Source organism: Asterias rubens, chromosome 7, assembly GCF_902459465.1.
Source record: "Asterias rubens chromosome 7, eAstRub1.3, whole genome shotgun sequence".
NCBI classification, from domain to species: domain Eukaryota; kingdom Metazoa; phylum Echinodermata; class Asteroidea; order Forcipulatida; family Asteriidae; genus Asterias; species Asterias rubens.
Genome location: NC_047068.1, coordinates 21,823,376 through 21,886,259, shown reverse-complemented (window position 1 = coordinate 21,886,259; position 62,884 = coordinate 21,823,376). Strand labels below are relative to the sequence as shown.

The window sequence follows — 62,884 nt, the reverse complement described above, 5'->3', positions numbered from 1 at the left end:
TCTTCATTTTCTCTGCTTTCTTGAAAGTTTCTTCCATTGTTTGCTAAATAAGGGAATCAATGTGTGGTGAAGAGGTTTTCAACTAGTGGTTTCTAACCAATGAGGCCTGCTTCTTGATAATTTTACCTTTTCGGTCAAAAAACATCAACACTTTTGGTTCAAAAAGTAAAATAAATGCAAAAATTATAATTGTTCAATGATTTCTTTAAACAACACCCCTCCAGCTATGAAATGGTAAGGCCCGCCGCCCTCGGGTAAACAACTCCTTATAAGGGAATGCTGTGCGCGTCGTGCGTATCGCGTGAGATTATAAGGCACAACTGTCCCGGCCGTTGCTCTCGAACCAATAGGAATGAAAAAACTGTCTTATAAGCACGGGTGCAAGTCACGCCCATGTTTCAACACTTTTTACCGGTCACAAACAAAGGTTTATAAACACCCATGCGACGCGCTCTCCACCAATAGGAATAGCGAAACTGTCTGAGGTATTTATGAATGATCGTTTAAATCAATATTCTCCTTAACGATTCTGAATTCTGTCTAAAATGATTTGAAATTCATAAATCCTCATAAAGTGTCATCAGAGTGGACCTTTACATTACATCTAAAATCCTACATTACTGTATCTGGGGGATGTAGCTCTATATATTAAATCTGAAAAATATTTCCTGTCTTATATTTTTCTTCCATGGTTTGCTAAATGATCTTTTCAATCATTTCAATATTCTCCTTTTGGTTTCTTAAATCTGTCCCGGATGACTTGAAATTCATAAATATTCACCCAGATAAGTATTATCAGATTGGACATTTGCAGTCAATTTGTCTGCCTGACTGCTTGACAAACGCATCTACATGTATTATAGTGACGACTGGCGCCGATGTTATGAATTTGAAATAGATGTTGGCAGCTAATATTTGTGCATAGTTTGTGAAAAGCATCATATTGGTAAAAAAGCTCCTTAGACAGTTGGGTTTGCCTTCAACAGGGGCAGGAAGTGTATAACAATTTATCAACCCTGAAATTTTTGCATCATTCCCCCTGAGCTGGAGACAAATCCTTTTCTATAAGCCTTTTGCGAGTTAGATTTGAATAAAGTCTTGTACAGTGACTTGCTTAGTCAAAAGGTACCGCTTACATTTTATTTCCTCAGACTATAGAGGCAGTATGCTGTCAAATGGTACGGGGCTAGTTTTTGAATATTCAACCTCCAGATGAGCAAACCCATGTACCATTGTGCCATACACAATCATTCAGAGTTTTGTATTGGTGTTCACCATCTCTCATGTAACTACACAAAAGCTTGCCCTAAAGCATGTCACATCAATAGGAACTGTCTCTATAGATGAAATACAATTAAAGTGGTAACTTGTGATCAAGCACGTCATTGTACAAAACAATATTCAATTCAACACACAAAATATGGCTTATACAACCTCAAATGAATATGTCAAGGTTTGGTCATATCAGGGGCTGTGTCTTTAAAGGCACTCAACAGCTTGGTAATTGTCAAAGACCAGTTTTCTCACTTGGTGTATCTCAATATATGCATTAAATAACTAATCTGAGAAAACTTGGGCTCAGTTGGTTATCAAGGTTGCAAGAAAATAATGAATAAAAAAATCGTTTGCTTTAATATGACTTAGAAAGGCTTCAGGCATGAAGTCTTTCTAATATTCAAATATTTAAGTGAGAAATTACTTCTTTCTTAAAAACTACATTACCTCAGAGGGAGCCGTTTCTCACAATGTCATAATAAAGTAACCTGAAAACGATCATAAAGCTAATGCTCTTTTTGCATTTTCAATGATATTCCTTTTCAGTATTTTATTACTCCTAAAACATTTTTCTTGAATACTGCTTTCTACTAAAAATATATGACATACATGTTTTTGTATACTTCTGCTCTACAATGCATCTTTAAGACAAATAGAAACACCTTGATCAATATTTGGGCACTAGAAACCCTAGAAAAACAAACTTGCTTCACGAAGACCAAGATTTCGCGTACTGCCTTCTTGGTACACAAACATCATTTGCAAATGGCAGCAGAGATGGATGAGTTTGACCAAGAAACAAATATTTGTACAGTCTATATATTTACTGCTGCCCTACAATGTATCTTCAAGACAAATAGAAAAACCCTGATGAATATTTGGACAATCTGTGACCAAAAAGGACCAGAAAATAATATTGCATACTCTTGCTCTAAACAAAACTTAAAGACAACCATGCGTCCTGAAACCCAGATTTCACGTACTGCTGACTCTCAAACGATTTGTGGTACAATTCCCTCAGAATTCCAGATTCAAAAAAGTGTCCAAGGTACGAAGTGTCCAAGGTATGAAGTGGTCAAGGCTCAAACTTCAAAGTGACCTGCCGCCGATTTAACAAAACTCTTCTTAACTTAAGACTAATCTAAGGTTGTAGGACGAGTCCCAACCCTGCACTGTAGCAACAGTAGCAACTAAGACGAGCTCTTTGTGAAATCAACCCCCGACCCGATCATAAAGCTTCCTCTCTTTTTGTATTGTCAATGGTAATTCTTTACAATATTTTGTTACACCTTTAAAAAAATTCTTAAATACTACATTCCACCAAAAAGATACAATCTGCATACCTACTGCTACCCAACATCTTCAAGACAAACAGTAAAACGGACCAATTATTTGGACGCTAAAAAAAACAGAAAGACAACCAGGCGTCCCGAAAACCCAGTTTTCACATACTGCCTTCTTGGTACACAAACATCATTTGCAATGGCAGCAGAGAAAGAAGGAATTTGACCAAGAACAAATATTTGTAAGAAAAACTGTCTGAGTAGGTAAACTGACTGCCGTCACCCAGCCCGACGACACTTTAGTTGCAGTTTAATTGGAAGCTTTTAGACACTATGTATGTACATGGACCTAATATCACTCAATCATTATGGTTCATGGGTAAAGATTAAGCCAGTAACTATCCAAAGGCAGGCTCTTGGATATCGGCCCTTTCTGTAGCCCCCGCCCCCCACCCCCCGTCTCCATCTTTTCCACTGGACAGACCATCTGCTTCGATAATTAACCGTTAGATATTCTGTTTATGCTTCTCAACACAAAAATCCCTAGAGTTGTGAAAATTTCACCAAACTCCTTGATTGGTCGTTGAGCCAAATAATAAACCAATCTGTTACAATTTATCTAGTTAAGTAGGCTTCTCAAAAATTGTAATTTAGCCTTTGGCTACAAATATTTGAATAAAATACCTTGAATTGAATTGAATTGAATTGAAAGTAATGTAGTATTAGAAAAAAAAGATAATTTCTTACTCAAATATTCAAAGGCTTCAGGTCTGAAGCATTTTATTATTTCTTTACGCATCTGAAAGCACACAATTTTGTTTCAAAAGGTGCTTTTTCTTTCATTATTTTCTAATTGCAACTTCGATGACCAATTGAGTCCAAACTTTCAAAGATTTGTTATTTTATGCACACATTGGAATACACCAAGTGAAAATACTTGTCTTTGACAATTTACCCACAAAATTCTTCTTAGAATATACTGCTTAGCTTAGCGATAATGAGCAGGACACCGATAACAAATTGTTCATGTGGCAGCTTATTGGTAACCTTATTCTGGTTAGCATATTTTTGTTCTGCTTAGCTTATTTATGTGCTTAAGCAGCTCTATAAAATTTGACCCTGAACTTGACTTCAACGCCCTAAACTGCTCAGCAACAACATGACACAAAACTCCCTGAACAAACTTTTCTTGAAATGAATGAAGGAAAAACATATTGAATTTCTCACCTTTAAATGCACTAGCCAGCCAGATAGTTTTGAAGACCTGACTGTAGTTTTGCCATATGGTGGGCTGTAAGCGGATTTTAAAAGAAGAAGCGTCACTGGAGTAATTCCAAATCATTGGCTCTACCAGCTGTCCCAGTTCAAATTCTGAAAAAGAGCAACAACAAAAACGGTTTTACTGAAATAAAATGAAAATACACAAAAGTGGGTTCTCCACACCTGTAAAAACAGCTCAAAGTGCAAATGAACAAGTCAAAGCTTTGTCCGATAAACATTTTGGATCGAACATGAAAATGTTGTTTCAGGTAGACTGGTGCTGAGAAGACATGAGGCCCCAGGATATCAATGGTAGCACGGGTTATGTAAATCAGAACCGGACATTATTTACCATCTTAAAGGTCATGTATACCTTTGTTTTTTTTAAGGTTTAGTTTTTTTTTTTTTAAGTCTACTTAAATTTATAAATTAAACAATAACCTATGAAAGGTGGAAGCTTTTTATTAAATATTTTCTACAATCTGGAGCAATGACAATGCATGTCTAAGCAAGAAGAATAATTTGTAATTGGAGTACACGATCTGAGAAACATTTCATGCAGAAACATCTCTCAGATTGAATTGTTTTTGAATCACTTTCACTAAAATCGCATTCTTTATTTAAAGGTATTCTCAAAATGTGATACATTATCAACAGTAAAGTGCTTCTTACCTAGTCAGTTGTTATTGTAATTGATTTTAGGAGTAATAACCAAAGGTATACTCGCTCTTTTACAGGACAGGCTGAAGCTCTTACAAATTGTATTAAAGAGCTCTGAAGGATCTGGGGCACAATTTTGTCACTGTCTGATAAATTAACACAAATTTTCCAATCCTGTGAAGTAACACAAACTTTAAACGATTCGGGTGTTAGTCTGTGAAAATGCTGTAAAAGGATTCACACATCCTAAGTTATTCTGCAGTCATGCGATCACCATTCAGGAAAAGCGTCAAATTTCTATGCTAGCTGTGTACATGGTGTAAGCAAAGGATGCCTTCATATAAGTGTGGACTGCGCAAAAGCAAAAAAATCCCTGCTAACCTGTGAAATACGCTGCTTGACGTAAGCGCCAATTCTTTGACTAGGGTAGCTGAGCCATGAAATTGGGCAAATGTAGTTTAAACATACTGATAATTCCAACAAACAACTCATTTAGCTTGAGCGCATCACTTGTGGTCCATAAAACACAAACAGCTTTCTTAGCATGTCTTTTTCCATGCTTCTGGTAAGCTGTATTAATTCCAAATCAAAATTCCCTTGGGTCCATTTGCAGATATTCAATTGTCTGCTTAACACGAGATGAGATAGAACAAACTGAGGAAAGTTGAGTTGTTTATTCATCACCACGTTTTCTTTCAATGCTAATTTCAACCTCATTTTGATGTTATTTATCAGCAAACAAGTTGCCAACATAAAATAAGATATATTTGGCAGTGAAACTTACAAATAACATTTTTTTGTTAAACTTTCACCCCTCTCAACATGTTTTGGCTTGTTTCTCCATACTAATATTTCCGACAAACGAAGCATATTGCTTGTACGCAAAACATATGATCAATAAAAGACACACAGCCTTTTTCCATGCCTCTGGTAAACTGTACTATTTATAAACTAAAAATTCTTTAGCTCCATATGCAGATATTGTCTGCACACTATTAATGGACTTAAAGCCCAGCAGGCTCTTAATTGAGTGCTCTACATAAAGAGACACCTGTTCCTAATAGATGAAAACAACATTGACTACACTGCCTGGAGAAACAATTATATTTCTCTGTTCAATGTGTAATCTATATCAGCATTGCATGAGGGATAATGCAGTTAGGAAGTTCAGAGTACTTTCACTTCTCCAGACTATTCCAAATCGAATTAGAATACTCCTATCTGTTGATCAGGCCCATTTTCATGGCTCTGCTTACTGACCAATTCTGTGCTCAGGATCACCATTCACTGCTTACTGTGCAAGTGCCAAATTTCAGCACTAGTAGTGGAAGCAAAGAGTGCCCAGCAACATGGAGTGCGCACGTGGACATTGCACAAGCTAAAATTCCCTGCTTTTCCGACTGAAATAAGCTTGACGTAAGCACAGAAACAGAATTCCCTGCTTCCGCAAGCACCGATTCATTGCTTACGGTAAGCAGAGCCATGCAATTGCCCGGACCAGGTTCTGTCATTATTAAACATAGCTGAGCACATACTTTTTAGATTGTACGGAGCGAGGGGGTTGTAGACAACATGGAAGCCATTTGAAGATCAATTATTGATTACTCATCCCCATGGAGCTCAAGGGGGCAGCGGATCTAGAGCACTGATTGCTTGTCTATGACTGATCGAAATATGGTGCATAAGGGGATGAGTGCACTGGTGAGAATATTTTAATGAGTTAAACATGGAAAGCCAATATTCCCTTCATTGTACGAATGCAAAACATTTAGATTTGTTTTATAAAACATCTGAGTAGATCTTTGCCATTTTATTTGGGGATAAAAACTACAAAAATAAATATAACCTACAAGATTGTAAGCATCCACTCTGAGCATTTTTTGTACAGCTGTGTATAACCCTGATGCCGCGTTTAGGCACGACCATGCGCAGTTGGGCAGGCCCTTTGTAGTTGGGCAGCCCCATTTGTGTAGTTGGGCAGCCCCATTTGTGTAGTTGGGCAGCCCCATTCGCAGTTGGACAGCACATTCGTAGTTAGTTGGGCAGCCCATTCGTAGTTGGGCAGCCCATTCGTAGTTAGTTGGGCAGCCCATTCGTAGTTGGCAGCCCATTCGTGGTTGGGCAGCCCATTCCTAGTTGGGCAGCCCATTCCTAGTTGGGCAGCCCATTCCTAGTTGGGCAGCCCATTCGTTGTTGGGTTGGGCCACCCATTCGCAGTTGGCCAGCCTTGGCAAGCCTAACTGCAGTTATTGGGCCAATTCTACAATTGGGCCACAACATAGTTAAATATTTAGTTTGTACACACCAGATGAAACTAGTACTCAAACATACACCATGAAAACTATTACACATGTATGCAGTCAGTGCGCAACTTTGAAAATTGACAACTTTGGAAAATTGTGATCAGAATAGGCGCCCTTGAACCCCTTTGAGAATTCACGATAAAATGCCGAGTGTTCATTAGCGTGCCAATTTAAACCCGCTCCTTTTGGTGGGAAATATTTAAAACGACAAAACTTAAAATGAAATCTGAGGATTATCCTCAGATGGTTTTCTTAATGAAGAGTTACCAATTTTGTTAAACTGTATGCACATTTTAAAGTAAAACCTTCGGAAAGTGTGTTATGAATAAAACTCCTTCATGATGAACCCTTCACGTTTGCCGTGACCCTGACTATTTCCCATTACTTCAGTGATATTTTAAGTTTATTGAAGAATTTTGCAGTTTACGGCGTCAAAAAGGGACGAACTTTTACATTTTGTCCAATCTATTATGGAATTGATTATGACATGGTCAGGATTACATGACATACGTGCGTTTAGTCCAGCACTAATTGGGTGCTTTAGTTTTGTTTCTTTTGCGATCGGCAAATCCACAAAAGGAGATAGAACTGTACAGTATCAGCCAAGAGAGAATTTTCAGAAGTTTCAGATTCCATGTCGGTTTTAAAAATTGAGTTTTGTAATCTTTGCTCCATATAGAATTATTCTTGGCTCAAGACGTCAATGAACGGTACCGCGTAGTGTATTATGTACTGTTTATGTAAATTGATTGTTGACGTCTTGGGTGAAGACTAAACCATACCCTGCCATCTGCATTGGTCGTGTTGACACCGAGTTGATGGCAAAAGCGAATTGACTGCGAATATTCACGTAACATGCATGACTGTATAGTGATGGCAATGTGAAAGTAAAAATAAAAATAGCGGCACCAGATTTTTAAAGATCACAACATCCAATCGATTGAGGTACAAATATGAATTGATTTAATCGGAACTAGCTAGTGATGTAACTACAAAATGTAACGTGTTTTGGGGGTTTCATGGAATATTGATGTTCATTCAGTGATTTTCATAACCGTCCGCGGTTTGCATAGAATTTATTTAGTTACACAGTCATGTTTTGTATGTTTGTTATTTATTTTTTTCACAAAAGTTATGTTTTGTTTGTTTTCCTCATTGCGATAAAACTGTTGTCCGCATGCGAATGAGCCATTGTTATCCATTTCTATAGGGCGTTTTAAATTTTCACAAATCTTCATGATATATTGTCAAATTGGCGATATTTACCCGACGATATATCGCCAGTCAAAATTTTTGCTATTGTCCAGGGTTAGGTGGGATACAATAATTCTCGAACTCATTTTTCCCCAAGAACCTTCATCTGGTGGAACTCACTCCCTGGTAACATCATCACCTCCCCCCCAGTTGAGGTATTCAGGGGAGTGGTGACTGCTCACCTATAAGCAGCAATGAGTCTTTTTTACTTGCACCTTGTACAAACGCACCCCTGCACCGCTCATGGACAAGTAGTCCCTCGGCTTTTAGGTCCTGTCTTATATGGACCCTACTGAGTATCCAAGTAAAACTTTTCTTCAGAGGGAGCCGTTTCTCTCAATGTTTTATACTATCAACAGCTCTCCATTACCAAGTAAGTTATTATGCCAGCAATTATTTTGAGTAATTACCATGAGTGTCCAGTGCCTTTAACTTCTATCGCTGTGTGACCCTCCAATCAAATGATTTCTGGATGTGATCCTCCAATCAAATGATCTCTGGGTATTATATAAACCAACATAACTAATGTGCACTAAGTGTCTAAATAAATGGGTCTTAAAAAGACACCAACACTTAATGTAGGTTCATTTACTCAAATACTGTACTTTTCAAGAAACAGAACTGCTTGAAAAAGAAAAAAAACCTTGAAGGTTACAGTCATTACACTCATGATTTTAAGGAATGTTTTTCTAGAACTTTCTAAGTGCAGTCGCCGATGTCAAGAAATGTTACACACTCCATAAGTCCACATAAGTTGTGAAACACTAACACAATACATCTTGTACATGTGGACTTTTAAAAGCGGTTGAATAAAGTTTTGTGAAGCCGGCAGCAGGAATGAAATTAAATATGAGCAAATCAAGACATTTCTGTCTGAGACAATTTGCTAAGATTCCAGAAACTCTTACCATTCATGCTCTTTGGGTTGGCCGTCCGGAGCATATCATCCCACATGATACACGTCACTCCAGGATGTTGGTTCTTAATGTATCTTAAGACCTTAGTAACATGATCTAGATACAGCGAGGATAGAGACCCTCCAAAGTCTGCCTCTACACGATGCTGGCATTTCAGACAACAACCTAAACGAACCACCTGTCGATTAAAGAGAATGGGAATGATTTGTCGATTATTGGTTGTTTTATTGATGTATTCCTCAATCCACTAAAGCTAAAGTAGTTGTGTCGACTGAGTTTCTACTTCCCGCCAAGGTAGAAGCTAACCCTTTACAGACCATAGCGGCCACAAGCGGCTTGTACCAAAATGCCAACAACGGTCGGAAAACAGCAAGTTTTGGCAATGATACAATAGGTTCTTTTGGTTGGTAGACAGCTTGCAACAACACTTTTTTATTTTTTTTATTCCAAATATCAAGTAATAAACCACAACGCAAACCGACTGTGTAAATTTAAAATAAGTTTTGGGTTGAACAAAAAGAGATTAAGCACTCTACAAACTGAGCTATCTAGCCCTAATGTTGGCATTCTCCCTATATTGAATCTAAATGAATATTAAAATCTATTAAAATTTATGCTCTGCATGTTCTTGAAGTAACAAGGCAGTATTCCCTGCGAAAAAAGTAAATACGAACATCACAGAAGCATCAACTATTAAACACAGGCTAAGATCAAGCATTACATTAGAATACTTTAAAAAGGCACTGAACACATTTGGTAATTGTCAAAGACCAGTATTCTCACTTTGTGTATCCCAACAACGTGGGGTGTCGTGGCCGAGCGGATAAGAGCACCGAATTCAAGCTCTGATGCTTCTGTTCAGCAGAGTGTGGGTTCGAATCCCGGTCATGACACTTAACTATAATTGCTTCTCTCCACCCAGGGGTAAATGGGTACCTGTGAGGGCAGAGATGGTTCTTGTGATTGATTTAGCCGAGTAGCGCATATTAATGTTGCACAGGCTGCATACTCCCCACCAGGGAGTTGAGATGGTTTAAGGAGTGGTTTAAGGCCCAGTGACCAGGGGTAATAATGTGAAGCGCTTTGGGACGCCCTCCGGGTGTGAAAAGCGCTATATAAAAACGGGTTATTATTATTATTATTATATGCATAAAATAACAAACCTTTGAAAATTTGGACTCAATTGGTCATTGAAGTTGCAAGAAAATAATGAAAGAATAACCACCCTTGTACAAAATAGTGTGCTTTCAGATATGGATAAAAGGCTTCTGCATGGCCAGAAGTCTTTCATTATTTAAGTGAGAAATTACCTCTTTCTCAAAAACTACGTTACTTAAGAGGGAGGCGTCTCTCACAATGTTTTACACTATCAACAGCTCTCCGTTGCTCGTTGACGAGTAAGGTTTTCGCTAATATATATTTTTCGAGTAATTACCGAATGTGTACAGTGCCTTTAAGTGTTGAATGTCGACACAAAGGAACCATGTTGAAGTGTGCAACAAAGTGGATTTCTGGTGTTTCATCACTCACCCACTGACATAAACCACTAGCCATTTATAATGCTCTTTAGCATGCATCTCAACAGTCTTTGCTTTCCACATTTACCATGACTACAACAGCTTCTTGTTATCGTCATAGATCATTTTCTTATGCTGCTCCATTTCTATGGATTAGTCCTCCCGTGCATATTCACCAGGCTAGTTCTTTACACTGTTTAAAAGTCTCTGTTAGAAACCAATTTGTTTCAAGCTGTTGCTTGTAATCTGCTTACTTGTATTGAATACATTGTATTTCAAACGCGTTGTATACTTTTGTATTAACATTCAAGTAGGTTCAAGTAGTGTTTATGCAACAGCTGAATACATTTTGGATGTGGCTCCTTTCTTCATATCAAAAGTAAAAAATTCTTGCACAGAAACTTGGAAAGAATCTTCCATACAATGTAGAAGTCCCCTCGATCCACTTAAAGGCAGTGGACACTATTGGTAATTACTCAAACTAATTATTAGCATAAAACCCGACTTGGTGGCGAGTAATGGGGAGTGGTTGGTAGTATAAAACATTGTGAGAAACGGCTCCCTCTGAAGTGACATAGTTTTCGAGAAAGAAGTAATTTTCCACGAATTTGATTTTGAGACCTCAGATTTAGAATTTGAGGTCTCAAAATCAACCACCTAAATCTAGCACACAACTTCTTGTGACAAGGGTGTTTTTTCTTTCTTTATTATCTCGCAAATTCAACGACCAATTGAGTTCAAATTTTCACAGGCTTGTTATTTTATGCACATGTTGAGATACACCAAGTGAGAAGACTGGTCTTTGACAATTACCAATAGTGTCCAGTGTCTTTAAGTTGAAATAGTAGTCACGGCCGATTTTCTACCTTCTGCCTAGTTTGTAGTTAAAAAGTAGGACACTACTTTTAAGAATTGAGAAGTCTCCCGAATTAAAAAAATCTACATCACACTCAGTAAGTAGCTACATGTACAAGAAGAAAATATCTAAGATGAAAATAACTTGATATTCATCTTAAAACAGTCTAGACTGTAGGATGGAGGGATGCACCAGGCAAGGAGTTCCAAAGTGATGCAGTATATGAAATAAAGCTGTTGGAATGGCTCTTTGATCTACATCTCAGCAAAGCAAGAGTATATGGGTTAGAAGAACAAGAAGCAGAAAGCCTCATGGTTTATGACCAAACATCCTGATAAGACAGACTAGGTCGACTTATTGCTCCATGGCCAGACAGTGCAAATCTTAAGTGGTTGGGTGCACATTTTGTATCTATTTCTTGTTTATCCTGTTTGCAGAATTTTTGTTAAAACAAGGATCTCCCATGATTGGTTACCTTGTTTTCAACAAATTCAACACTAGTTTTGAATAGTTGTGTGACATTGTTACAAACTGTTTATGTTTTTTCATAGTTTTATATCCTCGCTTGGCAAAAACCCAGCCTGTGACAATGTAACAGAAAGGTCTATAATATTATTATTATTATTATTATTATTATGCATTTAGGTACGCTATTCATGGTAAAACCATATCATAGCGTTTACAATAGAAAGAGTAATAATTTATATTAAACATTATACAAACAAAACAACAATAGAAAATCAATTAGGAAAGAGGTATGTCTTGAGAACCTTCTTAAACACATTCACTGATTGAGCAGATTTAATATAGGAGGGAAGTTCATTCCACTCTTTAGCTGCTGTAACAGTCAATGTACGATCTCCCGCCTTACTACGAGTCATGGGAAAAGTAAGGCGAAATGGATCTGCATTGGAGCGAAGATTTGTACGCAAAGGTCGATACAACTCAAGACATTCATTAAAATACACTGGTGCCTGATTGTGAAAGAATTTGTAAACGAATAAAAGAATCTTAAATACAATCCTCTGTTTAATTGGTAACCAATGAAGCGATCTTAGAAGAGGCATGGCATCATGACGGCGATCTAACCTAAAGATAACACAAGCAAACCAGTTCTGCAAACTTTGAAGTCTCTTAATATGCACCTGTGGGACTTCTGTAAGCAACCCGTTACAATAGTCTAACTGGGAAAGAACATGGCTGCGAATCACATGATGACATGCCTCTTCAGATACATACTTCCTTATCTGTGACACATTTTTTAAATGAAATCGAACAGACTTGCAAAGCTGGTCTATTTGGTTAGACATAGACATATTGCAATCAAAATATACACCAAGGTTCTTGACTGATGTTGAGTAGTAATTACAAATGGTCATTGATTTGTGACAAAAATAGCAAACAAAATGAGACATTAGAAAAAGAAAAAAAAAACAGAGAACATAAATAAAAAAATAAAAAACAGTAAGGCAAGGTCCATGTACAGGTACATCATATCTTTGTATACAATTGTCTCCCAAAATGGCAGACAATGGGCAAACAGCAGGCCTGATACTTCAAGGAGGCAATGAAGGAGATTGCCTCTGATGCCCCATGGCCATTGCCTTGGTGCCCTGAAATACTCCAGTAGAAATAAACAATTTCCTTATAGGGTGCCCTTTACAAAGGAAAAAATGCCTTGGTGCCGGGACTGCCCTTGTCGTTTCAAAAACGCAGCACACATGCCTGAGACAGCAACTGCATGTGAAATCAATGCAATGGGTCTATAGATAGGATGCATTGTGACATAAATCGACCATCTTTACGGGCAATTTAGAACACACAGTCATGCGATTCGCATGAGACCGGCAAGCAGCACGCACACATTTCCGGAAGCTCACTGCTTGATTGGTTATCGAAGAACACAGCCGCATTAAAAAACTTGAGCACTTGACGCGCCTCCAAGCCAAAATGCAATTTGCTCATTAAGATGGCATCTACTTGGAACTGTTCATAGTACTATAGACTTGCTTACCTCATCAGCCCCTATATGGATGTACTTGAGGCCTTTGTGCGCTTGTATGACTTGATCAACTAATCTCTGAATAAACGGCAAGGATTCTAGGACAAACAAAATAACAAGAAATAGGCAATGAGTTAAAATGAAGTGAGAAAAAGAGGACATATATGATAAAGAAAGGTATTTGTTAGAATTTGTTGTGGTACCAAACTGCTAAAATACACAATGTAGGATTCAAACTCGGTCAATCTCGGTGGTCCAGTTGGTCTAGTCTTTTTCGACAGGTCTTTTTCTTCAGCTGCGCCACGCATCTGGAACTCCCTACCACTTAATCTTAGATTTTGTATTTGTACCACAAAATTCAAAATCTTCTCAAAACTTATCTTATGTCACAGAATTTCAAGGACTAATTTTGTTGTGTCTGCTTTCGTTTTATCTTTGTTTTTGTTTGTTTTTGCGCCTTGAACACCCAGCAGGGTGGATATGAACGCATTACAAGTCTTCCTTTATTTTATTATGACATACGCTACTCATCTTTTCCAAAGGGGGGGGGGGGGGGGGGTTGCAGAGGAGGGAGGGGCTAGGGGATTGGCAGTCAGCCTTCTTTATCATTAACTGTTGTGGAAGTCCCATTGAGAGACGGTGATAAATGAGAATGGTCTCCAGCTGGCGTGGTAAATTAATCTGGTCAAAGATGTAGTGGTAATTCTTTTATAGTGGTTATCAATCAAACAATCTGATTCCAGCGGGCCCAGACAAGATTCACATTCCTCAAATGTTTTTGAAGAATACCTTGAGCACAGCGTTCAGTGAATAATTATACTGTATATTGCCTTCTTGAGTTTACTAAAAAACTTGACTTGTACAAGAGCCGACATCCACACCTCGTAAAAGCAACAAACATTTAGATCAACCATTTGAACAATTTGACAGGTATGGATGTGCATGTACACTGTTATCTGATGAACACTCATCTTAAGAGGCACTTGACACCTTTGGTACCTGTCAAAGACCAGTATTCTGACTTGGTGTATCTCAACATATGCATTCAATAACAAATCAGTCAAAATTTGGACTCAATTGGTCATCCAAGTTGCAAAAGAATAATGACAGATAAAACACCCTTGTTGCACAAATGTGTGTGCTTTCAGATTCCTATAAAGGCTTTGGGCCTGAAGTCTTTTAATATATGAGTGGGAAATTACATCTTTCTCAAAACTATGTTACTTCAGAGGGAGCCGTTTCCCATCACAATGTTTTTTACTATCAACAGCTCCCCATTACTCGTTACCAAGTAAGTTTGTATGCAATGCAGTGTCCAATGCCTTGAAGTCCAAGAATGTGTCTTTTGTTAGAATATGCTCTTATCTCCCAAAAGGCATCTTATCTCCTTTCTTATTAGTATACCTCTTCTCATGTTCATCTCTCTATCCTTGACTTGACTTATGTTTCTTTATGCATCGTTTCTTCCCAAACCGTCCCTCGTTTCATTATATAGATTTTCTCTGATCTCTCTGATCTGTTTTGTATGTTGTTTTTGTCTCATAGCTCTTAATATCGAGTAATATTATTTTGAGTAATTGCCAATAGTGCCAGTGCCTTTAAACAGCCAATAAAAGATGATCTCAAATATTTAGATATTACAGTTTTCTAATAGCTGGAGTCCATAAGAAACATAAAAAAGAAACATTAAAAAAATGTAACGAGTCTCTTACTTCACGTTAAAACATGGTAAAAATGTTTTTTCTACAGAACGCTTCTAGCCAAATTTCTGAAAAACGCGGGGTCAAACAAACCTGGGCGATAAAGGAATCGTGACGTCAGTGGCGGCTATTTGGTGTGGAAAATAGCGCCCTCAGTTTGCCAAACCCGGAGAACTGTGTTCACACGCAATTAGGGGAATATCGTCACTGGCGTCAAGAGGTCATTATAATAGATAAGCCGTTTTTGACTCTCAGCTGAAAAAGCCGCGCGGCCGGCTGCATTTTTGACTTGAGTTATTCGTTACTAAATGCAAATTTTGAGAGTAAAATGTTTATTAACCGGTATCTAAGATGTATATTTGGCCATAAAAAGGTAATCGTTTAAATATTTAGATCATCCTTTATTGGCTCTTTAATATGAAGAGCACTCATCAGATTCATCTACAAACAAAAAAAGAGAAAGCTTGAGGTCATGATGTATGATGTTCTCACCTTGTTTGGATGGGCAGATGTCCGTAGGGAACTCCGCTACTTCCCTCATGTGACTGAACTTGCTGTGCTTCAGTACAAACTACCGATAAGAAGAGAGAATAGATGTAGTCAGTCATGTGAAAAGTCATAGCTAATTTGAGACCAGGGCCCAACTTCAAGCTGTTTAACAGAACATACTGCTTGACAAATTTCTTTGCTAAGCAAAAGTTGAGTGGGTCACTAGTCACAACAATTTAAACTTAATGTAATTCTGACTAGTGACCTATTTCTGTTAAGCAATACTTTTGTTTGCTTAGCAAGTTTTTGTGCTGACAGGCTTTATGACATTTGGCCCTGGGCCCACTTTCTGCTTACTGTAAGCAAAGACTTGGACCCTACGGAAGCAGGGAATCCCACACTTACGTCAAGCATAATTCACAGGTAAGCAGGGATTTTTTGCTTGTGCACAGGCGTACTCCATGTACCTAGGCATTTTTCGCTTACAGCTATCGCAGAAATTGGGTGCTGAACAGTAAGGGGAGAAAGGTGATACATAAGGGCAGAAATCGGGGGTGAGCAGAGCCATAAAATTGGGCCCTGATGGAGCTTATGTAAAGCCCAAGCTCAAAAATGGCCTAGAACTAACTTACAAGAAGGCCTGAGGGCCTACTAAAATACAACAGCGTCATCTGATACTAGCAGGGCACTCATGCAGAAACATTAAAGATACTGTCTCTGAGATTAACACCTGAGCCCAATTCAATAAAGCTGTTAAGCAGAAAATACTGCTCAGCAAATGTCTTTGCTAAGGAAAAAATGAATGGGGCACCAGTTGCAACAATGTTAACTTAAAGGAACTTTGGCCGGTAACCTGAGTTTCTGTTAAGCAAGGTTTTTCTGTGCTTAGCAAGTTGTTATGCTTACAGCAGACGTATGAAATCAGGTCCTGGTCACCCAACAAATAGGAGAAGACGAAATCTCAGCTATACAGATGTAGTTGCCAGGGACATCGGGGTGCATCTAACTGATATCCCCATCAGCTTACTGAGGGATAGACATAACGCATGTTGAGATTTGCCCGACATATAATCAGCAAATACAAACATGACTCTGCCCTCGGTCTACAAGACAGAGTGAGATAGAGAGAGTTAGAGTCGTGTACCTAGGCCCAATTTCATTGCACTGCTTAACGGTAAGCAAATTTTCGTGCTTGCTGTAGCAGAAAAATGCGCGTACGCATTAACCTTTTTCACCATAATTTCTCAAAATAGCAGAACATTTCTAGGCGCGCATGCACGTTCAATAAGGATTTGTTTTGTTACGTTAAGCATGTGCTAACCGTGGGTTAGCCAGCATTTACCCTTGCTTACGGTTAAAGACACTGGACACTATTGATAATTGTCAAAGACCAGTCTTCTCACTTGGTGTATCTCAACATATGCATAAAATAACTATGAAAGAAAAAACCACCCTTGTCAAAAGAAGTTGTGTGCTTTCAGATGATTGATTTTGAGACCTCAAATTCTAAATCTGAGATCTCAAAATCTGAGATCTCGAAATCAAATTCATGGAAAATTACTTCTTTCTTGAAGTAGTTACTTCAGAGGGAGCTGTTTCTGTCTCACAATGTTTTATACTATTAACCCCCCATTATTTGTTACCAAGTAAGGTTTTATCCTAATAGTTATTTTGAGTAATTATCAATAGTTTCCACTGCCTTTGAAAGCTTTATGAAACAGAAATCCTGCAAAGGGAGGCTCCGTAAGCACAAAACAGCTGCTAACATGTTTTATGCAATTCGCCCCAGCTTACATCAGAGCTTAATGAGGAATAGACAATGCATTGAGATTTGCCCGACATATAATGGGCAAATCTCAGTATGACTCCAGCCTTGGTCGACTAGAAAGAGCAAGAGTATGAGAGAGAGTGAGAGTCATGTACCAGGTGACAGGAGGGTAAAACAGATCAAGAGTTCCATCATTATAAACATTTATTGGATTAATTCTCCCCTCCTTCACCACCCTGGATCAGCCCCTGGTTTTTTGTAGACCAGGACTGTTTAAATAACGATGAAAGCAGATGTTACAGTGTTTATAACATAAGGTTCCATCAATCACTAACACTTTAACAAGCTTGACCTGGGTTACTCCCCCCCACAGATGACTTTAAAAACAAATATACTAATCACATACAGTTTATATTTTGGATCACTGTATGAAAGAACTTCAAAGGCAATGGGGTGGATTTCACAAAGAGTTAAGACTAGTCTTATCTCAAGTTAGAACCAGTTACTCATCCTAGGACTAGCCTCAAGATTTTAACATGTCCTAGGATGGGTCCTAACCCTTTGTGAAATCGACCCCAGCCTTCGTTTTCAACAAACTCTTCCTAACTTAGGCTTGATCGAAGCATTAAGTAAGGACAGGACTTCGAGTCCATAGACGTTAGGACGCATTGAACCCATCCCAAGTTAGAACGAGTTACTCGTTGAAATTGGCTGCTGGACACTTTGGTAATTACTCAAAATATATATTAGCATAACAATTATTTGGTAACAAGCAATGGAAAGCTGTTGATTGTATAAAACATTGTGAGAAATGGCTTCATACTTTGGGGGAAATTAGGTTATTTCTCACTCAAATATTTGAATCTGAGAGAGGGTGATTTTCTCTTTCATTATTTTCTTGCAACTTCGATGATCAATTGAGCCCAGATTTGTTACAGATTCGTTATAAATGCATAATATGTTGGGATACACCAAGTGAAAATACTGGTCTTTGACATAATGACAGTAATGTGTTTTTTTGGGAAGAGGTAATTCATTAATTCAAATATAGACTTCAAGCTCGGAACGAGGGTGTTTTTTCTTTCATTATTTTCTTGCAACTCCGATGATCAACTGAGTCACAATTGTCACAGATTTGTGAGAATACTGGTGCCGAGTTTGTTAGTAAAAAAAAAGGCCAGTGCCGAGTTTGTATGGTGTCGAGTGGGTGCCAAATTTGCTAGGTGCCGAGTTTGCAAGGTGCCCAATTTGCGAGTTGCCGAAGTGTCGGATATTCACTTGATGACAAGCAAACACTTAAATTTGAATTTCTCAGACTATCGAGACAGTTGCTATGTAAAACGACTTGGGGCAAGCTTTTCATACATGTAGTTAAATAAGAGACGGTGTTCACCTCGACACAATTCTGAATGAATGTGTATGGCACGATGGTACCAAGTTCTGCTCATCAGAAAAGCTTATCCCCAACCATTTGATATAGCAAAGGAGTACGAGGAATTCAAATGTAAGTGGTACATGTAACTTATGACTTATGACTAAGCAAGTACTTGTTGAATACTTTATTCAAATCTAACTTGTAAATGGCTTGAAGCACATGACAGATTGTACACACCCTATAGAGGGACAAGCTCATTGATCAATAGAGGGAAATTCTCGTTTATCAAACACAGCGTTGACAACTCACACGGAAATTATTTAATCAATGCATTCAACAATGAAAGATGACAGATGTAATTGGCCTAAGAATTGTCAACGTTTAAAAATTTAGGTTTTGTTTTTCTCTAAACGGTGGGTGGGTGTTTCAAAAGAAATAACTAAAAATAAAAATTATGTTTTTTAGAATTGTGGGAGGAAAAACCCTTCCTGTAGAAAACCAGCAACATTGGGCAAAGATTAGCCTATATTTAACAAACAAAAGAAGACAGAATACCCAGTTGGCCAAGATCGTCAATTTGATTCCTGATTAAACTTCAAAGTTAAAGTTGTTTGTTTCAGCCAGAAAAAGCTGGGGATATTTACTGATGCTGGAGACATTTGATGTAAAGTACATTTCGTTTATTTGAGGCATGACTTTGTTTGTTAAGTGTATAGATTATACTTTGAAGCACTTCAATATTTAAACGTCAAAATTTGGGATGAGTGGGTTAAAACCATTTAGAACTTGTTAACATTTAAAGGAACATTACAGAATTGGTTTTGCAGTTGCTGGCAGTGTTAGCACTTTATGTAATCCACCATATACATAAACCGACAAACCTGTAGAAGTTTGAGATCGATCGGCCATTTGGGTCACGAGAGAATAGTGAAAAACCGATTACAAATTTTGCATTGCATCAAAGCCAAAACAAACATGAATAAAACGCTCGCTGAGCGATAAACTCCAAACGGGAAATTTGATTATTTATTTCTCATCTAATACGACAACTCAGACAGAAATATTCCAAGGGATGTTGTCTACTATCATCATCATTAGTTTTATAAAAATCTGTGATCTTCACGATTTTTGTTTCTTGCCAATTCTGTAGCGTTCCTTTAATGGCCCCTAAAGAGGGCAAGAGGTAAAAAAAGGGGGTGACAGATTTGTCCCCTTTAAGATGCCTAATAAAAGGCTTTGCCTGAAGTCTTTAAATTTGATTGAGAAACCAACTCTAACTCAAAATCTATGTTACTTTTTTATGCTACAAAATATTTTTAGTAATTACCAGTAGTGTCCGGTGCCTTTAACAAACTTGTTTTTATTTGGGTTGAAGTAGTACATGTACATCATCATATTTGTCAGGGAAAGAGAAAGAGCTTAAAGCCATTGGACCCTTTCGGTAAACAGTGTTGTCCAAGGCCCACACTTTGTGTACCACAACTTCTATATCAAATAACAAACCTGTGAAAATTTAGGCTCAATCGGTCATCGGAGTCGGGAGATAACAACGGAAAAACCCACCCTTGTTTCCGCGCGTTTCGCCGTGTCATGACATGTGTTTAAAATAAATCCGTAATTCTCGTAAACGAGAATTTATATTGTTTTGCTGTTTTCTCAAAAAGTAAAGCATTTGATGGAATAATATTTCAAGAGAAGTCTTTCACCATTGCCTTCTGTAAACCCTGTAAGTTATTTGTAAATCTGTGAACTTTTTTTTCTTTTTCTGAACAGCTTTAAAAGGGGGTGACAGGAATAGTTACCTGGAGATGCCCAAAGGTCTGAACCAGAGGGATGTACTCCATCTCATGCTCTCTTGTAATCTGCTGCAGTGCATCTAGATCGGCTTGGCTGAAGAAAGAAAAAACAGAATGATGAATCGGGTCTGAAGTTAATTTACAATCGCTTTACAAGATGTTCTCAATTGAGTTCAATTTAATATCATTGATACCATCAGTGAAGGAAAGGGAAGATAATGCAAATGGGGGTAATGGCCTTTTAAATACGAGAACATTCAATCTCTTCTAACTGAACAAATTTACTTCATTTTGCACATGTACTGGGTTTTGACAGTGAGTGCCATGTCTCTGTTATAAAGTACAGTGCCTGTCATGTACATCTTGGTGCTTTCTCTGTGTTTGAGGAAAGGGGCGGGGCTTGGATTTAAAGGGTTTGGGAACTTTGTGTGTGACACAAAACACAAACTTCCACAGATTTACATTAAACTTACACAATTTAAAGATAATTATGGTAGAAAGCTTCCTTAAAATGTTACTTGATAAGGTGCTGTAGTTTTTGAAAAATGACTTAAACAATTTCACAAGTAAGAATTCATGCCATGGCAAAATAAATGCTGTAAATTAAAATTCAGCCTCCTGCAAAAGCAATAAACTAAACTATCTATCTATCCATGAACGACCTCATTGAGTAGCTTACCTGTATGAGTTGGGTATGGCCAGTTCAGCTAGCTCTCCGTTGTAGGGGAACGTGTCTTCATACTCGACTAGTAGACCTGTCACTCCCCACTCCTTGACTTTGGCAATCAACTAAACACACACGGAGAGAAAACAGATACTAATTTAAATGTTGTTGTTGTTACAGGGATCTCCAATTTGTTTACTCTAGCAATCACCTATACACAATGAGAGAAAAAGAACCAACGACTTCAAAGACTGTACTTTTTCAAATTGTCATATGTATCAAGAAATAATAAATGCCATGTACTAAAACCACAAGGGAAACTGAATAATAATAATAATAATAATAATGATGTCTTCTATAGCGCCGGTATCCACAAAAAAGTGCTCATGGCGCTTGCTCCAATGAAAATGTTTCCCTCTGGTTGTTCTCCAGCAGTGCAAAGGGCCATATGAATAAAAAAAACTAATAAATGTCAAGCAATTTTACCACAAGGGAAACTGATTGTATACATTTTTTTATTTGATATTTTTTTAGTATATCTTTATTTGATCCATATATATAGCCTTTTTCGCAAAAGGAAAAAAATCTTATAACTTTGGCATTTAGCTACTACATGAAGCTCGACTTGGTGATGATTGGTATAAACTATACAACTACACTAAAGTTTACAGTACATTTTATATACAAAGTAACTAGTTGATATTTAGTGAAAAGATACTGACCATCTGAAAATCGGATAACACTATTTTCTTGAAAACCGGTTGGTAATTCTATGCCTGTTTGCAATTAGTTTCAACTCAACTGGCATATGCCTAGAATACGAACCAGACCTAGCCTTGGCTACATCAAACCTGATGATGTACTACTTCAACTAAAATGGAAAACCCAGTTTGTTAAAGGCACTGGACACTATTGGATAGAAAAATTACATTAATTTGAGGTTGTAAAATGGTCCAATATTTCATAGAAGATGCCTCAAGGGGGGAATTTTCATCCAGAGGTCTCAAATTGGCAAATTTAAAAAGGCATACTAATATTTACAATTATTCTTGACTCAACAAAAACTGGAACAGTTTTCAGACATTTCTCTAAAAAGGAACCTCCTAAATTAATTGCATTTTTATAGGATTTAAATAAATGTCAGTTGTACAACACTTACTGTTGCCTACCCTATTGGTAACCACTCCTAAAATGAGTGACAATAAACAATTACTTGGTTACAATTTAGAAGTACAGCAGCTTTCAATAGCAGAAATTATTTTTCACTTTGAAATGTAATTTGGTTACGGGAAAAAATAACAGTTGATATATCCCCCAAGATTTGAAATTTAGAAATGTTACTGTTATTGTTACATACATGTATGTTTCTCAGATTGTGTATTCCAATTATGACTGTTTGTTCCTGCATGGAACAATTCGCTCTGGCTTTCCTGCGATATCTCAAAAAAGCTACCACCTTTTTGAATAACATTTTTGCAGCTTAGATTTATTGTATCACATCTACATGTACGGTTCAAAAAATCAGACTTGTTTGGTAATTACTCAATAATCAACAAAAGCTTACTTGGTAAAAAGCAACAGAGAGCTGTTGATAGTATAAAACATTGTGAGAAACGACTACATTGTGTACCTCTGAAGTAAAATTGTTTTGAAGAAAGAGGTAATTTCTTACCAAAATATTTCAAAGAAATCTAGAACACACTTTATTTTATGCAACAAGGGTGTTTTTTTATTCCATAATTTTTTTGCAACTTCAATGACCAAATGAGTCTAACTTTTCACAAGTTTGTTATTTTATGCAAAAGTTGGGAAACACCAAGTGAGAATACTGGTCTTTGACAACCCTTTAAAGTGCTCAAAGTGATGCCATCAATGCATACACATGTAATGAATCCTTCTAAATGAAAACACAACATGTGCGTAGTTTGTAAGATGCAACTCCATTACTTTTATTGCTCGTTGACATTTTCCCTTCTCTTATCCATTGAAACAAAATAACTAAGTTGTAATAAAATCATCTGAAAAGCTTGCGGGGGAGGGCAACAGTCCGTTGAAACTTGCTGTGGATTTGTTTTAAGCAACTTCACTTTTTCCCAAAGGCCTTCTCTGAGGAAGGGCAAACAAAAACATCCAAGGATAGAAACACAAAAAAAAAATTCTTGGTCATTTGATGAGTTATTTCTATGAACTCTTTTTAACTCCTCCATGACATTTCCCTGCTGTTGTTAAACAAAACAGAAATTCACTTAAGGTGCAATTTCCTGAATTGGGCGATGGCAAAGAGTGGGTTGGCAATGAGGGGGTGTACCGGTATGTCTTTTTTTCTGTTTAAATGTTTCCCTTGGAAAAGGAGAAATCAAAACAATTGAGGATACAAAAAAGAGCAAAGAAAATATGGGATAGTAAGTAGATTATGATCCAGATCAAGAAATTTTATAAAGCTCCATCTTATGTATAACATTTATTGTTATGATTTTTGCTTTCTCATATATTTCCCTGGAAAGGTAGGTGCTGGTTATTTCGGTCCTCAAAATATACATTTTGAGCCCATCTATACATGTATGTAGGCTAACTACACAGGCAAGCAAATTGAAAGCTCCATCAAGCAGGAGGTGGACCTTAGGCTACAATGTACATTGATTCCTTTTAAGAAGTTTTTTATTTTGTCACGATCAGGTTCAAACCCACACTCTGCTGCTGACAACACCTGAGCTTCGGTGCGGAGAACTAGACCACTCAGCCACAACACGCCACAAAGGCATAGGTAACATGACCAGCCGTCGAAGAAGACGTTAGGACGCATTAAATACATCCTAAGTTAGGACGGGTTACTCGTCCAAACTCGAGATAGGATTAATCCTAGCGTTTTGGTGAAATAGGCTGCAGGATATGAACCCACACTCTGCTGCTCACAGCACCAGAGCTTGGGTCTGATGAACTAGACAGCGGCCATAAGTTAAACATTTAGTCTTAATCACATGCTAAAAAAGAGGAGTTGGAGAATTCTAGGTGGTTCATAATACATAATACGCTAGCCTGGAGTATCAAAGAAAGGGGAATAAACAGTAATTTCATGTTTTGTTCATATGCTTGAGGCAACACATTTAAGGCAAAGTATATATATTTGGTTCTTGGAACCATCAAGTTATTTTACAACTTATATAAATGAGATGTATACAATGAAACTTACTTAATCTGAAAATTTAATTTCAAAAGGTGGTCGCACTTTTGAGATATTGCTTCTCAGATTCAAATTTTTGGGAACAAACACTGTTATCTTTTTACACCGTCGAAGTACTTTAAAACTTTCTCAAAATGATTTATACTAGCAAATGCTGTTGTAGGCTTCTAACCAAATGTTTTTAATTGCCATTAGTTTTAAGAGTTGATTACAAAACGTACACCTTCCCATTAAACCCATGAAATCCTGGACATAACAATGATTTCACAAGGAGTACCCTTATATCATCTAAATGTAGCTACTTTTGTTAAACAAAAGTAGCTTTTGCGGGCACCTGCGCGGCTGCTCCTCCAAGCCAATAAAACACAAGAACAGCGGATGTAAAGAGTCTTAAATAAACCACAGCATGCACCTAGGGACACTTTGTAAACGAGTTGGGGATTCCATGCAATCTTCCAACACAAGCAGATTCCTCATACATATGTAATTAAGCCAAGAACAAGCATTAGAAATGCCCAAGAGGTAACCACTGGTCCACTTACACATCATTCATCTCTGCCCAATATCATTAGCTCAGATAGCAAAGATAAGCAGGGCAACCAGAGGGAGGCGAGAAGTTGTAAATTATGCATGACTTTTTTTGTGTGTTAACTTTGTTACAATTTGTCATTTTGGTCTGTCATTTAAATGACAGGCAGGCCAAACTGGGCTAAAATCATGTTTTGAGATACTCAAAGATTAAAGGGTGCTTAAAGGAACTGGACACCTTAGGTAATAGTCAAAGATCAGTTTTCTTACTTAATTTATCCTAACATATGAATAAAATAACCAATCTATGAAAATTTTGACTCAATTGGTCATACAAATTGCAAAAAAATAATGAAAGAAAAAACCACCCTTGTTGCACAATGTGTGTGCTTTCAGATGCCTAATAAGTACTGAAGTACTTTATTTTTAATATTTCTCAAAAAATATGTTCCTTCAGAGTGAGCCATTTCTCACAATGCTTTATACTAAAATGTACCTAGTCAGTTCTCGTTGTGGTTTATATTGATAATGTTTTATACCATCAACAGCTCCCCATTGCTCGTTACCAAGTAAGTGTTTATTTTTTTGAGTAGTTACCAATAGTGCCTTTAAAACTAGTTGACCTACATGTATCTGCCCACCCATTTTAAAACAGTGTATTCTTGCCTGGGGATGCCAGTCTGTATTTTAAATGTAACTTAACCCACAAGTAGATGCCAATCGATTTTGATACAATGTATTCTTGCCTCTGGATGCCTGTCTCTTTTGTAAAGATGCAAAATGTAATTGAGATGAGCGCTCACTCTCCAAACTAATGTAATTAAGAAAGCTTATAACTTTTTATCTGATACTTACTAACTTCATAATAGCTGTGAAGAATTGAATCCCACATTGGAGAATTTACTTTAACAACATAATTTTACTGGGCTTCAAAATGAAAATTTCCTTAATGGACAAGGCATTATATTGAGCTGATATATTTCCTTTGGCAAAATATGTTTTTACTCGCGAGCGAGTTATAAATAAGACTACTTCGGGAAAACTATGCAGCAGGCAGCTCCTCTGTCCGTCCTCTGAGCTGGGGGTCAAATTAAGCAGTAGACGAGGTGAGGTAGGTTTTGGCCATTTCATTAAAATTATTTTATTTCTGGCTTAAATTTATGACATTAGAAATTGAAACTGGCACAAAGGAAAAAATTTGCTTCGATGTTTAAAGACAAAATTGCAATAAAGGCACTGGACACTTTTGGTAATTACTCAAAATATCACTTAGCATAAAAACTGACTTGGTAACGAGCAATTGAGAGCTGTTCACAGTATAAACCATTGTGAGAAATGGCTTCCTCTGAAGTAACAAAGTTATTGAGACAATTTCTCACTCAAATGAGGTAATTTCAAATGTTAAAAATAAGAGACTTCAGGCCTGAAGCTATTCGGCATCTTTGCGTTTAAACTTTTCAAAAAGGGAGATTTATAGTTGGCCAGATTTTATTGTCATAAATGTATCTTTAAAGTTGGTGAGAGTTGGTGTTTACTTGCATGTATCCGTTTTTACTAGACAAATACGTTGGGCTAGTATTAACGGGTAATACATTGAAGTTTTGACCGAGATAAAAGAGCAGTATGACCCCACTCTCAAAATGGTGTACAATGTACTTTAATTCTTATAAAACTAGAGAAAATAGAATTGGCTGTTTCAAACTGATTACCAACCAAAAGGCGACCTATCGTAATGGCCTGACGTTTCAACCCTCAAAAAAACAAAAAATAAAAACAGAATCAAAACATAGACAACTGTTATCTTAAACAAAAAGAATAATGTGTGATCTACTACAGAAAGGTTAATGATAACACTTGTTTCTGAAAAACTGTAACAATGTTTCCAAAAAAAAATTCATCACTCGCAGAGAAAGCTTAAGAGCCATGAAGTCCCATGACCAAATTTTCAATCAGTAAAATTCCTTGATATTGAATTGAATTGAACCTTGTGTAAAAAAAGGCTATTTTGATAAGCTGAGACTTGTAGAAAACACACGGACAAAAGGCATAACAATGGGTACATACAATCTTAAGAGCCATGAGACAACAAAAAAAACATACAAAAATGATCAGAGACGCTCAGAGACAATAATGAAACGATGGGCGGTTTAGGCAAAATCGATACATAAACAAACATAAGTCAAGGAAAGAGAAACGAACATGAAAAGAGAGACTTAAGAGAGGAGCTAAGATATGCCTATTGGGAGATAAGAGCATATTTAAAAGAAGTCTAACAAAAGACACATTCTGAGACTTAAGCCATGTTCCAATAGAGCTTTCTTATGCTGCCACGCGAAAAGTTACCTCGACTGGCTTTGGTGTTATTCTAATGAGCGTTCCCACCTGGACTTTTATTAGGCGACATTTGCATAGCGTGGTCTCAGTTGGTTTACAGCTGGGGAGCTGTTCCCTTTGGACTTTATAGCAGCCCTGTTATACAGTAGCTGCGACCTCTTTCAGCCTCTAATGACCATCATTTTCTGCTAAAGAGCTTTAAAAATTGGGCCCTGGTCATTGGCTAAAAGTTTTATGAAACAATGTTTCCAGCTCTTGATGCATCTAGTTCGGGTTACAGAACTCATAAAGTAACAAAACTTGATTCATTAGAAATGTTCATTTCGACCTTTTCACCATAAAATCTCTCATCCCCCGTCCCTATCTATCATGATTAATGTACTGCATACACTTCAAATGCCAGGCGGCGAATAAATTTATCATGGAAGTGATTTCATCAGTAAAACACACAGTTAAAAAAAATGCATGAAAGTGTGCGCTAGTAAAAAAAATATAGCTGATCAGACGGGGGAAAATCCCAGGAGATTGATGCCACGCGTCAGTAACGAGCGCATCATTTATTAAGGCAAGAAGTTGATGAGGGCCTCACACCCGCATGAGATTGGGTGTAAGGGTCCTTAAACTCTCAGACACAAGACAATGTTCACATCTTTGAACATGCTGAAAGGGCAACGCCATTTAGCATTTTTTAAAGAGCAGCCATGCCTGCATTTTTTTTGAAAGGGCACTGGCACCAACGCATTTTCTCTCAGGTAAAGGGCATCCTATGAGCAAATTGTAAATTTAGACTGGAGCATGCCGAGGGCACCAAGGCAATGACCTCCATGAAGTATCAGGCCCCACTTCCATTGGAAAATCTTAAAGTCAATGGGAAACGTTTGAAGGGCACCAAAGCCAAGACCAGGGGCAACGGAGGACAGGGCTTCTGTGGCCTGTGTATAGTTCCAGGCCTGATGTACCAGCAACAAATTCACTGTCTCTCAAATTTCCTCTCAGACTTCCTTTTTCTAACAAGGTACTTTCCTCTATTTACCATCATCCTCCAGCATCGGGTAACTCAACACTCCCTCTCGATTTAATACAAATCTGATTGGAGCCGTACTTCACAGTGCTGCCAAGCACTTTAGCATTTTTAGCATTCTACCATCAGCCCTGGGTTTTTCAGACTTAGGAGCTACAATGGTTTTGGACAGCTGAAATGGCACAAACATTTCCATCTCTATCTTTGTATCACGAAAGGAAAACAACGATAGGAGGAGAGAACAGTCTAACCTAAAATTGGGTAATCACAATGTCCATGATTTAAAACTGTGCATGGTGCATTTCTCCTGAAGACGAGCAGAGTATACTGTTTGAAACGTCAAGACCAAACTGGCTCTTTTCAGAGCCAACACTCCCTCAAAAGATATACTATACATTGTTGTACAAGTAAGATTTACCAGTTACACCATGTACATGGATAGGATTTAAAAACTTGCATGGTGGGGGATTAAGTTTGCGGTAACATCATGGACACGTACATAAGTTTTCAACAGCAGGGTGAAGTACAACCTACTATAGGATTTGCTCAGTCACAATCTCTGTTGCCCTTGTCTTTGCCTTGGTGCCCCCATAAAAAAGTTTCCAATAGACTTCAATTCAAGAATCTATTGCAGTGCCCTTTACAAAATGAATTTTGTTTGTCCTCTCAAAGATGAAATTCCAGGCCTGGATCTAAGCAACCTCCAATTCAGAAGACAAACTCCCTGTATGCCACTGTTTTGGACATTCCTCGCTGCTTCACATAGTCCACTTTTTTTTTTAATATTGAACTACAAAAACATTAGGTATCATCTAATACGCAATAGCTGTCTCGTCTGGAATGCACAAGGCATCTTCTTAGGTAACAAATACCTTTGCTCAAATATCTTTAAGTGCCGTAAATCTATTATATGACAGAACCAAAAGTATTTAAATACAACAGCTCAGTTATTCAGTTTCTGAAATAATGCTTCTGAACAATTTAATGATTTTCATGACCCGATTCCTTAAAGCCATTGGACCCTTTCGGTAAACAGTATTGTCCAAGGCCCACACTTTGTGTATCACAACTTATATATAAAATAACAAACCTGTGAAAATTTGGGCTTAATCGGTCATCAAAGTCTGGAGAAAATAACGGGAAAACCCACCCTTGTATCCGCGCGTTTCGCCGTGTCATGACATGTGTTTTGAATAAATCCGTAATTCTCGTTAACGAGAATTGATATTGTTTTACTGTTTTCTCAAAAAGTAAAGCATTTCATGGAATAATATTTCAAGAGAAGTATTTCACCACTACCTTCTGTAAACCCTGTAAGTTATTTGTAAATCTGTGAACTTTTTCTTTTTTTCTGTACCGAAAGGGTCCAATGGCTTTAAAGCCTGAGATCTCAACTACCTACGGTAACTTACGATATCTTAAAAGCGCTACTGCCTTTTCCTTTTCATATGTTGGTTTTATTGTATACATGTCCATTTCTATAGGATTGAAACAATCAAAATGGTTCCAAAAGCCTAATGTATACTTTGCCTTTGAGGCCAATTACACGTCATCTTCCATTGTTGAATGCATTGGTTATATATCTGCATGTGTGTTATCAATGTTGTCTTTGATCAATGAGTATGTCTCTCTACTGATCAATGAGTTCTTCCCTCTATTGACCCCTTGCACGCAGGTCACACGCGGCGACTGTGCCACGCTCACCATTTTGGTGGGCAATAGGTTTACAGGTAATCGCTGCATCGCCTAAAGTGCGCACTTCCCTGAATAACGCACAGTGACATTGCCAACCGGTATGGTGCATCTAAGATTATTCTGATGATGACGTCAGGTGAATTGGGTCAATAGGATGTGTACAATCTGTCATTTGTATCAATGAGCCATTTTGTGAGTTAGATTTGAAAAAAAAGTATATTGTAATAATACTTGGTTCTTATTTAGTGCATAATCACATCCCAAAGGGGCGTATCAAAGCGCTCAGTATTTTTTCCTGCAAGGAATGTGGAGCTACCAGGCCTGTATGATTCATTTTTGAAAGGGCAGGGATACTGATGCATTTTCTCCTTGGTAAAGAGCACCCTATGAAGAATTTGTAAAATTTAACTGTAGCATTAAGGGCACCAAGGCAATGACCAGGGGGCATGGAGGCAGTCGCCTCCATTGCCTTAAGGAAGTATCTGAGTCAGTTTTGAAGTATTCCATGTAATGGCTTACAGCTTTGAGTATTTGACTTAATTAATTTGAATTAATCTGCTCGCGTCGGATCCGCAGTTAAAGCACGACACCATCACACATTTTAAATGGATTTTAAAGAGACCTCTCGCTGTGGATGCCTCGAATATCAGAGGTGGAAACGGAGACTCCTTGGAGCTTCAAATTAAATTTCAAATGTCGTCTGTCTCAGCTGCTCAACCTTTCTCAAGAGTCTCTTATGGGGATAATTTTTAACCTTACAGCAATATTTTCTCAAGACATGTGTCCGATTCTACATTTACACTGGGGTAATCAGTCTTCATTTGTAAGCCTTCTGGATCTGAGCATGATGGGTGGCAGGCTGCTAAGGTTTGTATTAGTTTCTTTAAAGGCACTGGGCACTATTGGTAATTACTCAAAATTAGCAGTAAAATAAAAAAATTACTAGGTAACAAACAATGTAGAGCTGTTGTGATGGTATCAAACATTGTGAGAAATGGCTTCTTCTGAAGTAACATAGTTTTTGAGAAAGATGTAACTTCTAACTCAAATAATAAAAGAGTTAAGGCCTGAAGCCTTTTATGAGGCATTTGAAAGCACACAAAGTTGTGCAACAAGGGTTGTTTTTTTTCTTAATAGTATTCTCTTGCAACTTTGATGATCGATTGAGCCCAAATTTTCACAGATTTGCTATGTTGTGCATGTGTTGGGATACATCAAGTTTGAACTTGAAAGTAACCACAAATGTGTGTCCTTCTATTTTACTTCATGAACATAACATTATTTCAAAAAACCCATTCACGCAGTAGCAAAACAAATGCATATAAAACAAGGAAGGTGATGGTAGCACTATAAAAGACTAACTAAATAAATAAAAGAAAAAACATGAGCTTTTGTTACAACAATGACTTTACAAGATGCAATAAAGGGAACATAAAAGGATACAAAGCACCAGGTATTATTACTGCAAGGAGTAGGACAAAGTTTGAATTATGAGACCTAATCCTAAGCACCATGTAATGGTTCACAAGGTGATGTGGCGCAATATGCTGCCAATCAAGCCAGGAACACCGGGGCATCTTTTCGATGGGTTCTTTTACATGCGCTTACACAACACATGGGACCAACGGCTTTACGTCCCATCTGAAAGGACGAAGCAATGGTTAAGTATCTTGCTTAAGGACACAAGTGTCAGCGCTGGGGATTCCAACCAACACTCTGCTGATCAGAAACACCAGAGTTTGAATTCTGTGTTCTTAACCGCTGGGCCTCCACACTTCCATCAAAAGAAACCCAATGCTCACTCAACAGTTTATGAGAGGCGAGAGAGACGATAGGGTGACACAGCGACTAGCGACAGTGAAGCCAAGAGAAATGACATTCCATGAGCTACAAGTTGAGCTAAGAAAACTGGAGAGAGCAGGTCGAATGGCAGCTTCCTTCAAGTCTACAGCTAATATGCAGTAGCAACAGTTAAGACAACCACGCCCCTGCCAACAACAGTTAAGACAACCACGCCCCTGCCAACAACAGTTAAGACAACCACGCCCCTGCCAACAACAGTTAAGACAACCACGCCCCTGCCAACAACAATTACACCTAGTGCCATCTGTGATGGGTACATAAAATAATAAAGTAATCAAATAAAGTAATGGGTGAATGAATCCAATAACATTGGATGGAGTCAGTGACTAATAAGGAGCATCTATTCCTGGTGGTGGGACAGGAAACCGTGGACCCTATTAAGTCCTTGATCAGGGTTCTGGGTTCAAATCCTACCAAGCTAACTGTTCATTTCACAACAACTAGACTTAGTATTGTTTTCTATAGCACACTTTCTTGATTTGTGCATTTCATAATCATATATTTTGAACCTAAGCTCTTATGATAGCGATTGGCTGTTGCCAGCTTTGTCTTTAATCCCATTGTGGGAGTTTGCTGGTTCCCATGACGGGAAGATAAACCAACAAACACAGAGCCATTGGTTCATGAAAATATTAAACACATTTTTCACAAGCTGGGTTTATAACAAACAGGGACCAAATTTCATAAAAGCTAAGTATTGTTTGAAGCTTTGCATGGTGTGAAAAATAAGAAGAAACTATAAATGCATAGTAAACTTGCGGGTACAACCATGTGTAAATCTCCTAGGGTGAGTGTTGGCTCTGGAAAGAGCCGGTTTGGTCTTGACGTTTCGAACACTCTGCTTGTCATTCTCCTGAAGACGAGCAGAGTATACTGTTCGAAACGTCGAGACCAAACTGGCTCTTTCCAGAGCCACCACTCACCCTAGGAGATTTACACATGGTTGTACCCGCAAGTTTACTATTACCTTATAGTTTCTCCTTATACAAAAGCGGTTTGCTGGCAGGCAAATGTTTGTGCTTATGTTAGAAAAAAAAATGTGTGTAACCATGTGTGACGGTCATAGAAATTGTACCCCCTGCTATTTTTTTTAATTGCACTTGTTATGTAACATTTAATTATTCAAGAGAAGCGCCCTCCCTTGAAACGCATTCCAATTTCTCGCGCTTCTGCCACCCTCATTTAATATTGTTTGTATATATAAGTATTGTTCTGTGTGTGATTATTTGTTTTATAAGTTAATTAAGATAATGATTCCAGCGAAGACGTGACAACACTTATTTTTGTCTTCGTCTGTTTACAGGAAATAAATTGGTGCACCGAGTGTAAAGAAACAACTTGCCGTTAGCCTCTATCCTTTACGACTCTTCTAAGTATTAGAGAGGGTCACACATGCATTTCACAAATCATCAAGAAGATTTGAAAGTACAATGTGGGTGTGAATGTGTTCACAATGGATTTGCAATCCTGCATTTTCACAATGGATTTGCAATCCTGCATTTTCTCATCCCATCCAAACATGGTTTATGGTTTATTTAAAAACATTCACAAATTTGCGATCCAACAACCGAACTGCATTAAGAATTTACAATTTTAAAAGACATTCAAATTACACACAGATAAAAGATTGAATTATTCTTTACATAAGGAGAAAATTTGCCCGAGCGCATCAAAGTTGGGCATCAAATGGTAATAGCCGGATAGTGAATTGAAGGTGACCATGCAAGTTTTCCATTTCCAGATTGATGCATAAAGGGATGATGCCGGGTAGAGCAGTTTAGCCTGCTGGCTTGAGTCTGAAATTGAAAATGAATGGCCTGGGTTTTCAATTTCTTATGATGCTCCTATAGTGCTGAATTATTGAACTTTATAGGTTACATTGCATTCCCTTCCTACCTTGCTTCAATCACATCCAGTGTTTTATGTGAGAGAAAAACGAGGTTGGGACTGATTGACTGCAACATTGAATGTACATCAGCTATTACATCACTCACGGCCACTTGACAAATTTCTTGACAAATTTCTTTGCTAAGCAAACATTGAGCAAATTCTTGATTCATATGGGAAGCTGCTGATTAAGGTTTTTAACCAAAAGGTATTGTCATTAATTTTAACTGTAATTACCAAACTTATACCTTCCCTTTAAATAATACTCCTTCAGGTATAAACATGCTCATAATTTTTAATTGGGTTTGGAATAAAACTTCAAGGTACGCCATGCGCTCAAATTTGGAAAATCCTCTCTCCTGCGCCACCTCTTCAAGAAAGATCTACGCTGGCATTTTTTAATGGAGATATCACATTAAAGCGACATGAATATTTCCATGCAGGAAGAATAATCCCTTATAGGAATACACAATATGAGAAGCGTTACTCTCAAGGCGTTACAGATTCAAATTTTGGGGCATAACAAATTATATGCATTTTACATCACCACATCACTTTGAAATGAAATGTTTCCAAAAAATGCTTTATACTATCGAAAGCTGTAGGCTTCTAACCAAATTTTTGGCACTTAATATTAACAGTAATTACAAAACTTAACCCTTCCCTTTAAATAGTACTCTTGGCAGTAAATGTGCCCATAATTTTTAATACAGAGAGCATCTGCTGTCAAACTTCACGGTACACCACGCACTCAAATTTCAACCTCTCTTCAACCACCTCTTCAACGCAGATCTTACAGCCAGCGACAGACCAATTCATCTGAATCACTGCATCATGTTACACACTGTTTGCTTCCTACACGATACTGATTAAACAAAATGTTCGGCAGAGCTGCTGCAATTCAAAGTCAATTTTCAGGTGAGGTGACATTGAAGACACTAGACACCTTTGGTAATTGTCAAAGACCGGTCTTCTCATTTGGTGTAACTCAACATTTGCATAAAATAACAATTCTGTGAAAAATTGAACTCAATTGGTCAGCGAGAGAGAATAATGGGCAAGAAAACACCCTTGTTGCACAATTTGTGTGCTTTAATTTCAGATGCTTGAATTTGAGACCTCAGTTGTCATCAGGTCTCACACTCAATTCAAATATTTTAGTGAGAAATAACTTCTTTCTCAAAAACTATGTCACTTCAGAGGGAGCCTTTTCTCACAATATTTGATACTATCAACAGCTCTCGATTGCTTGTTACTAAGTAAGTTTTTGTGCTAACAGTTATTTTGAATAACTACCTGACCAATAGTGTCCATGCCTTTAAAGGAAAAGTCTCCCCCGCGATGGTGCATATACTCTGTACTCTTTCTCTCACGCTCACTCTCTCTTGCGTATAATCAAATGTATGCTTCAAAGGTTCACTGGAATTTGCAGCAGCACTGGTGAAACTTGACACTTAGTTGAAACGTCAAACCCTCTTATTAAATGACAGCACAACACACTCCAACGCATCTGAAGCACAGACTCCAGATCAATTCAAGTGGATTTCTGATATTATGCAAATAATTTGTAGCGAGCTGCTGTGCATGTCCCACAGTACTATGTGAATTGAATTTTTTAACAGTAGAGGAGAGCTGACCATGCTAAACAATGAACACAAAACTAAGGGGCTGTGAAAATATTAGCAGCATTGGGTTGAGTATACCAATCTTGTTCATGTCCAAACAAGTTGGTGTTGAGAAACATAGAAGAAAAAGATGTTTGGGGAATAAAAGCACATGCTAGCCATAAACAGTTCCGAATGAATGTGTATGGCACAATGGTATCAGGGTTTGCTCATATGGAGATGAAAAGGCTGTTCCCAAACCATTTGACATAGCAACTGAGTAAATGTGTATGGCACAATGGTATTAGGGTTTGCTCATATGGAGATGAAAAGGCTGTTCCCAAACCATTTGACATAGCAACTGAGTAAATGTGAGTGGTACATTGTGACTACTCAAGTCATTGTACCAGACATTAATCAAATAACTCACAAATGGCTTATCGAACAAACCCTTCAATTCAATCCCCTAGCCAGAAATCCCTCTTCAAATCCCACTCCATCCTGCTACCGAAAAAGATCAGCCTAAACTGCATCCCTTTCAAGCAGTGTGCACATTTGCATGAACGATAAACAAGATCGCTGCACTATGATCCTTGCTGTGCTGAATCTATTTTCTTCCTAGCTGATGCCCTTTCTTCAATCTTGCTTGTAATTCCCCACTTTAAAGGGTGTTGGTACCTTTTGCAGATCAAGTTTTAGGCCATGACATGAATCCCTACTCACTGTGAATGAAGATGTATGTAACATAATTTACCTGTAGAAGTTTCAGCTTCACGAGTCGTCAAGTTTTTGAGGAAAATAAAAATAAAAATAAAAATAGAACAATGTTTTCAGGAGAGTCGTGTAAATCCGTTGTACATGCTAAATGAATTTTCGTCTCACAAGACAATTTTTTTTCTTCACGAAACTGTTTTACTTCTTTCTCAAAAACTAATGCACCTCAGCGAGATATATTTTAAGTGAAGATTTCTACCATCATTATCATAAGTTAACCCAAACCTCTGAACATTTTGTGTCTGTGTTTTGTGTCGTACTGGGTAGCCGAACCCTTTGAAACTAGCCCCGCCCCCTTTCCTAAAACACACAGAGAAAGTACCATGGTGTACATTACAGCCACTGTACTTATCAGAGATATTGGCACTCAATGCCCAATCTCAATATACATAGTGCAAAATGAAGTAAATTTGTTTTGGACTGTAATAACGATCTCCCTGGAAACTGAAAAATTCCATTTAAGCACGTTCATATAAACATGTACCAACAAAACAGCAAAGAGGATTGACTGAATTGCTTAATTAATGCTGGCCACTAGAGTGCACTGTCAATACTGGGACAATATTGCATATAATCAATTGTATTGTACTATGATGAATGCATGCACTATGAGCAAGTGATTGTGCATCTTTGTTGTCTGTTTTTTCCTGTACTTATATTTACAATTCTCAAACATAAAAGACCGGTTATTGACTTTGCACATTGACATTTAAGGTCTGTTGTGTATTTATAACCATGCCCATCTCATAATGTGGAGCGCCATGAGCATCACTTAAAGACGGATTTTAGCGACAAAAAAGAACTATTATTATTATTTTTGTTTTATTATTGTTGGTTTATATTAATAGTATTATCAATATTGTTGTTATTATGTAGATTAAAACAAAATCTGAGTGATATATAAATAAGCTCACGCAACGCTGTTTAAACAAAAAAGTAACATAAAAAAAAGATGCCAGCTCATTTTTTGGCAGGGTTTCCTGTTTTCGTCTGTGCCAAGAAATGTTTGTTCTTTACAGCTTAATGGGCCCTATTTGTCTAGCTTTTCCACCTATTGGGGAGTTAATTATTCCTTAATGTCCATTTTGACTGCCAAATTAGTGGACAGGATAGGCCCGTGTAAATGCAAGCGTGTCAATTCTCAAGTATTACATGCTAAATATTTTGGATGGTAACCGCTATCATACTTTTCTCTTCTCAGAAAGTTTTAAGCCATTTGAAACTGGCCCCTAAATGGTAATGGGCACATTTTCAGCACAAACAACAGTTTGAAGGAAACAATTTAACAGCTTAAATACCATGCTATAATATGCAGTTTTTGGTGTGGTTCCTCACAACTTTGTTGTGTCAAATTTAAACCATCTTTATGTAATTGTTCCTATCAAGTGATTAGGGGTTTTACAAAAGAAAAGTTGACTCAAGCGGGATTTAACCAACGACCACCAGTTTAACATGCCAGCCCTCTACTAACTAAGCTATCTAGCCCAACATGTTGTACTCCCAGTCAGTTCCCCTTGTGGTAATGAAATTTTTTGGGTAATTTGTTTGGTCAAGTTTGAACAGCTTTATGAAATTGGTCCTATTATCTAATAAGCATCAAGTGATTTGGGGTTGAATAAAGAAAAGTAGACACAAGCGGGATTTGAACCAACGACCATGTTGTGTCTCCCAGTTAAGCATTCTTCGGGTGATTAAACACCTTTACAAAATTGTTACGTTTATGTAGTAAACATCAAGTGGTTTGGGGTTGAACAAAGAAAAGTTGACTAGAGCTGGATTGAACCAACAACCTCCAGATTAATGTGCCAGCGCTCTACCAATTAAACTAGAGCCCAGTTGCGTCGCCAAGTCAGTTTCCCTATGCAGTACATAAAAACCAAGTATTACACACATTTGTTTCGGAGTTTGAAAAGAGATGAATATATTTCACTCTCGCCCCATGGCTACACATTCCCCTTCTCTCATATCCTGCTCAGTATTTCCACATGTAATCTCTAAGGACTGATTGAAGAATCTGATATTATGCATTATGCAGGAAAATCAACCTGGACCGTGGTGGGGAAATCTGATCAGGAGGCAATAAACATAGTCTGACATGTACCGTGCTGCCAAATGAAGAAAAGAGCCGAGTGTGACTCACGCATCTATTCAAATAAAACCTCTAGGTGTGTGAATCTCAAGTGTTTGGGGTTCAAAGCTTGAAAGTATTTGTCAAAGATTTTTCATACCTTTTTTAGAGCAAGTTTTTAACCATGACATTAATCTCTTCTCACTGTGTATTAAATATAACTTGGCCTACCTGTAGAAGTTTTAGCTTCGGTTAGTCATCAAGTTTGTGAGTAAAAAGGACAAAATCACAGAGCAATGTTTTCAGGAGAGTCGCGTAAATCCAATAAACATGTACATGTGTACACGCTAAAATAATTTACGGCCCACTGAGACAATTATTATTATAGTGACATTCTTTTACTCATTTCTCAAAAACAACAGCACCTCAGTAAGTAATATTTCAAGGAAAGATTTCTACCATCATTATCTTTAAACGTAGACATTGAGATTGTGTTTTGTGTCGTACACAATTACTCAAACCTTTTAACAACAGTGCACAGTCGGTTCAATTCCCAACTAAAAACATACTTGTTTTTAAGAAGCATCAGCAATACAGCATTGCTCATTTTAATTGCTTTTTTGCCATGCTTGCAATTTGTCCATCCTGTAATATAATTCTGGCAATTGCTTTGAGCTTATAACAACTAATTTTTAATGTTTAATGTTAATGCTGTTTTGTATCCATTTTAAACTGTACATGTAAAGTCTCTCCAGTGTTTGATCGATTGTATACTTTTATTGTGCTATTTTTAATACATTTTGTACATTTCGGTTATTTTTCTTTCTACAGCGCACTGATGCCTCCTCCTTGCTATAATAAAACCATTAGGAAACCATTATACTAATTATAATAATATAATATTCTTCATTCCCAATGCAAATTCTAATAAAATCATTTCACTCAATCTAATATCAACCAAATACATGACTTGAAAACAACATGCCTAGGGAAAAGGAGCCTCCAGAAGCAAAATTTGTTTTAATCTGTTAATATTTGTCGATATGTTTCATTTATCCAATGCAATTTTTGTAATGGCAAATACGTACATCCGTTTACTGCTCACGAACCATGCGTTGAAGCTACATTCACTGAGATAAGGGCAACAACCAATATCGAAAGGATTTTCAATTTTAATTGTTTTTTTGCAATTTATATATTTTTTTTTATTAGTTCAATTATCTAATGCAATTTTTGGACATCCATTTACTGCTCACGAACAATGCATTAAAGCTATAGCCACTAGGATTATTTAGGGCAACAACCAATCTCAATTGGATTTCCAATCAACTAAATATGATGTATGATTTGAAAACAACATGCCCTGGAAAAAGGAGCCTGAAGAGGCAAATTTTGTTTTACTCTGCCAGTAAAAATTTACACTGTTATTTATCTTATAAATTATACATGGTTGGACTTTTTTGTGGGGGGAGACATGATTCTAGCTGATTAAATAAAAACAATATAACTTTGTGAAGAGTATGTTGCGCGTGGGTTGTGTGTACGCACGCACTCTCAGATATAGATTACGTGCGCGCTTAGAAGTAGATTACACGCTGTTACTAGCTATGAATTCTATTGCGTGATAATCTTGCGCACCTCACACGCGGAAGCCAGCCGGTTATAAACACTGATCATTATCAACCGTTTAAACACCCCCACGTGATGCGCTCTCCACCAATAGGAGTAGAGAAACTGTCTGGGGTATTTATGAATTTTGCTTTAGCTCTCCACATATTGATTTCTTTTTATGTGTGTGCACTCTAAGTTTTCACTTTTTGTGCTCTTTATTTTAAATCCAAATACGTGCCTACATACATATTGTCCTCTATCACGTTTCACAGTGCTCGATACATTTCAATTTCAGAATAAGAGCTAATCAAACTTTACATATTATATATTTCTCAAGACTCTCCTTTCAAATGATTGACTGATAATCTTGTTTGGCTCACTGCAAATCAAATAATGTTCCTCTGTAATATTTGATTAAATCCTCTCTCGGACAATGCTTCCTTTTCCCTCGGATCCTTCCTTATCAAATTCAACATCGCCTCCAACTTCCCTTAAGACGATTTCTTAAGGCTTACTACAAAGAGCTCTACGCAAGAAGCTTAAAGGAAGCCTTACGGCTGGCTCCAGGGGGTGGATTCAACGAAGAGTTAAGACTAGTCTCATCTCGAATTAAGACGAGTTGCTTGTCCTGGCTTAGGACTAGCCTTTTGTTTTTAATCATTCCAAGGACTAGTCCTAAGTTCCATCAGGAAATGTACTACACCTAATCCTTGCAGTCTGGAAGCATAACAGGGACGGACATATTCTGAAATTCTTGTGACTTGATGGTAAATGAACCCATCAACAACCCAACTCTGACCGACAATACCCTGGTTTAAACATCACATACAAAGTGTGGACCTTAGAACAACAGAGGTCCACACAGTCATTTCATATTCACTACCTAATGGAAACCGGGAACAAATCGGAAAAAGGGGGGAGAGGGTCTGTATTCTTAAGACCTGAGTTGCTCCATGAGGAATTTTGAGTACAAAGTCTATCGGATGTTCTTAAAGGCAGTGAACACTATTGGTAATTACTCAAAATAGTTATTAGCATAAAACCTTACTTGGTAACGAGTAATGGGGAGAGGTTGGTAGTATAAAAAATTGTCTGAATCGGCTCCCTCTGAAGTGGAGTAGTTTTCGAGAAAGAAGTAATTTTCCAGGAATTTGATTTTGAGACCTCAGATTTAGAACTTCAGGTCTCGAAATCAAGCATCTGAAAGCACACAACTTCGTGTGACAAGGGTGTTTTTCTTTCATTATTATCTCGCAACTTCGATGACCGATTGAGCTCAAATTTTCACTTTTTTTTTTTTTTATGCATATGTTGAGATTCAGCAAGTGAGAAGACTGATCTTTGACAATTACCAATAGTGTCCAGTGTCTTTAACTACAGGGACAAAGGAGAGTACAAAGGATGTTTCCACAGGGATGCAAACAGTAGAATGTGTGTAGGAATTTGAAACACTGTGTGGACCTAAACACGTCCACACACCTGTTTTTACAGAGTAAGTACACGCGCTCAAAAATCAGGGACCTGTAACAAAAGAGTACAATAGAGTCCATAGTAAAGGTCCCTAGTTGGAAAAACGCGAACAAAACCAAAGGGACCTGTTGCAAAAAAAGTATAAACACACGAGGGACAAATGAATTTGTGTATGGCTGCACAATACAAAGAGAGGAATGTGCAATACAGACCTATAGCTCTTGGACTTGATTTGACACAGTCTATCTATACTTTGGCAGTGCAGCTGCATCTATGATAACCATCAATTTGCATTGCCTTGGGAGATATGCATTATAAGAAATACTTAGGTGATTCATTGCTCTATGAATGCAGTGTCATGGACCCCTGCCAGCTACCAGTGCTCCAGTGCAAAATTCGAGCTTTGGGTAAATTTTCAGCAACCTACAAACTCATGTAGAGGTTAGAGAACCAACTGCATGCTCTGTGTTGCAGCAAATTGCATGAAGCGTTCACCTGTCAATATTTCACTTCAGTGGTCAAAATAAATTATGGAATGAGTTGTGAATCTAGCTATGTTTATTTACAATTATAACCTTATACCAGAGGTTCAATCAGATTTCTACCTCCATGATGAGATTAACTAGTCAGCCATGACTTAAAGCAAAGTGCAATGTATTTAACAATGCTTTTTTTCCCAGAGCTTTCAATTAAACAATTTTCAAGAGAGGGAATAATTGATATTGTAATAGGCTTACACCACTGCAGACCCCACACCTTTAAAGGCACTGGACACTATCTGTAGTTACTCAAAATAATTGTTAGCATAAAAACTTAATCGGTTACGAGCAATGGAGAGCGGTTGATAGTGTTAAGCATTTTGAGAAACAGCTCCCTCTGAAGTAACGTAGTTTTTGAAAAAGAAGTGATTTCTCACTAAAATATTTGAATAGAATTTGAGACCTCAGCTGAGGGCCCGACTTCAAGCATCTGAACGCAAACAACATGGGTGTTTTTTCTTCCGTTGATCTCTTGCAACTTTGATGCCCAACTGAGCTCAAATTTTGACAGGTTTATTACTTATAAAAGCATAATGTGGAAATACACCAACTGAGAAGCCTGGTCTTGGACAAGTACCAAAGGTGTCCAGCCCCTTTAAGCAGCTCTATGAAATTAGACCCTGATAATATTTTACTCAAGATTGAAAACACAGGCTTGCAGAATTTCAAGCCAAATCCCCGCCCGACCACAGTTGAGAAGTGTCACTGTGACCGGAAATAATATTATACAACGTGTACAATATTACATCCTTCAAACCAAATATTAGCTGAAATTTAAGGAGGAAGTTTCAGAACTGAAAAGGTTAAGTATACATTAGGTAACAGCTTCAGAAGTACAGTGAAATGAAGAGATCTTATGCAAGTGATCTTTACATAGCCAAACGTGTGCAATCCAAGGAAGGATCCCTTGTAATGGGATCCCTGCAGTTTGGTCAGTACTGCATATGAGTTTGGGGGAAAAAAAGTGACTGTAAGACTTCTTCAGTTAGTGTGAACTCTGACCAGCAGTACAGTGGATATTTCTAAAATAGTATTTCATTCCCAACGGATTGATTCTGTGATGAAAACGATCAAATTTCCTCCAGTCTATACAAGCCCCCATCAAAACCACCTTCTCCAACTCCCCCAGGTGTGGTAAAAGACATCTCAAAAGAAACCCCAGGACAATTCTTCTTCCTGCTTCCCCAACCTCTCTGCCGCTTTTTTTAAATCCACTCAGCAAGTTTAGGCCTGCATGTCCTGGGCTTGCATTCGGGAGGGGGGGGGGATCTACAAGAATGCAGGGCTTTTACCTCAAATCTTTTATTGGACAAAGAGTATTTGATACAAGACAGTCGACCGGAACAAAAATGAGAAGAGCACTACACAGTTGCACATTAGAGCTGTTATTGTAGTAAGCACTAAGAAAAAATTGTATCTCTTTTTTTATGGTTTATACTTCCTCAATACTCTACAAAATCTAAAGATTTTGTATTACTTCGTTTAAAGACACTGGACACTTTTGGTAATTGTCAAAGACTAGTCTTCACAGTTGGTGTATCTCAACATATGCATAAAATAACAAACCTGTGAAAATTTGAGCTTAATCGGTCGTCGAAGTTGCGAGATATTAATACAGGAAAAAAACACCCTTGTTGCACCATGGTCACATGAAGTTGTGTGCTTTCAGATGCTTGATTTCGAGACCTCAAATTCTAAATCTGAGGTCTTGAAATCAAATGCGCGGATAATTACTTCTTTCTCAAAAACTTTGTCACTTCAGAGGGAGCTGTTTCTCACAATGTTTGATACTATCAACCTCTCCCCAATACTTGTAATCAGGAAAGGTTTTATGCTAATAATTATTTTGAGTAATTACCAATAGTGTCCACTGCCTTTAAATTTAAAATACTATTCCAAAACACAAGACCGCCGGATTTGTACTTTGGTAAAGTGGAAGCTAATATCACTGGCCTCGGGCCTCTGGTGGTCAAGTGTTAATTTAGAGTTCTGATGCCCAGATACAGCCTGACCAATGCCTGCTTAAATATGGCAGAACACTTATAACCCACATAGTGTCCCTGGCTTTTAAAACCTACACTGGATCCGCCCCATCTCCATCCATCAGGAACCTCTAATTACAGTTTGGCAAATGGTACATGTACCCTTACAAATTACCAATAAGGAACATTTGATTTTTCTCTCATCCCATGTTTGGTAATTTCATCTCTATGGTGGTAAGGCACCATACCAAATAAAAAATGTTTTGTTTGCTTAAATTAATTATGCATAATTCCGCATTTGGTCAGCATATTTAATCAAGTTAAAATGGTAGCTGAAGGTCTTATTGAGCGCAACAAACTCATTACAAATACACTGTCTTCATTACTAATGTTCACCATCGACAAACAGCCTTCAGATTATTGTAATGTATACTCATCTATAGCTATGCCTGTGCAATTGTTTCTTCAGACGCACCGGGTTTTAAACGTTATCAGACTAGGATCGATCGCTGTTAATGCCTCATATTGATCTCTTAATACTCTTCGGCCAGGGCAGTATCCAGCCGGAATTCCCGACCTATCCCGCCGGGTTATTGGTCTGGATTCTGACCATATTTTGTTGAGGGCCAAGCAATCTTGTCCTGATGGCTATGTTTTGTGAACATGTATACGTGGTAGTAGCCAGTGGAGTGGCTAAAGCCCTTTTTAGACTACCGAACCAATGCCCCAGAAATTAAGAAAGAAAATGATTGAAATTTCCAGCGCAACACCAGGTTGGTTTTCACAATTGATTTAATTTTCCTTGAAAAACATACACACAAACCAAATAACTGGGATTATCTAGTTTCACCCTAGTCCCAAGCATGTTCTAACTATTTCCCACGATGTCTTTTTCCAAGAGATTAGCAATCCGAGTGTAAAAAGGTAAACTACTTGTTCCTGGGATATTTCTGAGTTAACTTGTGACACTTTGAAAATAGCTAAGCTTAGTACTTTTGTTCTTTGAAAGGCAAGTCCATTTTTCGTTGATGAAGGGTACAGTATACTTGTATCAGAAAAAAAGGGCACCCGGACAACGTCCATATGAGGCAGTTGCCTTTGTTGCCTCCATGTGAAGTATCAAGTATGTACAGAGTACTCTTTGAAGGGCAAGGCAATTTTTCATTGATGAAGGGTAAATAACTTGTAAAAGGAAAATTGAAAAGGGCACCCGGGCAACGACCATGGAGGCAGTTGCCTTTGTTGCCTCCATGTGAAGTATCAGGTACAATGTACAAATCAAGTTTTGATTTAAAGAAACACATACAAACTACATTAGAACACAAAGGGCACCTGGGCAATGAATGACCATGAGCATGGAGGCAATTGCCTCTGTTGCCTCTGAGTGAAGTATCAGTCACATAGTACAGATGAAAATAAAAGTTTTAACATTAAAGTGTTCCTACCTTGATTAGGAAGTCCATTTTCAGTGGTGTTCTTTTCAAATCAAGATGAAAGAGCCTGAATGAAAAAAAGCAACAAAGAAAAACCAACCCATTAAAAATCCACCAACAATATTTGGGGCTTTGTTAGAAATCTAAAATCCAACAACATTATTTGGGGCTTTGTTAGCAAATTAACATAATTTATTTTAACATCACAATTAAAATCTGAGAGTAGTGAAAATGCCTCGAATGTTTGTTTCAACATTACAGGTGGAAATTGATGTTAATACACCCCAGGTTCGAGGTCAGTTTGTGCGGTGAAAATGCTCTCCTGATTAAACTTTCAAATTATGTTAATTCAAAAACTGTGTATATTGAAAATTGTCATGGTGCACAAAATTATTACAATTGGTTGTTTTGAAAATGCTCTCTTGATTAAACTTTCATACATTATTTAACAAACTGTGCACTGACAAGATGCATCAAAATGATTAAAATGAGTCGTTATGAAACATTGATTGTTTTATCCAATGCCATGGTATGAGTATTTTAGACAGTCAATTTACTAACCAGCAGCCAACAATTATATGTGGACCAGTAAACTGTGTTGACTCATCATTGTGAACAAAAGTGCCATTTATAGTAAAAAGTTTACGAGGTAGGAAAATAGAGCTATTTTTGAATTAGACCTTGTGCATTGACACCATCAAGCTGTCTCAAAAGTCAAAGGCACTGAAAACCTTTGGTAATTGTCAAAGACTAGTATTATTCTCACTTGGTGTTTCCCAAAATATGAATAAAACCACAAATCTGTGAAAATTTGGACTCAATTGGTGATCGAAGTAACAAGAGATAATGAAAGAAGAAATAACCTTATTGCATAAATTTGTGTGCTTTCAGATGCCCAAAAAAAGGCTTTAGGCAAAATGATTTCTCCGAAGTGTATAAAATTTCCTGGTGCATTTAATGAGAATGTTTGTTGTCTATTTTGTCAGGGTTTCTATGTTACACTGATTTCCAACAGAAATAAATAAAAAAGTAAGAACTTTTTTATTTTATTGTTTGGTCCTAATTTTCCACGAATTTGATTTCGAGACCTCAGAATTAGTTTTTTAGGTCCTGAAATCAAGCATCTGGAAGCATAAAACTTTGTGTTACAAGGTTTGTTCCCCCATTATTATCTCACAACCAATTGAGTTCAAATTTGCACAGGTTTGTTATTTTGCGCATATTATGTTGAGATACACCAAGTGAGAATACTGGTCTTTGACAATTACCAAAAGTGCCCAGTGTCTTAACGCGAACTGACTAAAACAGTGGGAACCAGTGATAATGCTCAATAAAACACTCAGATTGTAATCTCAAGAGCAATGCAACCGGAAACCAGACTTAAGCAGGAAGACTATCATGCCTGAAAAAAATAACATCACGCAGATGATAAAGATATCTAAACGCTGACTTGAAGATTTCTAAATACTGAGCACAATTTGACAAATTTGTACCTAAGCCAGCATTCATAACTGGGACACCAATTCAACAAAGTCCAACATTTGGAAGCATGGAAGAGTGACTTGAACTCGTAATAAATATCAAACAAAATTGTCAACATCCTCTAACAAAATTATGAAAAAATAAATAGTACAAAATATTACCTGTGGTATTGACCCGGTAGGGATACCTGAACTGGCTTGTTAAATAAAATTGCTTCAGAGCCCGCCATGGTCACGTTCTCCGGTAATTCCAGCCTGCCTCAAAATTTAATGACTTTAAAAAATAGTCTCCGCCCGTGACAGCCAAGGGCCAGCCCTCCTTCAAAAATAAACCGTCCGAGCTGAGGCGTTCTCGTTCCAGCTACTTGATCGTTTTTAAATGGATTTCTGATGATCTGTTGGGAGGATAATAGCCTTCAGAAGACCATTAGAGGCTTAAGGATTGCTCTCAATAGTGCAATAGGTATTTTCTCTCCTGCTGGCTCGGTATTCATGGGCTGGCGAGTGGCGACTCTCTCCTCTGAGGTTTATTCAATTACTTGATGGCCCTGTGAGGAGAAAAGACAAAATGGAAGAAATTAGAGCAAAAATAGCTGGGGGGTCAGATAAATATAATCAATCGAAATTCTGCAAAGACAGCATGTTGGGCTATTAGTGTACAGTGCATTTGTGTGTGGGGGAGCAGTGATTTAAACAACAGGCCTGTATGCTTCTCTTTTGAATGGGCAAGGGCACCAAGGCATTTCGTCCAGATGAGGAAATTTAAAAGAAAAAATTACCAGAGCTTTTCAAGGGCACCATGGCATGACCAGGGGGCATGGAGGCAGTGGCCTTTGTTGCCTCCATGAAGTGTCATGCCTGAAACAAATCCAAAATGTGCGATTCACATACATTTCTATAACAGTCGTTCTCCAAGGCTTTATCCCATCACAACACCAGGTTTGGTACATGTATTATGTCATTCTTGTGTTAGGGCAAGACTAGTTTTTCCTTGGTAAGGCACATATGTATGAAAAAAAATGTACATTTTCTACTAGAACGTTTGGAGGGGACCAGGCCAATGAATAGAGGAATGGTGGTGATTATCTGTTCATGTTTGTGGTTTTCACATGATTTGCATTTATACCAACGGTCCTTTTGGGAAAGTTTTTTTGCCAAAGCTAGTTCTATTCTCTCAAAACAAGTTGACAATTTGTGTGGTCTTGTGTACCCCCCCCCCCCTCTCATAGCCTGGCAGTTTAGCGCATCAAATTCAAGTTGAGGTGGTTTAGTCATTATGAGTCTGGGTCATCACACTTGTGCCCTTGGGCAAGATTCTTTCCTATATAACTGCTTGTCTTCACCCAGGGGTATGTCTATCTGCCAGGGTATATATGTTGATAATGTGTTTGAAAAAGCCTTCTAAGCACCACAGCAGCCCAGACCATGGAGGCTACTTCTACCTTTCATGCCTAGGTCTGTATACATTATACTCCCCACCAGGGAGCTGATAAAAATGACATGAATGTGATTGGCACAACAACCAGGGCACTTGTGTAAAACGCTTTGAAACAATATTTTAAAATGCACTAATACAAACTAATTATCGATTTAAAAAACCTTTCCTCAACCCCCCCCCCCCCAAAAAAAAAACAGCTGTACTCAGCCTCTTATAAGCCAAGTGGTAAAAACTTGATGTCTGTTGAAGAACTGAGTGACACCTAGCTTGCCAAGTGGGATGACAAAAACACCCTTTAATTGATGTCTAATGATACCTGAGATTACAGGTACATTACTGCAGCCTCTGTGTGTCAGGTGCATTAGGCTAGATTTCATTAATAATATGCTGAGGTGGCTAATTCAAGTCCTTACTCTATGATTACACTAATGGTCAAATGCTATGAAGAACCATGGAAGAACTTAGTGAGCCGTCTGAGTTTGCCAAGAGGAACATACAACAGGGCTTAAATTTGTGGCGAGAATGTACAAGACAGTAGGACTTGTCTCTACTTAGCTGGGATTGAATTTACTGCAAGACCAGAACCAAAATGAAAAGAGACTACATTCAAAACGAGAACATGGTTCAATCATCTAAACTCTTTCATTTGAACCAAACGTGGAAAAAAGATTGATCTTTTCTGTCTTGTGATTTTTTTGAATGGTTGAAAGATATTTGTGAGACTCAAACTAAACATTTGAACATCATTCTTTTGAGACAAAGACGTTGAATTGAACAAATAACAACAAGACCAAGACTTGTCCTGTCTTGGGTTTCTGGCCCGACACTGAAATCACTGGCCTCGGGCCAGGGGTCCAGAGTACAAATAAAAGCCCTGATACAATGTCCACTAATTGATTTCTAATGACACCTGAATTGACATTATTACGAGTCTTGCCACTTCTGTGTGCAGTTGTCAGGTGCATCAGGCTAGATTTCACAAATAAGAGGTATCTTATGAATGAGGAGGTTAAATTCTCTAATGATCCCATGCTATGAAAAAATCATAGAGCAAGGAGAAAAACTGAGTGACCCTGCCTGAGTTTGCCAAGAGGATATAATGTACTTTTATTAATGTCTGATGACACCTGAGATGAATGAGACCTCTGCATGCAGTTGTCAGGTACATCAGGTGGGATTTTGTTATTAAGTGGTATCTTTTTATGCATGTGAAGGTGAAAGTCTACAATGGTCCCATGATATGAAAAATCATAGAGCAGGGAGAAAACGAGGTGATACTGCCCGAGTTTGCCAAGACAAACTGAAAATGTGCTGTAATTGATGTCTGATGACACCTGAGATCACATTATTGCAACCTCCAAGTGCAGTTGTCAGGTGCATCAGGCTTGATTTCATTACTAAGTGGTATCTTTAGGGTAGCTAAATACGCTAAGAGTCAAATGCTCTGAAGAACTATGTGACCCTGCCCGAGTTTGCCGAGAGGAACATAAAATGTCCTTTAATGCGACACTATTGAGACACTGGAATGGGGGCATTAGAAATAACTCTCTTTTTTTTGCGGCTCTGAGCGTGCACGCACATGCTCAGTATTGTACAGGTAGGCTGAAGCATGCGCCATACTGGCGAGAATGATACCAAAAGTCTCCCATACATGTCGGGTGATGACACCTGAGATGAAATTTTTGAGATCTCTCAGAAGCATCACAGGCTCCATTCCGTAAATAAGTGTTATCTTATGCTGAAGTTGCTAAATAGTGACTAAGTCCCATGTAATATGAAAAAAACGAGTGAAGCCCGGTTCATACAATGTACTTCCTGCGAATGCTAATGCAAAGCCAGTTTTGACATTACAAATTTGCAATGATTAATTCGCATTTATTCACAGCAAAAACAGGGTTGTGACGTAAAAAATGACTTCACGTTCACGATCGCGTTCTCAGACTTTACCCTGAGTTTATCAAGAGAAACATAAAATGTCCTTTAAATAGATATCTGATGACGCATGATATCAAAATATTACGAACTCAAAGTGCAGCCACATTAGGTGCATCAGGCTCGATTCTATAATTAAGTGGTAAATTTATGAGTGCCATCAGTCACTAAACAGGGATGGTTGGTAAAATTAGCCGATAATTTGAATTTGTTTCAGCCCTTCACATACTTGCAGGCCTGACAGTGATACTTCATAGGAAGTTTTTATTTGGTAAAGCACTTAACTACTATGGTGAAAATTTTAGTTTGTACCACTAGGCAATGGTCAGGGTTATGGAGGCAATATCAGCATATTTGCCTAGATGACCTTCATGTACTTGCAGGCCTGGTAGTGATACTTCATTATTTGAAGGGGCAAGCGGCTTTTATTTGGTATGGCACTTATCTATAAGGGAAAGTTAAATTTGTATTGGTTAATATGTCCTGCTTATATCACCGTTGGCAACAGTCATGTCCCCTTATTAGAGACAGCAACCCTCAGATTCTGTCAGCTTTGAATGGTAGCTCAATACAATTATTGAACACCTCCTATTTTGCATGATTTACATTGGTTTCCGCTAAAACACCATATTCAGTACAAGATACTTTCATTAACTTTCTTATGTTTGCAAGGTTTGGGTCCAACTTATCACCAGGAACTCGTCCAAAAATATCATCCAGTTCGTAATCTCCGCTCTAAATCCAGGTCTCTCTTAATTTGTCCCTTGACTTTTACTAAATTTTATGGGGCCAGAGCTTTTGCAGCAGCAGCAGCAGAATTATGGAATAGTCTTCCGGACAACACAAAACAAGCTCAAACAGTGAATTTATTTAAGACAAAGTTAAAAAAACACATATTTTTGCAATAGCCTTCAGTACTTCTTTCTGTATCAACTTTTGCTTTTGTATTTACTTCACATCTCTATTAACTTTTATACTTCTCTTTTGTTTTCATCTCAAAGCGCATAGAGACTTCTCTGTAATTGTGATGTGCTCTACAAAAATGGTTCATTGTTATTATTAAGTGGTGGACTTTGGTCAAATTGTAATGCATGGCCCTTGCATTTTACAGGACTATACACGCAAGGAGTTTCCAAAGCAAAGCAATTGACAGAGGGGTGTCGCTTTCGGACACCATTTTTAAAACTTGGACACCCTGTTTTATATGTCATTTAAATGCATGGTTAGTGAGCAATTCGGACACAAAGTTTTTAAATTTCCACTCAGTGTTGACAACCTTTTACCAAATTCTGGCTCAAACCTTGTTCCAATGACATTTCATTGCAGACATAGTTTGGCTGCACAGCTTTCAACAATTGTTTACTTTTGAGAATAAAATAAATAATCTGAATGCCTATTTAGGTTTTCTCGCTTTCAGGAACGAACAAGAGGTGAACTTTAACTTTGAGACTATTGGCGAACATTGTAAAGTATAATGGCTGACTTGAATTATGGTGTAAAAACTGCTGTAGACCTTATATGACTGTAATTTTTAGAGGATACAAACTTGTAATAAGACTACAATAGGACAGACATCATGTCTGTGTGACACCTGCAAACATAATAATATCTCTTCCACTTCAAATGTTCAAAAGGCCTGAATACAAATGACAAGTTGAAAGCAAACCTCAGATATGGACCAGACCAGTGGAATCCACAGCCTGAAGTAGTGAAGCAGTGAGGCACTGGTTCACGCAGTGAGGCACTGGTTCACGCAGTGAGGCACTGGTTCACGCAGTGAGGCACTGGTTCACGCAGTGAGGCACTGGTTCACGCAGTGAGGCACTGGTTCACGCAGTGAGGCACTGGTTCACGCAGTGAGGCACTGGTTCACGCAGTGAGGCACTGGTTCACGCAGTGAGGCACTGGTTCACGCAGTGAGGCACTGGCTCACGCAGTGAGGCACTGGTTCACGCAGTGAGGCACTGGTTCACGCAGTGAGGCACTGGTTCACGCAGTGAGGCACTGGTTCACGCAAACAGTTTTTAAAAATGCAAAAGCAAAACGACTTTTAAGTGGAAATTGAAGACGATCAGAGCATATTGATCGGAACTTTCAGTCGTTAACTACCGGATCTTTTCAGAACCAACACTATTAACTAAACAATGCTATGCTCAAAAGAGATATTCACATGGTGTCACCACAAACCTAAAAAGTTTCAAATTCTAAAAATGTGTACAATAAATGTGATTTCTGTATACGTGCAAAATTTCAGGCAAATCAACCCCTCTGACCCCCTCAAACAAAGGGTCCCAAAGCACCATGCTTGGTTCAGCTGGCTTGTGAGCCATAATACTAATATGTAAAGGCAAATGAGTGAAAAACAAAATGAAGTTGCATGAACTAAAATATCTATGAGTACCATCATGTCAACAGAGGGTTAAGGGCAAATAAAATCAGTGTCCCAAAGCACAAGTGAGTAAACACTCGAGCAAAACCATGTCAATTTCTACCTGATGAAAACACAGAAACTAGCTTTTTACTAAAATAATTAGGAAAGTAAAAAAAATATACCAGTTGGTCGTCCAGGTTTTTCCCCCAAAAAGGAGGATGGGGGTGGGGGCTTTTTATCTATCAAAGGTGGCCCAAGCATTTCAATTTAAGCTGGCCATCAATTCTTCAGTTTAAATTCACCACTTACTTTATTCAATTTTAATAAGTTTAATGAGAAATACAGAGAAAACTTGTCCTTTAAAAATAAAATATAAAATAAAAATATTTACCACAAAAAAGGTGCAGCCTTAATCAAAGGATGAGGGAGGTGACAATCAATGTATTTTTGTATATGTTTGGCCTAACAAACAAAAGTAAACATTGGGCTCTAAAAAACATTTACTGGATCGAAAAAGTAGAACAAATATTCTTGATTGTTTAAACAGAGCAACCACTTCTGAAAAACAAGCCATGGACTTTGTTATGATAGGCCACTACTTGACCAAGTCCGGGTGACCTTGTGACATCATGTCCTACATTCCCTCGGGTTAACCAAATTTGTGGAGAGCCCTGAACTTGGTCATGTAGATAAATTCATTAGAGGATCTGTATAGGAAGTTTGGTATTAACTCTATAATGGCAATACAAACTTATGTGGCACCGGCCTGGAGTTTCATCTTTGAACATGTTGAAAGGACAAGACCACTTCCATTTTACGAAGGGCACTTCCATTGGAAAATCTTGAAGTCAGTGAGAAATTCCTTTAAGAAAGGGCACCAAGGCCAAGACCAAGGGCAATGGAGACTATGGCCTTTATGGCGTGTAATTTCCAGGCCTGGTGGTAAGAGGTACATGTACAGCATGCAGCTTTGGATAGTAAAATGCAATTTGAGAAATATTTCACTTCAAAGTACTTCGATTGTGGAAAAACATAAACCACTTGTTATCCCCCATGATCATATAAAGCATTACCTGTAATGCTTCTAAAATTTATGTGTATTCCTATTAGGGATTATTCTTCCTCCGAAGATATTTATTCACTCAGGAAATTTTGAGATATCTCAAAATTGTAACTACCTTTTGAAATGAAATTTTCATGGGTTAGCTTTATTGTACATTTACACGATGGAAACATTCAAAGGGTTCCATAAACAGACGTAGTTTAAAACCAAGCTTATTCCCAGGAATTTAAACCCCAGGACATGCTTTTATTAGAGACCCCATTTTACCCCTGTTACCTGGGGACCCCCATTGTGTATCTAGCTTTTAAAACTCAACTCCTAAGCAAAGGGTCAAAGATGTAGCTGTTTCCACAGCAGTCTGCCAAGGGTATTCAGATGTGAAAGGTCAGATCAATTTTCAATGGAGTTTCCCAGCAAATTCATCAAGTGTTTGTTTTCAAGTGAGGATACATATAAAAATACTCTACACTGTTATATCAAGTGAAGAAGACAGTGGTTTCCCTTTTTTTTTTTTTTTTTAACTCCCTGGTTTGAACATGGGGGGGGGGGCTATACATGCTTCTTGAACTGATACTGCTCTATATGTATTGTTATGAAAATTAAAGTATTTCCAAAATCCAAAAAGCCCAAACTCTACAGCTCAAACTCTGAAGGCTTTTTCCTTCATCAGATTTCCTTCATCGGACCACTTTATTTATGAAAACAGTCAGACATCAAGGCCCCCTACTCTGGAATCAGCTCACCCCAATACCTTCAATTAGAACTGTGCACAGCTTAAACAAATACTTGAAAAACCTACTTATAACCAGTATCGTTTAAAATGACACCACCTGTAACTACACGCGTACCATGATTATCCATTCCAAATTATCTAGTTTGAAATTTCTTAAGTAATTATGTTCCATGTTAGTTTTCCTTTTTTTTATCAACTCTCAATATGTATTTACAAGTAAGGCTGCATAGCAAACAAATTGTTTTAACAAAAACAATTGTTTAAAAGAAAACAGTTTAATTACAAACAAACATTGTTTTGTGCTGTTTTTGCTGTATGCATTATACCTTTCACTGTACTTTTATTTCATATCATTCAACATTGTTATTGTTATAACAGTAAAACCAATTTATTTATATTATAAAGGGTCCAGGCTCTGGACAAGCCTAGGCTTTTTCCTGGTGCCCTCCTCTAACCACCCTTTGTTCTTTTTTCTTGTATGTTTTATGATTTTTATTGTGATATTTGGAAACAAATTATGCCTCTAATATGCAGGAGATTGCACAACTAAACGATTGAGGATGAACAATGTTTTGAGTCCCTTAAGCGGGCCCTGGAAACCCCATGCAATAAAGTCTTAGTGCTCCGCCCTCGGCGCAATCCACTTTCTGAACAAATTTGCCCTCCCCTTGAACATTTTGGTCTGGATCTGCCTTTCTGTATGAATGTCTAAACAAATACAATACAGACACACAAACACATTACTCCAGAAAAGGTTTAAAAGCATGGATCAATGCCCAAAAAATTAATTTGCAGGAAATTTAAACCTGGGTATCCATTCCAAATTGTTCACTGACTGGGCAAACATTTACATGTAAATGACAGATAAAACATGGTGTCCAAATCAAACACAAGGTGTCCAAAAGACACACAGACAGACACCCCTCTGCCTAACACTATGATTCCAGACGCCTGACTAAAACGCAAACACACATCTTTCCTCCTCTTACATTCACAACCAACAGGTGACAACATCACATGGATCAAAATACAGCATACTCAGATCTGATTAAGCCAAGTGTAAAGAAGGCTGAGATGGATACATTGTACCAAGGCCATCAGCTTCCAGACATATGTTAGTGACAAACAAATACCTCACACTTCTCTCAGAAAATGCTTTCAGTCACTTTCCTCCCTCACTCTCTCTCTGATCTCTCTCCCCCCCCCCTTATCAACATTGATTAGAATTCTCTGTAGTGCTGCTGTTAGTTACTGCCCGCAACACACGCAATGCATTTAGTAGTTTTTTGTTTGACCACTTGCCAATTAGACTGCCATGCAAGTCTCAAGCGCATTGGAAGCTGTGAAAGTTTGTTAAAGCAATGTATGTATGTGAGCAAATATTGTGGCATTAAACTTGAGCAGTCTCTCCTCATTTCTGTTTTAACAGTGGGGTAATTAAGAAAAGAATTTTTACAACAGGTAGTGGGGGTTCTTTGTGCCTAAAGGTATTTTTTTCTTACATTTTCTAAACATTATTTTTTAAAGTCTGCAAAAGCATGAGCATGTTTTGCAAAAGCATTCAGCATGTTTTAGACTTCATTGTCCTTGCAAGTATTTGGCTTAGCAAATGATTATTTTCAAAGTATTTCAAAAAGTCTACTATATAAAAACAAACATTTTGTTTCAAAAGTAAAGTAATTACAAGTAAACGAAATGCCGGACTGATGATTAACCCAATTATTTTTTTCCCCCTCTAGTTCCCAATTTTTTTGGTCAAAGCTAGATGATCAACCTTCAACTTGTACTATTCTGAAAATGGCAAAGATAATTATAAATTATGCCACGCCAACATCAACCTATTCGCTTCATATCTTTTTGTGTATCAGCTTCAAGGTAAGGCTTATCGGTTTAATGTTCAAAGTGCACCATAAATAATTTAAAACATATTGCAGACATGCTCAAAATAAGGTCCGAAAGGAAACAACTCCAATCATCTGTCTTGCTAAGTATAGACTGTGTAAGTCTCACGAGTATGTGAACATTGAAAGCCGATAAAGTGCGCACAATTATCAACCTTGTACTAACTGAGGATTTTTAACTGTGGTTTCACTCTTAACTAGTACTTGTACTGATACTCAGTACTTCCACAATTCAGAAAACCTGGCACCACCTTTTCACTCATTACAAAAAGTGAGTACTGTATCTAATAAAGAATTAAAGATTGTCAGCAGGAAAAGAAAACTTGTCTGGAACATCTGAAGGCCTACTCACTGTGACAACAAAACAAGACGAGCCATATGCCCCTTTTTCTTGGCACACAGCAAAATACACAATTTCATTAAGTGGGGGTGGGGGGACACTATTTGAGTAGCTTCTTATTCCAAAGAGAAGTGCATTGCAGTCTTAAATAAACAAGGTAGTAAGTTCCATCTGAGAGAAAACTTGGACAACAACAAAGTAAATGTCAGTGTGTATGGGTTGGGGGTATAGAGATTTGTTTAGCTTCTTAATTCAGAAAGAAGTGCTTGCCCATGTAAATATCAGCCTCAAAACGCATGGGAGAAGGTTCCAAATAAAAGCCAACCCAGAACACACTACTCAGACCACAAGACAGCCTACACTAGTTGTAATAAAAATTGTACAAAGCTTGCCTAGTTTAGTAACAATAGAGCAAGGTCATCAGAGCTTGATGGTTTACAATAATCACTGCCCTGCACTTTTTACCAGGGACAAGCTGAGGTCAAGGTCAATGCACTTGACTGGAATCACAGTGAGTAGTAGGCTTTGTCTAATTTATTGCTCTATGGCTTTGTCATAGCAGGGAGCAGGGAGGTAGCCCTGTGGAGGATAGCCCATCACACTTCTTTTTTCGAAAACTATGTTACATTAATGTGTTGTACTATCACAAGCTCTCCATTGCTCATAACAAGTAAGCTTTATAAATGATGAATTGAAATGCTAATAACTATTTTGAGTGATTACCAAACGTGTCCATACACTTACACTGCGCCTCTTTTCTAAACATGAACGCAGGGCCCCAGTTGATCCCTGGGTATAAAATGTTACAACACTATGATATACCATTTTAGAGCATTCAGGTAGAAAATAGAATTATCATTAAGAAACCTTTCTCCACAATATTTATGTTCTCAAAACGCACAGCAATGGAACGATCCTGCCTTGACGTACAACGACAAACTCACGAAGTGTTTGTACAGTCGCCCGGCTGGGCTGCCTGCAGTGTGCAAGTGCTACACAGCCCGCCGGACGACCGGCAGAGCGTCGCACCATGATGGAGGTAGATTTGGTCGCACATTTCTGTTAATTTGACACGTCTTTACCAACTAAACACAATATATTCTGAATAAAAATGATAGCCTACCTTCAATACCAGAGACAGAAACTAGAACCTTGAGTGTACATATCATAGTCATCTGCCAGCGATATACCGAAAGGGGGATCCACTTCCGTGTTTCAATGTCATGTTAGATTGCAACCGTCTGACCGTGTGTTGTCGCGTCTCGCTCTGTCTGGGCGGCCGCCGCATGGGATATGTATACTACAATGTACTCGCACACGCGCGTACGTTTTCATGTGTTCATGCATTAACTCGTGTGATGTTTACATTGCATTGCGCACACGCAATCAGCTCTGGATGTGTACGCGGCATTATTAAAGAGCCAATAAAGGATGATCTCAATATGTCAACTATTACCTTTTTATGGCAAAATAGGTATCGCAGATACCGGTTAATAACCATTTTACTCTCAAAATGTGCATTTAGTAATAAATATCTCGAGTCAAAAATGCACCCGGCCGCGCGGCTTTTTCAGCCGAGAGTCAAAAACGGCTTATCTATTACTATTGTATTAGTATTCTAAATATAATAACCCTGGACGCCAGTGACGAATTTCACCTATTGGTTTTAAACACAGTTCTCCAGCTTTGTATTTTTGTTATATTTTTTATGCTTCCTGGATGGACTGCAGCTGTTAGAAAACTTTAATATCTATATATTTGAGATCATCCTTTATTGGCTGTTTAAATGCCGCCTGACTTAGTAAATTAATGGCTGTACCAACTACTTCAAAATTAATGAATTGATCACATACTTTGGTAGCGAATCGGTATACTGCTCAAGGTTTTTTCTCACCAGATATGAAAAGACCAATGAAAGGAAAATTGCCTGAGACCCCTGGCAAATTTTTATTTTGCAAGTTCTAAAAAAATAATCTATTGCATGATGCAAAAATAGCACATGGGTGAAATTTAAAGCAATCGTTTTTTTTTCTCAAGAAAGGCCAAGGATGATAATTTGTAGTGATATAAAAAAATAAAAAATTGGTGGGACGGTGCTGTAAATACGAGCCAAAAAACAGTTTTTCAGACCCCCAAATTGGCCTATAATGGCCAACAAACTAAATGGGCAGAAACATGGCAACGGGCTATATTTTGAATTATATTTTATATAATTTGTTATATATTTTTTAAATATATGTTTGCACCCCAGTGCCCTTCTACCCACAAAGTATAAACCAACCTCATTTTTTACACTGAACACATAATATGTCAAATATTTACCTAAACTGACTCTTAAGAGTCAGTTCAGGTAAATAATTGACATAGTTGCTCACGGTCAAAAAATGATTTTCTTTTATACTTTGTGGGTGGAAGGGCCTTGGGGTGCAAGTAAACAAAATTGCATTTTCAATTCTATATATAGCCCGTTGCCATGGTTACGGCTCATTTTGTTTTTTGGCCATTTTAGGCCGATTTTGGGGTTTGAAAAACTGGTTTTTAGCTCATATTTACAACTCCACCCCACCAAAATGCAAAATTATTTCAAAAAACCTTTTACATCACTACAAAGTATCATCCTTGGCCTTCCTTGAGAAAAAAAATTATTGCTTTAAATATTACCCTTGTGCTATTTTTGCATCATGCATTAGAGTATGTTTTTGGAACTTGTAAAATCAACATTTTTACCTTATTTTTGGACCCCAAAATGTCAACTTGCCAGGGGTCTCAGAAAATTTTCCTTTCGGCTGTGATTAGGGCCAACATTGGTCTTTCCATATCTGGTGTCAAAAACTTGGGCAATTGTATCCTGTTGTGACAGTACTGCCTCAAAACTAGACTTTTTTCCAAAAAACGTGAAAAATGCCTTTTTAAGGGTCTTTTCACATAATATCGACATACGTGTCCATGGTAAAAAAAAAAGGAATATTTTTCTTATACTTTGTGGATGGTAGGGAATTGGGGTCCAAATAAACAGCATTTACATTTCAAATCATAATATAACACGTTGCCATGGTAACAGTTCATTTGTGTTTAGGCCACTTTAGGCCGATTTTGGGGGTCTGAAAACCTTTTTTTTTTTTGTTAATATTTACAACTCCACCCCACCAAAAAACAAAAATATTTCATAAAACCTTTTACATCACTACAAAGTATCATCCTTGGCTTTACTTGAGACAAAACAATATTGCTATAAATTTTACCCTTGTGCTATTTTTAGAACGTGCATTAGAATATGTTTTTTTGAACTTGCAAAATCAACATTTTTACCATATTTTTTGCCCTCAAAATTTCATTTTTTCAGGGGTCTCAGAATATTTTCCTTTCGGGTTTGATCAGGGCCAAAATTTGTCTTTTTATTTCTGGTAAGAAAAACTTGGGCAAGTATATCCTGATGTTAACAGTACTGTCTCCAAAATAGACTTTTTTCCCCAAACAGAACAATGCATTTTGAATTGTTTTTTCTTCATATTGAATTTATAACATTAAAAAGTAATAATTCTATCAATCTTGCAGCTTTTCCTAAGCACTCTATAGGCTTAGTGGATTACCCAACATTGATCAGAAACTGTTGATGACCTTAATTTTAGAATTTGCCCGGCCCAGCCCCAATCATATTTCTTGACATTGCATAAAACAATGTTTTGTGAATAGCGCCTCTTTTTTTGAAAGTGTTCCCTTTCGGTTGTTATTGGTATTTTCATGTCTTCTGAGTAGAAACACTGTGTTTATTGTATCTTGTTGGGACTGATCATGCCTTAAGTATAGTAATTTTTCCAAAAACAATGCATGCTTGTTAAAAATCTGGCACTGTTTCCATGCCCTTTGAGTAATGAATACAAAGTTTTCATTTAAACATAATGGTATCCAACCAAACCATAACCAATGCTTTGCCACTGAGAGTTCTTGATTTGGCTACTTTACCTATTGTACAGGTATGATTCCCATTGCAAGTAGAGAACGATGAGCATTCTTTACAAGTTGTCTTTAATACAGGGCCTACTCTCCTTGGTCCCTGCCTGCTACCAAATGTAAAACTTTTCATAGAGATAGAGATCATAAACAATGTAGTTTCTGTGCTTGAGGCAGATGGTTTTGAGCATCCAATCATGTCCAACACAAATGTGGGAAATTAAAAAGCCCGCTTAAAAGTGTTGGAAAAGTTTGCCAAGATCTTATTAAAAACAATGATATAACGATTTGCAAGATGAGCGTAAGAGATCATTTAAAAGGAACACGTTGCCTGGGATCGGTCAAGTTGGTATTTGAAATGCGTTTGTAACCGCTTGTTATAAAATGCATGGTTAGAAAGATGTTTTTGAGTGATACTTGTGTGGATCATTATATTCTACTTTTAAAATATCTTTCTAATCATATGCATTTTGTAATAAACGTTTACAAACGCTTTTCAAAGACCAACTCGACCGATCCAAGGCAACGTGTTCCTTTAATGGAACAACATTGAAAGAAGTTGTAAATACTTGCACCTGCTCAACATAAATAAGTAAGATGCATTTGCAGTGACAAAAGTTTATTCAGGCTAGTTTGATTATTTTTTCCATTCACTATCTTACTAGTTCATAATTATTATATATGTCTCTGAGAACGATCAACAAAAAACATTGTCAAACATTACCTGCTGAATTGTTTATCACGTTAAATAAACCAACTCTTTTATTGTTTGCAACAGTACAATTGAAAGGAACCCCACCATGGATGGGGGAACTGCTTACAGAAGGCCAAAGCAGGTGAATGGCCATTTAGATACTTCGGACACAGTACTTGCTCACTTTTAGAGCCTCTTTGTTCTGATAGGGATGAAAATGTTTAGTTTGGTAGCAGGCAGGGGACCAAGAAGACTGTAATAAGGACAACTAGGTAAAGTAGTCATGACAAAACAAGAACTCTCAGTGGCAAAGCATGGTTATAAACTTTTTATATGTTACTTAAAGAGCATGGAAACAGTGCCATATTTTTTTAACAAGCATGCTCGTTTTTGTTTTTTATCAATTCAAACTAAGGGATAACTTCAAAATGCATTTTTATTGTTTTTGGAAAAATTACCATGTTTGAGGCAGAAGTGTCACAACAGGATACAATAAACGAAAGTGTTTCTCCCCAGCAGACATGCAAACCATAATGATAGCCCAATCACAACCAAAAGGGAAATATTCTGAGAACCAATAAACAATTAAGACAATACAAACTTTCTTAATGTGCAAGGGGAATTAAAAAATGTGACTTTCAAAAAAGAGGCGCTGTTCACAAAACTTTGTTTTTTTTATGCAATGTCAAGAAATATGATTGGGCCGAGTCGGAGCGGGGCAAATTCTAAGATTTAGGTCATCAACAAGTCCTGATCAATGTTTGGTAATGCACTAAGCCTACAGAGTGCTTATGAAAAGCTGCCAGATTGATGGAATTATTTCTAACTTCTTCATGTTATAAATTCAAAATGAAGCAAATATTTCAAAATGCATTTCTCTATGTTTTCAGGGAAAAGGGTTTATTTTTGAGACAGTTCTGTTACATCAGGATACAATTGCCCGAATTTTTCTTACCAGAAATAAAAAGACAAATTGTGGCCCTGATCAAAACCGAAAGGAAAATATTCTGAGACCCCTGAAAAAATGAAATTTTGAGGGCAAAAAATATGATAAAAATGTTGATTTTGCAAGTTCAAAAAAACATATTCTAATGCACGTTCTAAAAATAGCACAAGGGTAAAATTTATAGCAATATTTTTTTGTCTCAAGTAAAGCCAAGGATGATACTTTGTAGTGATGTAAAAGGTTTTATGAAATATTTTTGTTTTTTGGTGGGGTGGAGTTGTAAATATTAACTTAAAAAAAAAGTTTTTCAGACCCCCAAATCGGCCTAAAGTGGCCTAAACACAAATGAACTGTTACCATGGCAACGTGTTATATTATGATTTGAAATGTAAATGCTGTTTATTTGGACCCCAAGTCCCTACCATCCACAAAGTATAAGAAAAATATTCCTTTTTTTGTTACCGTGGACACGTATGTCGATATTATGTGAAAAGACCCTTAAAAAGGCATTTTTCACGTTTTTTGGAAAAAAGTCTAGTTTTGAGGCAGTACTGTCACAACAGGATACAATTGCCCAAGTTTTTGACACCAGATATGGAAAGACCAATGTTGGCCCTAATCACAGCCGAAAGGAAAATTTTCTGAGACCCCTGGCAAGTTGACATTTTGGGGTCCAAAAATAGGGTAAAAATGTCGATTTTGCAAGTTCTAAAAACATACTGTAATGCATGATGCAAAAATAGAACAAGGGTGATATTTAAAGCAATAATTTTTTTTCTCAAGGAAGGCCAAGGATGATACTTTGTGGTGATATAAAAGGTTTTTTGAAATAATTTTGCATTTTGGTGGGGTGGAGTTGTAAACATGAGCTAAAAACCAGTTTTTCAGACCCCAAAATCGGCCTAAAATGGCCAAAAAACAAAAT

General features: G+C 37.6%; 1 protein-coding gene across 1 annotated transcript; it reads right to left on the bottom strand.

Annotated features, from left to right (window-relative positions):
- Positions 1-3,785: 3,785 nt before the first annotated feature.
- LOC117292884 (hexosaminidase D-like) lies at positions 3,786-57,624 on the bottom strand (the record flags this gene model as incomplete). The annotated part of the gene is made up of 9 exons (XM_033775051.1): positions 57,492-57,624; positions 46,753-47,138; positions 45,122-45,176; positions 21,135-21,244; positions 20,462-20,549; positions 15,520-15,598; positions 13,340-13,425; positions 8,944-9,130; positions 3,786-3,929 (listed from the first exon to the last, which is right to left on the bottom strand). Coding segments are annotated over exons 2-9 (817 nt in total), but the record flags the coding sequence as incomplete, so codon positions are not given.
- Between the last annotated feature and the right edge of the window lie 5,260 nt (positions 57,625-62,884).